General features: G+C 41.2%; 4 protein-coding genes and 1 long non-coding RNA gene across 7 annotated transcripts; 1 reads left to right on the forward strand and 4 right to left on the reverse strand.

The window, feature by feature from the left end:
- Nucleotides 1-3,541: 3,541 nt before the first annotated feature.
- LOC128021581 (serine/threonine-protein kinase pim-1) lies at nucleotides 3,542-13,020 on the reverse strand. The gene is made up of 6 exons (XM_052608899.1): nucleotides 12,793-13,020; nucleotides 12,598-12,695; nucleotides 11,158-11,208; nucleotides 10,600-10,957; nucleotides 10,382-10,519; nucleotides 3,542-10,264 (listed from the first exon to the last, which is right to left on the reverse strand). The coding sequence occupies exons 4-6, from the start codon at nucleotides 10,937-10,939 to the stop codon at nucleotides 10,140-10,142; spliced, it is 603 nt and encodes a 200-aa protein (XP_052464859.1). The 5' UTR covers nucleotides 10,940-10,957; nucleotides 11,158-11,208; nucleotides 12,598-12,695; nucleotides 12,793-13,020; the 3' UTR covers nucleotides 3,542-10,139.
- A 12,979-nt stretch (nucleotides 13,021-25,999) lies between these two features.
- On the reverse strand, nucleotides 26,000-27,035 carry LOC128021593 (uncharacterized). Of its 2 annotated transcripts, XR_008185601.1 has the most exons (5): nucleotides 26,943-27,035; nucleotides 26,633-26,733; nucleotides 26,510-26,548; nucleotides 26,335-26,395; nucleotides 26,000-26,203 (listed from the first exon to the last, which is right to left on the reverse strand). It is a non-coding gene; the product is annotated as an uncharacterized LOC128021593 (long non-coding RNA). The 2 variants fall into 2 exon arrangements; XR_008185602.1 differs by lacking the exon at nucleotides 26,943-27,035 and adding an exon at nucleotides 26,808-26,873 and having other exon boundaries at nucleotides 26,510-26,733.
- A 3,317-nt stretch (nucleotides 27,036-30,352) lies between these two features.
- LOC128020672 (uncharacterized) lies at nucleotides 30,353-33,192 on the reverse strand. Its single transcript, XM_052607279.1, has 3 exons — nucleotides 33,072-33,192; nucleotides 31,378-32,961; nucleotides 30,353-30,891 (listed from the first exon to the last, which is right to left on the reverse strand). Exons 1-3 carry the CDS (start codon nucleotides 33,190-33,192, stop codon nucleotides 30,353-30,355), a joined length of 2,244 nt encoding a protein of 747 aa, XP_052463239.1.
- Nucleotides 33,193-35,007: 1,815 nt separating this feature from the next.
- Nucleotides 35,008-36,021, reverse strand: LOC128020673 (craniofacial development protein 2-like). The gene is given in 1 exon segment (XM_052607280.1): nucleotides 35,008-36,021. A coding segment is annotated over 1 exon segment (1,014 nt).
- A 10,060-nt stretch (nucleotides 36,022-46,081) lies between these two features.
- Nucleotides 46,082-49,629, forward strand: LOC128021575 (uncharacterized). Of its 2 annotated transcripts, XM_052608893.1 has the most exons (3): nucleotides 46,082-47,030; nucleotides 47,882-48,373; nucleotides 48,561-49,629. In XM_052608893.1, exons 1-3 carry the CDS (start codon nucleotides 46,932-46,934, stop codon nucleotides 48,810-48,812), a joined length of 843 nt encoding a protein of 280 aa, XP_052464853.1. In that variant the 5' UTR covers nucleotides 46,082-46,931; the 3' UTR covers nucleotides 48,813-49,629. The 2 variants fall into 2 exon arrangements, 1 of the variants encoding a protein (XP_052464853.1); XR_008185588.1 differs by lacking the exon at nucleotides 47,882-48,373 and having other exon boundaries at nucleotides 48,561-49,625.
- Nucleotides 49,630-71,801: the final 22,172 nt, after the last annotated feature.

Raw genomic sequence — 71,801 nt, forward strand, 5'->3', positions numbered from 1 at the left:
TATTTGTTAAATAATTGTGTGTCTGCTCTTTCCAGTCGTTACATCACTTTAGGTCAGTAGGCATCTGTAGCAGCTGCTTGAATGCATTCGACAACATGAGTGTCCACACCATGACAGCAGTCTGGTCAAATGGGTTTTTAGCTACTTCTGGAAAAAAGTTGAAAGTGGAAAGATCAAAACATTTGAGACCCCGTTTACACCTGTATTTAGTGATGTCTACTTGTGGTTTGAATGCATCTTACTGTAATAGCAAGTGTAAACAGGACCAAGTCCAATTCACGGCTCTTTATCGTCTTGGACTCTGTCAGCACACCGCACCCTCTGAACACAATTGCACATTAGCTTCAGTTTTGTCATTTGATAAACTCATGTTTTTTTGTAACAAAATATTGTTTTCACTCATTGTCATTGTAAATGAGGAAAAATTCTCTCTATAGTGCAGATTAATGCATTACATTACACATGGTAACATATAACAAAAAAACAGCAACAAAATCCAAACCTCAGATCAAGCGGTTTATTTGTGAAGAACTCCAAAGAACTCTAGATTAAGAAAGAAAAAGCTGATCAAAATAATGCTCAATGAAATAAGCCTATTACGTCTCTCCCTCTGCTTTTGTCTAAGCAGGAAAGTGCTGTTTTTCAACTCTTTATTAAACTCTTCGATAGCATTGTCTCTAGCATCTTTAATTTCATCTAGAGTTTTCTGAAAATGAGCAGATGTTTGTCTCATCTGATGAAGGAATTTCAAAATGTTTGATCTGATATTTTTTGCATTTCTTTTGTCTATTGATTGCTTCATTTCAGAGAGCTCAATTGAACTTTGAACAATACAAACAACATCAAGAACAACAAACAGAGCTGAGATTACCCCACTGACCGCCGCTGCTGAACGGGCAGCTTTTGCAGTCTGTGCAGACACACGGACCGTTTTAACAGCCCCTGAAGACAAACCAGTGGTTTTGGCAGCCTTTGAAGTCAAATGAACATTTTTGACAGCCTCTGAAGATGAACTCATTTTTTTGACCGCACCAGAACATAACTGGAAGCCTTTGATACCGCCTTTAGTCCAACAAACAGCTTTGTCAAACTGCTTAGCCCCTTGACTCTTAGGGGCATTTCAGCTCTAGGGAGTCCTACAATGGCTGAAAAGCCTCTCATTTGATCCCCACCTGCCTGGATCATCCTTGCTGGTAAAAGGTAATTAATCTCCTGCTGCACCAGCTGTTGAATGTCTTCTGTGCTATGAAGAATTGTACTCACATTACAAACATTGCATTGATGGTGTTGTGGAAATCACTGGTGATCTTCTCAATAGTCTCACGTAGGTGTTTCTGCTGGGTGTCGTTAATGATGTTGCATATTGTACCTGTTGCTTCTCCAACTACAGTAAGAGCTAGAGAAACACCTGTGACCCGGGCCGAAGCCAGACCCACTATGGATGCGATTCCTCCAGCTGCTCCTGTCAAACTGACCACTGCAGTGTTCTTGTGTGTGGGTTCCAGTTCATCCGTAATGATACGGAGTTTCTTTACTTGACCAGTGAGTGTCCGATGCTTTCTGTCAAAATCTAAGTTTAGTGTGTTTATCTTTGTTTTCAAGACATCCAAAATGTGAAGTTTCCTGGAATATTAGAAAGTATTTTAATCTTGTTTTGTGCATTTTATAGATTGCCAGTGCATTGGATTTTTATGCTTTGTGGAATATCACATACAGTGAATCTGCTGGAAAGCCAGTTACTTACATTTATGCACATGTCCCCACTTGATCCATAACACATAGAGAGAACATGTTGTGGCAAAGTACACTCTGTGACTACTTTTTTAACAACTATACCTGTCTTTATACATTTTATATTATGTGATTTATGTTTGTATTAAGTCAAGTTAGAGCAAGAAATTCTTACCTTTTAGATGTCACTTCTAGTTGATTCCCACGAGTCTCAAGCACTGATTTGAAGTGGTCCATCACTGACAGACAAGATATATTTCTGTTTTAGTGTCTGATCAAAGTAAAAATGAAGCAGCAGCATGATTATTGCTCTTAGTAGTATTTACTAGGTTCAGATCAAAAAACTCAAAGCCTGAGAATAATGCATGCATAGCCGCTTATCTTAGATAATGTGGGGTTTTTTTCAAACAGAAAAGAACTGGCTTACCTTACTTTTAAGCATATCCTGAATTCACTTTGTCTTCCAGTTCATATGATTAAGAAAAGGGAGAGGGCAAGGCAGGTGCTAAATAGTTTCATAAGCTGCTGTTGTTGGTTAATAGTTTACAACAGTTAAGCGGCCCAGTCTGAGGTCCTGAGCACTCTGGGGAAGGTTTTCGTCCAGGATATCCCTGTACTTGGCCGCATTCATCTTTCCCTCGATTGCAACCAGTCGTCCTGTCCCTGCAGCTGATCTCCCATCTCTCGACTGCATCTCTGGAGCTCAGACACAGTGATCTCTGGGTTCTTCTTTACCTCCCTCACCAAGGCTCTTCTCCTCTGATAGCTCAGCTCTAGGAAGGGTTCTGGTCATCCCAAACATCTTCATTTAAGGATTATGGAGGACACTGTACTCTTAGGAACCTTAAGTGCAGCAGAAATGTTTTTGTAACCTTGGCCAGATCTGTGCCCTTGCCACAATTCTGTCTCTGAGCTCTTCAGACAGTTCCTTTGACTCCTGATTCTCATTTGCTCTGACATGCACTGTGAGCTGTAAGCTCTTTATAGACAGGTGTAGTCCAATCAGTATAATCAAACACAGCTGGACTCAGATGAAGGTGTAGAACTCAAGCAGGATCAGAAGAAATGGACAGCACCTGAGTTAAATATATGAGTGTCACAGCAAGGGTCTGAATACTTAGGACCATGTGATATTTCAGTTTTTCTTTTTTAATAAATCTGCAAAAATGTCAACAATTCTGTGTTTTTCTGTCAATATGGGGTGCTGTGTGTACATTAATGAGAAAAAAAAGAACAAATGATTTTAGCAAATGGCTGCAATATAACAAAGAGTGACATTGTGACAACATTGTGTACTGTGTGTATGTGTGTATCTCCATATCAAGGTTTTTAACGTCACAGGACAGTGTTATAGTTTGAGCCAAAGCATTTAGATTTATAAACTTTTATCAAAAAAATGAAATTAAACAATAAATTCTATTAAAATAATAAAATACAATCAAGAAAAATAAATGAAATCAGCATCAACAATTCATCTTTGCAAACCACCAAACTCGTCTTTGTGTTTCAAGCATCAAAAAAATAAATAAAAGTGCAACACAGTTTTAAGTTTAGCTTTTTCCCCATACATTTTTTTTGCATTATTGAGACAATGTTTTCCAAATGAATGCTGTTCAGTGCTTTGACGCAATGTATTTTGTTTAAAGCACTATATAAATAAAGGTGATTGATTGATTGATTGATTGACATTAGAATGTGTCCTGTTTAAATGTATATTTCATGAACAATATATATATATAATCATGCATTTTTTTACCATTTTTGACAGAAGACACACTAAAATGTCCTTCAGTGTAAAAATATTTATAAACCAAAAAATCTTGTAAGGCATATTTAAAACATGAATCATTTGATAACATGTTGAAAGACTGTTTAAGCATCACAGTGCAGCTCTCAAAGTGAAGTGAAAATAATTTAAAACATAAAAATGTAGTATGATCATATATTCTTATTTGTATATGAATAAGTACAGGTCATAATTGTAATGATGAGCCAGAGACGTTCGGATCCAAATGCAGCACTTTATTTAAGAATGATCAAACAGGCAGAAATCAGGAATGGCATCAGGTGTGTCAGTGATAACCAGAGTCGAAACCAGAAACAAGCAGAGATCGGGGCATGCAGCAGAGAATCAGAGTCGGAGTACACAGTCCAACGATTAAACACAGGAATGACAAACACAGGGAGAAATGCTCGGAAATGTTAGACAGGCTAAACAAGACTTCGCACTGAGTGAGAGTGATTGTGGTGCTTATATGTGTGTGTAAATGAGGTGCAGGTGTGGCAAGGAAATTGGCTGCTGAATGAGAGGTGCTAGTGTCCAAGTGATGATATGGTGACATCAGGTGGTTGATGGGTGGAATGGTACTGAGTGGAGCCCTCTACTGAAGTTCATGGGCACTCCAGCTAATGATCGTGACAATAAGTAAATTGTTTCATTTGTACACAAATATATGTTACACTGAATGACGATTTGCCAAAAAGAGAGATAACATTGCCAATGTTCCCATAACTGAAATATTTGTAGTATTAATCTGTCATTAAATGAGTTTTAATAATAACCCTGAGTAAAAGACTGCAGAAACAGATGTTGAAATATAATAAGCATTTTCCTGATGCTCCCGTCATGCTTGCTTAGCTTGTCACGTTAACATAAATGTCCTGATCAGGATGAGTATTTGGGTGGAGAACCCCTCAGTGATCTCTCTTGAAGTGAGGAGCTCTCTCTGCCCAGAACAATGCTCAACACCCTTCTCTTTTCTGGCTAAAGGCACGTTCACACCAAGTACGGTAAGGATAACGACAAAAAGGAAAAAACCCTTCTGTAAAGAATAGCAGCACAAATAACTGCACAGAGAAACAACATTGCTGGAATCTCTTTTATTTTGTAGGATACTGATGGATTGTTTTTTCCAGCTGATAAAAGCATTGACAGCTAATTAGAATTGATTCAACTTTAAAGAGCTGGAGCATTTAAAGATCACAGATCTGCAGCACATGCTTGAACAGTGCTGTTGTTCATCAGTGCGGTGGCCAACAGTTACTGTTATAGTTATTTGAGAGTTATTGTTCTTGCTGTGAACAGGCTTTAAGAGTGCCGCCCAAGCTACACTTAGTTTAGTAGCTTTTGGGCTTTTTACACTCTGTTCATGGGTGTCTATAATTAATCAATAATCAAATTAAACAATACCAAAATGCATTCAGATATTAATATTTATTATTTCAACTCTAAACATGCCTCATTTATCTGTAACATCAATAACATACTAGAATTGTTATTTCTCCAGTGATAGTCATTCAGTGTAACAATGGTCTGCATTACACTGAATGATCACACTTCTACATTAGCTGATATTGCAGGCAATCAAATGGCCACCTATTTCTAACAGTGAACTTGACCAGTAAAATCAATCACAACTATTCACAACATCTACTTGTTTTTCAAACATCAAAAGTGTTTTTTGGCATTTCACCGAATGACGTGTGCTTTTGTAACCTATGTTAGCACACCATGAAAAGGTGAAATGCTCAAGTATTTAAGAGCGATAAACTCACTCTTCTGCAGCAGCACACAGTCTTTCAGGTGTCATTTCATAATATCACAGACTGCTGAATGACTATCAGTTTCTCAAATGATTTCAGAATAACTTCTCATTACTGTTGCACTCAATCATCTCAGATACAGTGCATTTTCAGGACAAATACTTTAACAAAACAAGAAGACATAGTCCTTCTATGACACAGCCAATACTTACTTGAAAATGCCAAGACAACACACATGTTTTAACTTGGTATTTTATGTTTATTTAAGATGAACTGGTAAAATCAAAGTCCGCACCATTATGCTGAAGAACTATTTTACACTTTGGAACATTATTTCCTCCATATGTTGACATTTTATTGTCACAAAAGTAATTTGAAATATCAAAGTAGACAATTTACTTGCATTTAAGATGTTTTTAATGCATTTAAAATGACTTTTGTAAATGTACTGTGATGCAGACACCGAAAATGGTGACGTCTAGTCTTTGACCCGTATATATACATATATATACATATATTTAAAATAAAAAATGAATGAATGAGAAACAAATCTTTTATTAAAAATGTTGACATGCTCTATTAGATGATTTGTAGTGACACAGAGAAGCTGAGAGAAGCACCTTTCACAAACAGGACATTTGTGTTGATGCTTGAAATCTTGAAGAAAAGAAAACGGAGAGCTTTAAAAAACACATCCGCGCGTTGAGTTTCTCTCAGGACATTAGTGACAGAAAGACTGCATTTTTCATCATGATTTAACTTGCTGCCTCTGAAACAAGATCTGGTCGAGTTGACAGGATGTGTATAATGTAGATGACATTGATCTGAGGCTGAGCAGTCCAGCAGACGTCTCGCTCTCTGATAAGAACATGTGCAGCTGATACAGAGATGTGCCCAAAGTTCAGCAGGACCTGAATATGGGCTTAGAACTGCTCCTTTGCTCCAGATAAATACATTAAGAGCCACAAATAAAGAGAATTAAAAACATCACAAACACAACTCTGCCTGGCGTCCAGTTACGGGTGGCTTTTCTGTGCATTAGAGAAACGCAGCACACATCTGTGCATTGAGAAACATTTCTAGCCTCGAGACGTGCACACAAATCCACAGACCACAGGAAACTAAAACTGACACGAAGACCAAAACAACTGATCACAGAACATTTTCAGAAACGGACTAAATAAAACGGTTATGAAAATCAACAAAAGCAAAACTGACAATTACCGAGCAACTAAAGGAAATGAAGTACATCTAAATAATAATAAAACAACATAAATTACAGTACTGCGAGTTTGACTAAAATAAATGCTGCGGGACGAGGGTCTGAGGCCCAGGAGTGTGTTTTATGAGCAAGACACGACAATAAGATAAGAGACACATCTAATATTACATTACACTACAATATTGCTGTATTTTTACCAAATTACCTAAATCTTTCAAATATGACCATTCATATTAATGTATATTAATATCAATTTATATGACTACTAAATGGATATAACCCTATATAAATACACATGGATACATTAATGTAAATCAGCTGGACTCATTTTGATTTTTCTTTCACTATCCTCCATCGAATCTGTCTAAACATGCTTCAAGTTTGTGTCACGGAGCTTACATCAAAACGTCTGCGCTCTGAGAGTGTTCGGTTAATTCTGTTCAACTCTATTCTATGCATTTATAGCAAATGTTAAAATAATATTACCAAATGTAAAAACCAGTCTTGGGGGTAACGAGTAACAAAGTAACGGATTACAGTAACTATATTACAGTTTTGGGTAACGGAGTAAAGTAAGGCATTACACTAATAATATTGGTAACTACACACTACACAGTAGATTAATAGGAAGGCGCTTTACTGCGTTACACATGCCGTGTTTGCCTGTGTGTAAAGTTCTGGGCCAGGTTTCCCGATAACCATTGATCTTAGCGCTTAACAGTGTTTTCTACCAGTAATTTTACGATCGTTCGTTATTGTATGACGTCTGTTCCCAGCATTGCACGTAAAGCAATCACATAGCTGTGCTTCAAGTGCTACGTAGGAGTCGCTCTCCGTTTGTCAAGTGCTGAAATCTCATCTTACAGATGGTTTCATGAAGCGCACGCACCTGGCCCTAAATTAACTTCCGCTCTGTGTTGTGTATATCGGTCTGGCTGCAGTGCCTTCTTTGATTAATACAATTAAATTTAACCATTAACCTGTTACCTGTCACCCCGTCCCCTCTGTGGGACACCTACATTTACTTCACTATATTACAATTAAATCTAATCTAATCTTGACAAACTATATATCGTTGGAAAGGTCTAAGTCTCCCAAATATATATTTTACCAATGTTTTTTGTTGAAAATTATGTAGGAAAAGTAATCTATTAATTTATGTCAAGAGTGCACCCTCAAAAATCTACATTATAACAGGAGTTTTGACCTTTGTTTAAAAGAAAAAGGACTTCTTTGTTGCCTTTCTCTCTATCAAAATCTCAGAATTCATCCTTTAAAACCCATTTTAAAACCAGACATTGCATTACCATGTAAATGGTTCATCAATATCATGTTACAAAATATTTTCATTCATGAATTATAAAAACGTAACCTTGGATCGTGCACTACAAAGTCAGTGTTCAAAAATGTGAGTGACAGTTAAGGGGTTTAAAAGGAGTTGAGAAAAAAATAAAACGGGAAAAAAATGGAATACAGAAAAATTTAAACGGAAAACGGAATTTGGAAAAAATTCCCAATAAAATGTTAAAAAGTGAAGTAAAGTAATAAGTAGCGAAGTTACTTTTCAAATGCAGTAACTAGTGAAGTAATCGCATTACAATTTACTGAAGTAACTAGTAACTAATTACATTTTTTGAGTAACTACCCCAACACTGGTAAAAACGCAGAATTATAATAACCTTGAGGTGGACTCCACCCACTGTCATCTCAAGCCAATCAGATAACAGAAACATTGCCTTGGCCAATCGTAGCATGTTCTCGCTACAGCCGTCACATTTTGATTTACAGTCAGGATGGGAACATGTCGATTCAGATTCATTCTCTTCCTTCAAATTGAGCTGAAGTACTGTTTGTGTGGTCAAAACTTCTTTTAAGTGGCGTCTTTATAGGAGTGTGAGATGCATACCGTCTGTGATAACATCCTAATTGTTGTTTTAATGATGTGCGATTTTAGAGAAAACCAAAATAGTTTCAAACAAAGGACAAGCACTGTTTTGTGTCTCTGAGCAACATGACACTGTTTCGTTCCTGAATGAATCACCCGTCAGTTAATTTCTATAACTGCTGTGAACCGACCACCACAGAATATGAAGAATATCCAAAATTTAGGAGTCAGCTGTCCACGGTAGTCCTTAAGATATCAGCACAATAACACACTCAAATCATCGTTATGGATAAAATCCCAGAAAACACTGAGATATCATTTTTTGTCTGTCCTTCTTTATATTTCCGTTGAGAGCAGTGTATCAGGAAGAAGTCAAGAGTGTATTCAGAGATCCTGAGTGATAACAGCCGACACGAGCAGCACAACGCATTATAATCAGTGATACTGTCTACTGCACTGAACAGATCACCCCTTCTACTTCTGAAGGACCCTATCTAGGACAAAACATCATGTATCTTAACAAATACAAGCCCGAGCGACTATCAGTGACCTTACAGTACAAGCCTCATCGCTTGTGGATAACACAAGCCTGTATCATCTTAATAAAAAAAGTGAAGTGACATTCAGCCAAGTATGGTGACCCATACTCAGAATTTGTGCTCTGCATTTAACCCATCCGAAATGCACACACACAGAGCAGTGAACACACACACACACACTGTGAGCACACACCCGGAGCAGTGTTCATCATTTATGCTGCGGCGCCCGGGGAGCAGTTGGGGGTTCGATGCCTTGCTCAAGGGCACCTAAGTCGTGGTATTGAAGGTGGAGAGAGAACTGTACATGCACTCCCCCCACCCACAATTCCTGCCGACCCGGGACTCGAACCCACAACCCTTCGATTGGGAGTCCAACCCTCTAACCATTAGGCCACGACTCCCCACCAAGTATACCGTCTCTACAAAGTGGGAATCATTCTGTTTGAAACATTTGTAATTAGTGGCGTGACACCCTACTTATAGTGCTAACTATAGAGTGTCAGATGCACAGAGTTGCTCGTATCCATCATTAAATCTGCTCGACTGAAGAACTGGGAATGCTGTTGTGGGACAGTAATTTCATCTATCAAATCAATCGAGTTATTTATTCCTGAATTATGTGACGCTTTCTATCCAGTGTTCCCATAAAGAGACGTAAAGCTCGATTAAATTAGAATACTGTGGCTAACCAAATCTAAATGCTAGGTATCTTTTACTGTAGCACTTCTTATGGATCTTATAATTCATATCTGAGCTAGTGTAAATGAGCAAAGCTGTTTCAGTTAGAGACCGCTGACTGTAAAGCAACACCTGATTGGTTGTAGTGAGAACGTGCTATGATTGGCCGGCAGTAGAGTCCACCTGTCTGTGGATTTGTGTGTACATCTTGATGCTAGAAATGTTTCAAAATACACCGATGCATGCTGAGATGCACAGATGCACAAGAAGCGATTGGCAAATGAATGCCTGGCAGAGCTGTGTTGGTGAATCTCTTCACATGAATTGGTGGATCACTGGAATAAAGGAAGCGATGTAAGCCCAGAGCTGCTGAAGAGGCTGAACAGAGCTCTGGATGAAGAGAGAGGAGAAGTGCTGGAGTACTAACATCTCAGCCGAGGCTCAGCTGCAGGGTTAAAGGAGTGAAGCGTGGCTGAGAGCTGCTGCCCAACACTCAAACTATGAGAGCATGAACATAAGCTTGGGTTTGAATCATCTCTTTTCACTTTCCTTCTCCTCCATTCACTGGGGAGCGGTCTCTAAACCAGGCATGATCTAAGATGTTCTCTAAGGTGTCAATCGCTGATGGCCCTCCATGCCCAAGTTTCTCAAGAAGATCTGTGCATTCTGTGAAAGTTTCCAGAAGAGAATGTCATTAGTCAATGTTTCAGCACTGATCTTTTACTGTCCCTTGTGTCTGAGCTTTATATGTTTTTCAAGCAATGTTCTTGTCACTGGTCTCACCTCTGGACAGCTGTGCTTTTTTCCAGCACGGATGTCTTATGGTTGTGATGAGCGCATCCAGCACGAAGTATAGGTTTTCAGCCGCTTGCAATTTAGCAGGCACTCTGAGCCTCGCCTCTAAATAAGCTTCTTCACTTCCTGTAAACAACACATTTCCAGAGTTTAGTAACGCATCATCAGGGATCTGTCATAAATGAGTGTTCAGAAAGACAACTTACGTTTTTTAATGATGTGCTCTGCGTATCTAAAGTCCATTATCTTCAACTGCAGGGTGTCCGTGTTGATGAGAATATTACTCAGATCGGTTTCATGAAAAATACCACGATCCCAGCAGTGACGCAGAGCAACGGCGACTTGCCACATGATGAGTCTCGCCTTTTCTTCACTCAGGTGACCTGGGTTTTTTTTGATGAACTTACGCAAGGTCACAAAGGGATGGGGATTTTCCATTATCAAGACATTCTGCTCCTCCGTGATAAACCAGTCATATAACTGTATGACATGTTGGCAGAACGGAGGCCTTTGCAGCATCAACATCGTAGCTGCCTCTTCACACATAGGTCTGAGAAACTCATCCTGAAGAAAAGAGATTGGCCAAAGCTTAGCTGACTCCTAACCAATCTCACATCTCCTAACTAAGGAGTGAAGGAAATTAAAGATGATGGCCATCAACTATTATTCTAGACTTGGATTGTCTAATTCAGTTACACCTCATAATGTCTACATACAGAACTTAAATAGAGAATTTCATGAAGAATAAAGTCTTGTCAACTTACCGACTCTGATGTTTTTCCGGGCAAGTGCCTCTTCACAAATCTGATGAGCACCTACAAAATGAAGAACATTTTTGCAAACGTAAGTAAACTGATCTCTCTTTGTTTGTGTCCATGATCATCTGCAGTCTCTTTTAAACGTGTTGATCGATACTGTAAACTAGGGATGTTCATTTCTGTTATTTTTCCTAACCGACAACCGACGCTCGTTAACCGATTGCTAACCGTTAACCAACAAGATTATTTTAAATTAGAAGTGAATTAAATTAGAAAGGATACGTGTCTGTGACCCTTAGAAATACTAACATTTGTTTCCCGAGAACTAATTTTACATGCGCAAAAACCAGCAAACAACAGAACCTGAGGATTCACTGGTCTTCATATCACATCACGCACCTGCAGCGCTTCTGCGAGCGGAGAAAAACATGATAAAGCTAGGCTATATATATATAACGAGAAACATATTTATACTTAAATTATAAATTAAGAAAATGAGAGACAAACCAGTAGCCTAGTAAGCAGAGTTTCGGCTCATTTTTGTGCTGCGTGAAAGGAAACAGACGGCAGAAAGCGGTATCCTATTTTTCTTTAGCTTTATTTTACAAAAGCACAATGATTTGTTTTTTTTTTGTGAATGTACACAAATAAAGGCAAACCTTTTACAACTGCGATTATGTTTAGGACTGAAAGGAGTAGTTGCTTCCACTGTTAGAAGGAATAAATTCAAGTGATTGCTCCGCATGTGCGCACAGTTAAACTTTGCTATACCTTGACAATGCAGCCTGTTCATTATCAAAATAAAATACAGTCAGTCAAACATATGAAAAAAAACGTGTTCAAACATATGTATTAAAATCTGTTAAGCTGTTAAGTGTCACCGCTGTGATGTTATGAAAAACATTTAGTTTTGCTTTGAACGCGAGTGAAGTACATAATAAATAATATTTTGCCATTCAAATACATGGCGAATACGGAAACATTTGATTTTGTGTCGAGTGAGAGACCCAACGTTGCTTTCAGTTTCGTTTTAGCCTAAATGAGTTGGTTTTGGCTTGTCGTTTATATAGCTATAGCTTCTTATATTTTTCATTCTTGTTCTTTTCTAAATACTGTTAATTGAAAGGATTTGTTGTGGAGTCAGGGGAACTAAACTAGCCTAGCTAGCTTTGTTTACAGTGTTTATTATAATGTTTGTAAACATTTGCCGTCGGCATGAGGCCTATTTCTGAAATAATAAAATGCGACTTATACGTGACTTATGTTTTTTTTTCCCCTAAAAACAACACATTTTACATTTTTATAATTTAACTGATTGTATAATCGGTCAAAATTCGTACCGTCGGTTAAACCGTTACAATGAACATCTCTACTGTAAACACTCATGTTTCTGTCAGGACTCAAAGTTCACCGAAACAGTTTGATTATGCAGAAAGATTAACATACCCTCTGGCCATCCGATCTTCTAATTCCTTCATAGACACCCGATCCCACTTCTTCTCCCACTTCATAGAGAGAGCGCAAGTACTCTGCTCCATGTTGAGCTTCATAAGGAAAGTGTGACAACATGTTAATGTACAGCATGAGACTGAAAGCAGAAACAGACTGAATGAATCAGAGCAGTAATAACTGGAGACTCACGATCTGTTGTCTGGGACTCGAGCAGATCTGTGTCTGCTGTCGGTTCTGCTCTGGATGTTTGTGGAGGCTCCTGCGATGGCACACGAGGACATGCTCGGGTTTTGAGGGTTTGGACGTGATGTTTTACAGACTTCCACACGCTCCTCAAACAACCACAGCCTTTCCTCCCTTTTGTGTGTTTCTCTGCAAACAGAGAATATTGATTAGAAACAGGGTTATTATTAGCACAGATTACAGCTGAATCATTAACTTGTAAAACTGTCCTAATGCAGAGCTGCTTTATGTTGTTCAAGTGAATAATTAGCAGGTTTGCACTGCAGTTCATGTTTCTGGTGCTGATGCTGTGCTACACAGACGTCACACAGTAATCGTCTCCTAGTATTATTTCTGTGTCCATGTCAGTTTTGATTTGTATTAACATTGACAGTTACCTGTTGGATTATTTTGTTGTTCAGGATATTTCTCAGCTGAAACAACAGTGCTGCTGGACGGATGAGCTCTGCTGCTCTCCATCTGCACTTGTAAGAAGTTCTCAAAGGTGTCTTCGAACACTTCGCTGCTGCTGCTCTCCGTCTCAGAGTTATTTGCACACATGATATTGGCTTTCTGCATCTTTGACTCTATAGTACTGTGTATTTGAATGCTGTGTCTACAGACTGTGAGTTTGTTAACACTTTCTGTCAAGTTCAGTCTCAGGGAACTGCATGAGCTTCAACTGAAAGTGGCTGGACTGAACTCATTTAGTGTTGTTATATGTTCTGTGCCCTCTGTGACGTCACATCACATCTAGAACTGCGTGTCACGTGACCGGTCGAGCGCGCAAGTGACGTCACTTGCAATGACAACAAATAGACCGGAAATAACACTTTCCAGTTGTTCGTTCGCTTTGCCAAAAAGGATGCTGTTAAACGATTTAAAATATTTTAGAACTATATTTTGAGACAGAAACATTTCCTCCCAAAACTATTTTTTTTTTTTGCTGCTTGTTTATCGTAGGATTAAAATATTGTATTTTAGCATTAAAGTAGGCTACGATTATTTACAGTAGCGTAGTGTGGGGTTTCAGTCAGGGCCTTCAGTAAGCAACTGTAAACTACAAACATACACATCTATCTTACACATCTCTGTAACAGCTAACGCAGCCATATGCATCTAATTCACATATAATGCTGCACACACACTCTCAATCACAGCTGATCAACAGTTTCAACAGTAGACTAGATTGTGGTGGGTAAATACAGAGTAAATTTCCCTACATGGATCAGTAAAAGTGATCCACCAATACACGGGTCACTGTGAACATTCACGTCTCTCTAAAATTACAGACAGCAAAGCTGTACAAAAGCCAAGAGGGTCTGGCTGCAGACATATGGGCGAGTGGAGCTCCACTCAAGAGCGGAAATACGTCACCTCCACTAGGGACGCCGCCGCCATGTTGGACCGGGCCACACTTTCCGTAGAATTACGTCGCCTCCACTAATGACGCGGCCGCCATGTTGGTCCGGGTAACACTTTACGTAGAATTACGTCGCCTCCATGGGGGCGAGTGGAGCTCCATTTAAGAGGGAAAATATGTCACTACCACCAAACTTTCGTTTTGTATTACTTGTTATATACACGTATAAAGGGTGCTTTGCCAGTTATGTCACCTCTTTGTACGTAATGTTAATATGTTCTGTACTTTTATCTTTGTTACTTTTACCTAGTAGAAAAAAAAAATATATATATATACTAATCTTTTACGGTTTATGACAAGACAGCATTTTTTTTACCCCCCCCCCCCAGCAATTTGCACTACAGACATCAATTTGTTCATGTTTGTTTTACCAGTGTACAACTGCCAATGTAACATTCCATACATTTTAGAAAGTTAACCTTATGTTTTTAATATTTAGCAGTGACAAATAAATGAAATATTAAATAAATTATTTAAATAATACCTCAACCAGAATTATGTGTGTTGAATTTTTTATTTTAATCAAAATAACAACATATACAAAATAACCACAGTAAAATAATGAAGAATAACTTCCACAATTTAGAAGTTTTAATGGTTTTTGAGTAATAATAATAATTAACACATCTTACACTACATTGAAAACACATGAACTGCAAGTGACCATAATTGTTACTGTAATAACACAATGTGTTCACATGCACGCACACTTTACTCTTAAAGACCTCCATTGTCTGTGAAGCAATCCCAGTTACAGTAGCCAGGGTGGTCATCTGAGGAGTAAAACCCCAAAAGCACTCCCTGTTGCCCATTTTCCTGGTGACCAGCCCCACAGTCTTTGTGAAGCTGGCTGCACTGTAGGCGACTGCACCTAGAGATTATGTACGGCTTTCTGTACTTTAGATAGTGTCTCTTTAAATTTCTTCACTGCACCGGTTCAGTATCAACAAAAAAAAGGGTAATGTTAAGGAAATGGAAGAGAGTGAGATTACTTAGTCTAATTATTATAGCCACAAAACAAGAGGGTCAACCACACTTACTGAAGTCACCATCAAGCCAGCTGAAGTGTGCCTCCTGTTAAATATGCTCCTGACTGACAGTGTTGTTAAATCTCTGGCATGAACAATTACGTCAGATGGGTCAAGTTTAATTACAATATTGACATTTAATTATCATTAATGTTAAAGCAATTTACTTGTTGCTGAAGGTGCCTGGTCCACCACAGTTGTGCTTTGTTGTTCTGATGCATCTGATTGCTGGGCTGGGGACACAAAGAAGACATGAGCACAGCAAAACTGGAACAATACTATGTCTGTGTGCTGACGTTAGGTAAATTCAACACAGAATAGTACTGCATCATTCAACTATGACAGCCCCAAAGCAGACAAGGTGATGGTGCTCAGAAGTTCCACTCTCTATTTGTGGAGGTGTTATGAGGATGGATAACACTTGATATACATTTGATCTGAAACAAAAAAAGTAAAACAATAGAATAACAGAACAACAAAATAGAAAAAATAAATATGTTAATGTCACATGTAAAAAGACCTTGACTTCTAAGGTGGCAACATACATTTAAAATGTAAAGAGTGCTGCATCTTCTATGCCAATCCTATCCCTGGAGGTGAATGAAAAATTAAATATGAAAACAACCACCTCATATGACCTTTTTAAAATTATACAACAAATGCTAAAGGAATACACATACAAAACGATCGTGTCCTTTCATTATCCACTACGTTATTTTACCACAAGCCACCAAAAACTAAGTTACACCTATGCTATCCATCATGTACTGAAGGTAAAAATGTAAAGAGCAAAAAATTAACAAATAAGTTTATCAGAAATGTATTATCCAAACTGTACTTCCCCAGTCAACTGAAAAGAAAGTATGTTCTTCAAGAATTTATTGAAGAAGAGGCAAAGAAAATAAGGAAGCTTTATTTTACTTATCCAGTTCTTCCTAAAGCCAAAGAAGTAACATTTAAAATTCTAAAGGACATTTATCCATCTAATCACTTCCTACAAGAAAGATTTAATTGGGAGAACAATTCATGCGGGTTCTGTGAGAAAGATATTGAAACTGTTGATCATATGTTTTTGAAATGTGAATCTGTACAGACTTTTTGGCTGGAATTTCAAAACTGGCTTCATTTCAAACAGATATCAATACACCCTTTGACTGTGGTCTCAGTTAAGGTTGGAGTATTGTTGAAGGAAAAGATCCTAGACTTTTTGATAAATAACTTAATTGCTTTGTGCAAATACTAGATTCATAGATAAGTAGATAAGTAAGATAAGTACGTTTTTTAAGGTTAAACCTCACTTCAGCGGATAGAAGAATGAACTAAAGATATTTGCAAAGTCTCTTCATTACAGGATTGACAGGAACGCCCAGAAACTCTTGTATGCTTTGAACTTGTTTTTGTTGTTAGAATAAGACCCTAAGACATCTTTCTTTTTCTTTCCGTTATTTATTCTGTTTTATCTTATGGTGTGATTATTGTTATTTGTTATTTTTTCCATCTTTTTTCTTTCTATTTGGCTGTATCGACACTAATAATATGTGTTCAGTTGTTGAAATGTGGGGTAAAGGTTTGTAATTGAACTTGATAACTTAATAAAAAAACACATTGGACAGAAACATTGATCTATAAATTACTATATGTGGTGATATATGATCAGTGGCCAGACATCAACATTGCTCGCGATATAAATCTATAAATCCATAGTGTTTAGTATTCTTATGTTACTAATTTCACGTAAGCCCTGTGCGTTTTTCTTACACTGCGCGTTACAACAGCGTCAGTTCACCATTTTAGCGATGCAGAGATAAAATTACCTGAGTTTAAGTTTGAAGTACTCCCGGCGACGCCATCTTGATGTTTTCAAGTGGAGGTGACGTATTTCCGGTTTGAGAGTGGAGCTCCACTCGCCCATGGTCTGCAGCCAGACCCTTCTCACAAAAGCTGGACATCCACACACCACAGTATTATCAACCATCATACACCCCATAACAATGTGCAGGATTCAATACTCGTCAAATAATAAAGCACTTACCTGTCACTTGTAAATAAAGTCCGTGCCTCTGTCATTCCATGTCCCTTCACTCCTATTAATAAGTAAACATGGCCGAATAACTTGTGCTTGGTGCTAGCCGTTAGCCACTCATAGCTGCAATCTTTCGAATTCAGTTTGAGTAGTTTATCCTTTCTCAGTGATTCCTCTTTTTTCTGCAACAGAGCGCCTTGAAAAGGGCATTTAGTAGATCAACATCTAGATCTGGTGAAGGCGCCGGCGACTGGGCTTTATTTTCTTCTTCTCCTTTCACTTTCATTTTAAAATCTTGGACATTTTCCCAAATAAAACGCTGTTGCCAAATCCGGCTACTTTAACACTGTTGTCGCGGGTTGTTTTTCATGTCCGCTGGTTGAAGCGACCTCAGTGTGGTATTTATCCCCTGGAATATGATTTTTGCTAGCGGAACCCCGCCAAAAACATGTATTTTACTCCTGGAACGCGATTTTTAACGAGGACCCCCCTCGAAACGCGATTGGGCGGGTTTTGTAGAGAAGACCTGGCAACCCTGCCTGCTAGAGCCAGAGGGCGTGCTGTCATTGAACGTCAAAATGTGATTGGCTGACGATTCTGTCACTAATGCTCGTTACAAATCAGATGTGACGTCTTTGAACAAAAGGGTAACACTATCTGACTTTATGAAGGATATTCCAGTTCAACCTCAACGAAACTAATCATAGGCCATTTCGAGGACATTACACAAATGAAAATTATACCTAAATAATAATAATAATAATAACATTTTTCACACAATTTTATTTTTATAGGGCCAGCAGAGAAGGCCCTGACGACCCACCTCTATTTCACATTTATACTGGCAAAGCTAATCATTATCAAATATACAAAATAATTATTGAGTCTAAATAGCTACACAAAATTATCTTCCAAATTATGGATTTAAAAAAAAAAAGAAAAGAAAAAAAAATATTGGGTTTTTACTGTATATTTTTATTTTAAGCCTGTTTCAAGGAGACAGACTATTTACAACTATTTACAATTTTTATTATTGGATAAACTGACAATAGTTTTATAAAATAATACAATATAAAAATAAATACAAGTTTAGAACAGTTCCATAACAAATAAATACAGAAGAAGGAATGCAAAGAAGCACATTATGTTGTAACAGTGTCATGAACTGTACAAGGTTTTAAATGGGTGTAGTTTTCTTCCTCACCACCAGGGGGTCATAGTGTGCTCCATGGGTGCTATAAAAGCTGAGGAAGTAGTAGAGTGAGACAGAGGACAGCATGGTGTGCCTTGTGTTACTTCTCTGTACTGGGAGATCATCCTTATTGAGAAACTTGGTTGTTTGCTGCTCAATTAAGGATTTTGGTTATGGGCTTCCTTTTCCTTATACCTCAACTCATGCTATGGGAATAATGTGGAGGTGCTATCATTGAAGAAGAGACTGATGTACCTGGGCCTATGGGACACTTCATGTTATGTGTCTGGACTTTATCACAACAATCAGTATTCTTTACAATTATAAGGGTTTCTGTGGTTTATTTTACCTTGGGTTAATGTTTGATTTCTACTACTGTTGTTTTATTTCATTTTTGTTTTTTGTTTTTTTTTTGGTCATTGATTGTATTGATTTGATTTGAGAACGGTTACCATTTAATACGGGTTATTTGTGTATGGTAGCAATGGAAATCTTTGTAGTATAGAACTGTATTGACAAGTGTTGGTTTTGGATATGTTATGTTTGAATGAAAACAAGAACTTAATTGGCAAACATGTTTGAGAGAAATCTTTATTGATGTAGCTGAGTGTAATATGAAGAAATATAGTTGATCCCTCCTTCTAAAAATTGTATAGCTGTTTTTTTGTTTGAGAGATAGAGAATCAGTTATAGATGGCGCCCGAACAGGGACAAATCTGTATTCATTCTTAATTACTCTGGTATGCAGAATAAGAAATGGAAGACTTAAGTCCTGGTGAGAAGGATGAGAGCGTGCCCAATCCTGATTTTACAGCTGGCCCATTTGTGACACGTAGAGAACCTGTTAAAGAACTCATAAATACATTGAGTGAGCTGTATATTAATTCTGAAGAGGATGATTCCATTGCAGATACAGATCCACCACCTCGTTCTACAACGCCTCTACTACCTGATGAAAGGGAGGAAGCTGACTTGAACTTGTCCCTACAGGCAGTAATAGAGGAGTTAAAAGGACGGGTTGTCATCCTGGAGAAGTGCAGTGCAGATTGTATTCAGAAGGTGAGCCAGTGCTGTTCACAAGCAGATCTTGATGTTCAGTGTAGATCCCTGGAGGAAAAGTTGGCCTATCACATCGACAGAGAGTGTGACAGAGTTAAACAAATCGTAGAACTGAGTATACAAGACTTGGGGAAGTCTATGGTCGACTGTCTAAAAAGGAGAGATCTACAGATTGATAACAAGCTAAGATCCTGGGTACCAGTAACATCAACTCCAGTATCTATATCTGCTCCTGAGCAGTATTCGACCATAACACGTCCAGGTGTGAGGAAGACCCATGCCATTCCATCATCTCAGCATTTATTAGCCAACACTGAAACTGTACCTGCACCCACGTATCTTCCCCCTGTTAAAGTAGAGTTTCCCCATTTTGGAAGTGAGGGAGAGACTGATCCGGTGTCTTTTGTCGAGCGGTGTGAAGAATATTTGGCCATTCGACCCTTGAGTGACTCTGAAATTCTCGCTGCTCTTACTTCAGTATTGAAGGGTACGGCAAAAGATTGGTGGTTAGCAGAGAAAAGAACTTTATTGACATGGAATCAGTTTAAAGAAATATTTCTTCGCTCATTTTTAAATGACGATTATGAAGCTGAAGCTGAAAGAAGGCTGCTGGAGAGGAAACAGGGGTCTAAAGAGAGTATACGTGACTTTGCATTCCATTACAGGGCATTGTGCCTAAGATGGAAGAAGGACATGCCAGAGAGAGAAATGGTACAAGCCATATTAAGAAACTGTAATCCTCGTCTTGCCAGCTTGTTACGTGGAACAGTGAGAGGTGTTAGTGAATTGGTCAGGATAGGGACCCAAATTGAGAAAGATTTTGAAGAATCCAAACGATATTGGAGCCAGGCTAATTCTGAGTTGCAGAAGAAAAAGACTCCTAATGACCGAGACCCTGTCCATAAGTTGACCCATGCTAACACTCGTGTAGTTCAGTCAGTTTCAATTCCAAGTCAGTCTGAATTGAAAATGGTGACTTTACCCATATTACTAAGAGGTCGATATTTTCAGGCAATGGTAGATACTGGGAGCACCCTCTCTCTAATTCAAGAGTCCTGCTGGAATCAGCTTAAAGGACAGGAGCAGTGGAACCCAAGCAAAGGACAGACATTCATGTTAGCCAATGGGCAAATGCATTCTTCCATAGGCATGTCAAACTGGGAATGTGAGCTGCAAGGACAAAAGCTAAAGTTAATGTTGTATGTGTTAAGAGATTCAGATCTGACAGTACCAATAATTCTGGGAATGGATTTCTTAACTTCAGCTGGGATTATGCTGGATTTCCGGAGGGCCCAGTATGGCATAATATCTCAAGAGGAAAACGAGAGCGAGAAGTTTCCCCTTTTGCCAGCCAAATCCCTTTCCGACTCCTTGGTGTCCTTTTACCTGGCTTTGTCTAATGAAGAAGTAACATCAAAAGTCCCAAGGGATGTTCAACAGCTAGCTCTCCAAGCAGATACCACCTCAGAGTTCCAGAATCACTTAGAGAAGTTGATGAGTGAATGGCCTACGGTTTGCACAAATGTGGTAGGACACTCTTCTGTAATCAAGCACTGCATCAACACTATAGATGAAATTCCTATCCGTAGGAGAGCCTACCGTGTATCTATGGAGAAACAACGATTCATTGACAAAGAGATAAAGGAGATGTTAGCCAATAATATAATTCGACCTTCCAACTCCCCATGGGCTTCTCCTGTTGTTATTGTTCCCAAGAAGGATGGTGGATCTAGGTTTTGTGTAGATTTTCGTGGATTGAACTCAAAAACTCATTTGGATGCTTATCCGATGCCCCAAATCCAGGACATTGTGGGATCTTTACATGGAGCAAGAATATTCAGTACATTAGATCTCAAAAGTGGATACTGGCAGGTGGAGCTGGAGCCAGAAAGTATACGTAAAACTGCTTTTGTGACATCTTCAGGGCTATTTGAGTTTTTGCGTCTACCTTTTGGCCTCAAAAATGCTGCAGCCTCCTTTCAGCGTTTAATGGAATGTGCACTGCGCAAAATCAAGGGAAAGTGCTGTTTTGTATATATAGATGATATTGTGGTATACTCAAAGGATGAGAATGAACACCTGCTACACCTCGGACAAGTATTCCGCTGCCTCCATCAAGCTGGTCTGACGTTAAACCTTAAAAAGTGTAACCTGATGAAAAAGTCTCTTACTTTTCTGGGCCATGTGATCTCAGGCGAAGGCATTAAGACTGATCCTGCTAAGATAGTATCAGTAAGTCAGTTTCCTGTGCCTCAGTCTCTGAAGGATGTGCAACGGTTTTTAGGACTTGCTGGGTGGTATCATCGATTTGTACCCCGATTTTCAGAAAAAGCGGCCCCTCTGCATGCTTTAAAAAGGAAGGGAGCCACTTGGGCTTGGACAGAATCTTGTCAAGAGGCATTTGAAATAATTAAGAATGATCTAACTCAAACCCCTGTCCTGATTTCCCCAGACTTTACCAAGCAATTTAAGGTCCAGACAGATGCCAGTGAGAAAGGGCTGGGAGCAGTTTTGACTCAGGACGTAGAAGGAGAGGAACACGTTATAGCTTATGCTTCTCGCTTACTTCAGGGGGCTGAAAGAGCATACTCTGTATCTGAGAAAGAGTGCTGTGCTGTTTTGTGGGCTGTGGAGAAGTGGCGACCCTACTTGGAAGGTAGACCATTTGAAGTTATAACTGATCACGCAGCGTTGACTTGGGTTTTTAATCACCCCAAACCATCATCAAGATTGACCGGTTGGGCTATACGGCTGCAGGAGTTCGAATTTACAGTTCGATATCGCAAAGGTCAATGCAATGTGGTCCCGGATACATTATCCCGAAGTCTGGAAGATAAAACGATGGTGAACATGGTACGGCAGGTGAGGTCTGCAAGTTCACTAGTAACACCCTCAAGTCTACCTGTGGATTGGGAGGAAATTGCCAAAGCGCAGCAAGAGGATACTGAAATAAAGGAACTAGTTGATAAGACATGCACTCAAGCAGATATCGATCCATTAAGAATCCATTATGTGGTAAAGAATGGCTTTTTATTCCGCAGTGTCCCTGATGGACAGAAAGGTCAGAAATTTCAGTTGGTGGTACCAGAATGTTTACGTGAAGACTTCTTGAAATACGCCCATGACAGTCCTTTGAGTGGTCACTTTGGTCGGCTCAAAACCCTTTTGAGATTGTTGGATATGGTGTATTGGCCCAGTTTGGAAGCACTGTAAAGAGTGTCAAGTGTGCCAAATGTATAAACCCTCTATATCCAAGTTGTCTGGTTACTTGCAGAACACCCCAGTGGTGGAGCCAGGATATATGCTTGGAGTTGACCTGATGGGACCATTTCCTAAAAGTCCAAGGCAAAACGAGTATCTTTTGGTGGTAGTAGACTACTGCTCAAAATGGGTTGAGTTGTTTCCTCTTCGTGTAGCTAAAGCGCCACAAATAGCTCATATCCTGGTAAATGAGATTTTTACTCGATGGGGTACTCCACTCTATTTGGTTTCTGATAGAGGAGCACAGTTTACCTCGCACCTCTTGAATTTAGTATGCAAGCAATGGGGGGTAACCCAAAAACTTACCACTGCCAGTCATCCTCAAACTAATCTCACAGAGCGTATTAACCGTACGCTTAAAACTATGATAGCCTCTTACGTAAATGAACATCATCGTCATTGGGATCGATGGTTTGCGGAATTCCGATTTGCCATTAATACAGCCTGGCAAGAAAGCACTAGATTTACACCAGCCGAAATCGCTTTAGGGCGAAAACTGAAAGGACCAGTAGAGCGAGCCCTGTCAAGTCCACCTGACCCCAGTAACCCTGCTTATGCAGTACTGGAACGGTATGAGAACCTACTGAAGTCGGTGAGAGAGAATGTGGAGCAAGCTCAAAGGAAGCAAAGGCATTATTATAACCTTCGGAGAAAACCTGCTAAGTATCAAGTTGGGGAGCTGGTATGGGTGCGCACTCATCCCTTGTCACGGGCCAGTGAAGGTTTCATGTCAAAACTAGCTGCCAAGTGGAAAGGTCCAGCCAAAATTCTAAAGTGTTTGGGTCCAGTTAATTGTTCTGTTGCATTCTTGGATTACCCTGACCATCCAGACACGTTTCATGTACAGAATCTGAAGCCTTTCCATGGTTATGTTAAGCCTTCCAATGAGGGGAAGGGTATGTAACAGTGTCATGAACTGTACAAGGTTTTAAATGGGTGTAGTTTTCTTCCTCACCACCAGGGGGTCATAGTGTGCTCCATGGGTGCTATAAAAGCTGAGGAAGTAGTAGAGTGAGACAGAGGACAGCATGGTGTGCCTTGTGTTACTTCTCTGTACTGGGAGATCATCCTTATTGAGAAACTTGGTTGTTTGCTGCTCAATTAAGGATTTTGGTTATGGGCTTCCTTTTCCTTATACCTCAACTCATGCTATGGGAATAATGTGGAGGTGCTATCATTGAAGAAGAAACTGATGTACCTGGGCCTATGGGACACTTCATGTTATGTGTCTGGACTTTATCACAACAATCAGTATTCTTTACAATTATAAGGGTTTCTGTGGGTTTTTTTTATCTTGGGTTAATGTTTGATTTCTACTACTGTTGTTTTATTTCATTTTTGTTTTTTGTTTTTTTTTGGTCATTGATTGTATTGATTTGATTTGAGAACGGTTACCATTTAATACGGGTTATTTGTGTATGGTAGCAATGGAAATCTTTGTAGTATAGAACTGTATTGACAAGTGTTGGTTTTGGATATGTTATGTTTGAATGAAAACAAGAACTTAATTGGCAAACATGTTTGAGAGAAATCTTTATTGATGTAGCTGAGTGTAATATGAAGAAATATAGTTGATCCCTCCTTCTAAAAATTGTATAGCTGTTTTTTTGTTTGAGAGATAGAGAATCAGTTATAATGTATTTTCTTCTGTTTCAGTTCAACAGAATATTTTCAGTTCAATTCAAGTTTATTTGTATAGCACTTTTTACGATACAAATGATTGCAAAGCAACTTTACAGAAAATTAAGTTTCTTCAATATTTAGTAGTAGCTTATCAGTGAATGACTGTCAGTTTATGTGCATATGGCAGAAATGTTCGGAAAAATCAATAAAAGACGTAAACAAACAGATGACGAACACTATTAACAGCAATTATTATATGATGCAATCAAACTTATAGCAAAATGAGGGGTTGGCATCATCTCTTCTCAGGTGTTCTGGATCCAGACTGGAGCTTTTGTAAATCCTAGTTACCACGGGATGAAGATCCAGCAGAAACAGAGAAACACATAGAGACATCATTAGCGAAGCTGCTGTTCCAACAAAGTAAAATTAATTAGTTTAACCCAAGCTAATGAATAATAATGTTCAATTGATCAGATATAACTGCAGTCCAAAATTATGAGATGCATTACTTGAATGCTTGGCGAAAGAGATGTGTTTTTAATCTAGATTTAAACAGAGAGAGTGTGTCTGAACCCCGAACATTATCAGGAAGGCTATTCCAGAGTTTGGGAGCCAAATGTGAAAAAGCTCTACCTCCTTTAGTGGACTTTGCTATCCTAGGAACGACCAAAAGTCTAGCGTTTTGTGACCTTAGGGAGCGTGATGGGTTGTAGCGTGGTAGAAGACTAGTTAGGTACGCAGGAGCTAAACCATTTAGGGCCTTATAGGTAAGTAATAATAATTTGTAACTGATACGGATCTTAATAGGTAGCCAGTGCAGAGACTGTAAAATTGGGGTAATATGATCATATTTTCTTGACCTGGTAAGGAGACTAGCTGCTGCATTTTGGACGACCTGTAGCTTGTTTATTGAAGAAGCAGGACAACCACCTAGAAGTGCATTACAATAGTCCAGTCTAGAGCTCATGAATGCATGAACTAGCTTTTCTGCATCAGAAACAGATAACATGTTTCGTAGCTTGGCAATGTTTCTAAGATGGAAGAATGCAGTTTTTGTAACATTGGAAATATGATTTTCAAAAGACAAATTGCTGTCTAATATAACACCCAGATTTCTGACTGTAGAGGAAGTAACAGTACATCCGTCTAGTTGCAGATTGTAATCTACGAGATTCTGTGTAGTGTTTTTTTGGTCCAATAAGTAATATCTCTGTCTTATCTGAATTTAATAGGAGAATATTTCGATCGGGTGGCATCTGGTTATTTGTTAATCTAGCCACTGTGCTAAATAAAAACCTTGGATTGTTTTGGTTATTTTCAATGAGTTTGTGGATATGCTCTGCTCTAGCAGTTTTTAGAGCCTGTCTATAGCTGGACATACTGTTTTTCCATGCAATTCTAAAAACTTCACAACTTTCTCCATTTGCATTCAAGACTACGAGTTTCTTTCTTGAGAGAGAGAGTATTACTGTTATACCATGGCACAGTACGTTTTTCTCTAACCTTTTTCAATTTGATGGGGGCAACAGCTTCTAATGTATTAGAGAAGATAGTGCCCATGTTGTCAGTAATTTCTCAATGAAGAAAAAGCTGAAAGTTTCCAGAGCAACCATTCTGTCCTCCGAAAATTCAGCCTTCTGTAATTTGTCCAAGTCCTCATCAACATCTTCATCCTCCATATAGAGTACTTTGGGCAGCTGAACAGAACCAAGCAGCACACTTGACTGCTCCAAACACCGCTTGCTGCTGGCTTCCTTTAAAACTCTCTGTAAAATAACAGAAAGAACAAGGGAGATACAATTGTAAGAAAACAAAAGCATTGATTCAGTATTGTTCAAAAAACAAAAAGAAACAATTACTTTGCCTTTGTTGCAAGTCCCGTAACAAAACAGTGTACCTCTTTCAAGTGATGATTCAAGCAGTACATCCTCCAACACATTTATACTTGCATCATCTGCCTAACAATTTATAAAATACAAACAGATGAATATTACACTTGAGTGTGTTAATTTAAAAACTTCCTATTTAAAGAGAATTTGCATTTTGTCTGACCCACTACACAGTATATATACCTGTGATGATGATTCTTGAACCCAATGTTGTGGCTCCTCCTGTTACAAACACCACAGTAGAAGCAAACATTCACAAGGTACCGTGACATTTTAAGTGTCATTTTCTCAAGGAAATGCTTTTACCTGAAAGGTGTCCTCTATCTTCCTTTACCAAAACAGACTGCCAGTCACCCCTTAGTGCACCTTTAGACTCCTCAGTGAAGTGTGCAATAACCTTTCCGTGGCTGTAAAAAGTGATAATATTACACAATGTTCCATTATTTGTTTATATCCATAAAAATTTAAAGAAATACTGTACCTATCCAGCCCATAGTTCTCCATTAACATCACACACCACCATTTCTACAGTTCTGGCATGTCCAGCTACTCATAACATGCAAGTCTGAATATTTAAATCACACAAGACTCAACATTATTGTAAACAAGTACTCACAACTATGTAATCATATGAGGAATCCATCACCATGTAAAATGTAGACAATACAGGAAAAATCATTGAGGCAAAACAACAAAAACAATCTTGCTGTAGCCAATGATAATCTCTCTCTGGGGTGTGCCTTATTTTACGTGGCCTATAAAGATAGCCTTAGGTATGGTAGTACGGTGCGTCTCATCGTCACTGGTGACGTCATCCATTTCCGGTGTGTCGCGGGAGTGTTTGTTTGTGTGGACTGGGGAAGCCTGTGGTATAACGCATGTGAACCCGATTGATTTTACATACTGGAGTTTAAATGCCCTGTGCATTGCAAGCAGTTTAAACCGTTTACAGACTGAGGGCGAAACATTGCAGTGGGTTTCTCATCGGGGCTTTGGTGACCGTTATACCACTGATTGTTTCTCAGTGTTGTTGCATATGGTCATGTTACCAACTCTTGTCTCACGGTGCTTTGCTGGCTCGACGGCCGGAACGGACGCATAATCTACCACGAACTGTATTCACGTGCTGCTGTGGTATTGTGTTTATGACTGTTTAAAGCTGGACACTTGCAACATCAGCTGTCTGGTAGTCTGGCGTGCCGCAGATTCGATACAATGGTCTACGTTACTCTCGCTTTGAGGCATCAAATGGTTTAACCATCCAGCAGTCATTATCTCAATTTGGTTCCTTTTTGAGTGGTGTAAACGCTATATAATTTGAACTACTTTTGCTTATTTTTGCTTTCTTGTTTTGTTTATGTGAGCCCCTTTCCTTTTAGAACATTTAGTATTCTTTTGTCGTAGATTTATTTTTCTTTTCTGAATTTATAATTTTGTTGTCAACCAAGTTTCTGTGAACTGGTTGTTAATTGAATGTTTTCTTTGGTTTAATTAGAGTTGTAAATTTGTTTTCTTTCATTCACAGTTTCACTGTAGTGGTTTATTAGTTGATGGTAACCATAGGTGTGTGTAGTTGTTCTTAATTCATTGAGTACTCAAGTTTTATAAGAATGTATGTGAGTGTGTGTGATGCAGCAGACTATGATAGGCCCAGAATGGGTCTCCTCAGTCTACTGCGGGACGTGTTAATGTTCAAAACCCCAACAAAACGAGACCAAAAGAGATGACTTAACCCGCAGATTTTCTTCAGTGTAACTTGGTGTTTTATTCACACGTGCACCGATAAAACAACAGTCCAGCAGTGTAGATATTGACCAGTGCTCAGTCCAAACCAATATATATAAAAACAAAATAACAAAATAACGGTATAATAAATATACACAAATTTTCCACTTGTATCTACCAATATACAAAGGGGTTTTTCTTAGCTCACGGCACCTCAACAGCACGTCTGCTCGACTTGGTTAACAAGCCCCATCTGAAGTCTAGCGCAAAGATTTAAAGACCAGACTCCGCCCATTTTCAGGCACGACCCTTAATAGGTAAGTTCCACCAGTATTATTTAATCATCCACTTTAAGATTTATACAAAACTTCACTTGGTAATGTATTAAAACAAATCATCACTCATTTGCAACCACAATACAAAACCACCATATATTAGTTGTCACCAATCTGTTTCTATTTACAGATCGAAATACTCAGGTACCCCACCACACAAACAGACATGGTTTCACCGGATCCTAGGCTGCCGCGCTGGCGCGTCGTCAACCGATGACGTCAAAAGCGATCGCCTTCCAAAACCTCTAGTTCGCCAGCACGGCATCTAGTAACCCGGCTATGGGAACATGTAACGCAGACGATTAAACAAAACATAGAACAATAGACAAAGTTTATGTGTGATTTATATGGACGGCATGATAACTGAGGGAGAGAAAGGAGGGTGGATGACTGACCGAGTGCCACCAAGCAAGCGTGTGCACCCGCTATGCCGATAGCAGCACAAACTGAAACAGGAGGGGTGAGTAATGATTGTATATGTGTGTGCGTGTTCATATAATACGTGCCAGTGCTGCCGCTTACAGCGTTGAAGAAGGTCACTTCTTCACAGTGTGTATATTTGATTGTATGTTTAATGTGTAATTCTGCTTCCTCTCCAGTTGTTGGTGTGATCGTGTCTTTGTGGACGAGTCTCTCTCTCTCTCTCTCTCTCTCTCTGTGTGGTGGTGGTCTCTTCTGATTGCAGTGTTCCACATTTGTGGTCTGAAGTGTGAGTGCACGAGTGTTTGCGGTGTCATTTTCAGAGAATGAGCAAGTAGTCCCCAGCCCTGGAGTGGAGGCCGAATTGTGTGTGTGTTAATGTGTATTTTGATTCGCATATTTGAATACATTTATTAATAGTGTCCAAATAAAAATTAATGGTCTTAACTCAGCCGCAACCGAACCTGTGTGCTTTAAAGTTAATCTTATCAGGCGATTCCCCGGTAAATTTGCCTCTGGGGTGGCGTAGTCGGGTATCTTAGCGGGCCAGAGTTTAGGTCTGCATTCTGGGGGTGAGGCAACCCTCTCTCCCTGGTGTGAACTCTCAAATTTATGCCCATTATAAAACGAGCGCTCTGCCACATTACGATTAACATAAAGACACCACAGCCCGTGCCATAAGGTTGATCTGGAAAGTCCTTTAATAAAACAAAAGAAAGATGAGTGAATATAATATTTCAAAAAGTAACACTTTTGAGACTTCTTTCTCAAGAGCTTCTCAAGAACAGGTTGATTTTGGTCTGTCTAATTAATATTCATGAGCCTATCTTCTGATTGGCCTGTTGCTTTCTGAGTGACGCACGGCCAGGCCAACCACAGGTAACTAGGGTCAGCGGACCAGCGCAGATTCAGCTACGTAAAGAGCATAAAATATCATCTTGTTGTCATGCTGTGAATCAACATAATACATCCTCGAATTAGAAATTGACAAGTGTGTTAAACGTGATAAAACGAGCAGACTGGACAGAAACGATCATCAAAAATGCTTGCGTTTGCAGCGCACATTTCACACAAAGGTTCAATAAAGTATTTGTTGTTATGGATGCATCTACAGATTTCTAAATATATATACATCATCATCATGACTAGACACGGTGAGTTTGTCTTTACTAAACACGTTAGATTTGATCAACCACACAGTAACAATCCTGTCAGATCATCCATACTTTGAGTGAGTGTGTAACGTTACAGCTCGGTCGATCTGGATTTGTGGTTAAAGTGAACCTTTTCGACATGTTTCCGTGTTGTTGTTGCTCAGTATTGTTATGGACGTGATTTTGTCTCGGGGTTTGGCAAAAAGAGAGTGGGACCATGGGCGGAGCTCGGGGTGGTGACTGAAGGAGAGTGGGACGGTGGGCGGAGCTCGGGGTGGTGACTGAAGGAGAGGGGGACGGTGGGCGGAGCTCGGGGTGGTGACTGAAGGAGAGTGGGATGGTGGGCGGTGTTCGGGGTGGTGACTGAAGGAGAGTGGGATGGTGGGCGGAGCTCAGGGTGGTGACTGAAGGAGAGTGGGACGGTGGGCGGAGCTCGGGGTGGAGACTGAAGGAGAGTGGGACGGTGGGCGGAACTCGGGGTGGTGACTGAAGGAGAGTGGGACGGTGGGCGGAGCTCGGGTGGTGACAGAAGGAGAGTGGGATGGTGGGTGGTGCTCGGGGTGGTGACTGAAGGAGAGTGGGCCGGTGGGCGGAGCTCGGGTGGAGACTGAAGGAGAGTGGGATGGTGGGCGGTGATCAGGCTGGTGACTGAAGGAGAGTGGGACGGTGGGCGGTGCTCCGGGTGGTGACTGAAGGAGAGTGGGACGGTGGGCGGTGCTCAGGCTGGTGACTGAAGGAGAGTGGGATGGTGGGCGGAGCTCGGGTGGTGACTGAAAGAGAGTGGGACGGTGGGCGGAGCTTGGGTGGTGACTGAAGGAGAGTGGGACGGTGGGCAGTGCTCGGGGTGGTGCCTGAAAGAGAGTGGGAGGGTGGGCGGTGCTCGAGTGGTGACTGAAGGAGAGGGGCACAGTGGGCAGAGCTTGGGTGGTGACTGAAGGAGAGTGGGACGGTGGGCGGAGCTCGGGGTGGTGACTGAAGGAAAGTTGAATGGTTCTCGGGTGGTGTCTCAAGGAGAGTGGGACGGTGGGCGGAGCTCGGGTGGTGACTGAAAGAGAGTGGGACAGTGGGCGGAGCTCGGGTGGTGACTGAAAGAGAGTGGGACAGTGGGCGGAGCTTGGGTGGTGACTGAAGGAGAGTGGGACGGTGGGCAGTGCTCGGGGTGGTGCCTGAAAGAGAGTGGGAGGGTGGGCGGTGCTCGAGTGGTGACTGAAGGAGAGGGGCACAGTGGGCAGAGCTTGGGTGGTGACTGAAGGAGAGTGGGACGGTGGGCGGAGCTCGGGGTGGTGACTGAAGGAAAGTTGAATGGTTCTCGGGTGGTGTCTCAAGGAGAGTGGGACGGTGGGCGGAGCTCGGGTGGTGACTGAAAGAGAGTGGGACAGTGGGCGGAGCTCAGGTGGTGACTGAAAGAGAGTGGGACGGTCGGCGGTGCTCGAGTGGTGACTGAAGGAGAGGGGCACAGTGGGCAGAGCTTGGGTGGTGACTGAAGGAGAGTGGGACGGTGGGCGGAGCTCAGGGTGGTGACTGAAGGAAAGTTGAATGGTTCTCGGGTGGTGTCTCAAGGAGAGTGGGACGGTGGGCGGAGCTCGGGTGGTGACTGAAAGAGAGTGGGACAGTGGGCGGAGCTCAGGTTGTGCCTGAATGAGAGTGGGACGGTGGGCAGAGCTCCGGTGGTGACTGAAGGAGAGTGGGACGGTGGGCGGAGCTTGGGTGGTGACTGAATGAGAGTGGGACGGTGGGCAGAGCTCGGGTGGTGACTGAAGGAGAGTGGGACGGTGGGCAGTGCTCGGGGTGGTGCCTGAAAGAGAGTGGGAGGGTGGGCGGAGCTTGGGTGGTGACTGAAAGAGAGTGGGATGGTGGGCGGAGCTTGGGTGGTGACTGAAGGAGAGTGGGACGGTGGGCGGAGCTCGGGGTGGTGACTGAAAGAGAGTGGGACAGTGGGCGGAGCTCAGGTGGTGACTGAAAGAGAGTGGGACGGTGGGCGGTGCTCGAGTGGTGACTGAAGGAGAGGGGCACGGTGGGCGGTGCTCGGGTGGTGACTGAAGGAGAGTGGGACAGTGGGCGGTGCTCGGGGTTGTGCCTGAATGAGAGTGGGACGGTGGGCAGTGCTCGGGGTGGTGCCTGAATGAGAGTGGGACGGTGGGTGAGCTCGGGGTGGTGACTGAAGGAGAGTGGGACGGTGGGCAGAGCTCGGGGTGGTGACTGAAAGAGAGTGGGATGGTGGGTGATACTCGGGGTGGTGACTGAAAGAGAGTAGGGCGTGGGTGGAGCTCGGGGTGGTCACTGAAGGAGAGTAGGGCATGGGCGGAGCTCGGGTTGTGAATGAAAGAGAGTGGGACAGTGGGTGGAGCTTGGGTGGTGACTGAAGGAGAGTGGGATGGTGGGCGGAGCTCGGGTGGTGACTGAAGGAGAGTTGAATGGTTCTCGGGTGGTGTCTCAAGGAAAGTGGGACGGTGGGCGGAGCTCGGGTGGTGACTGAAAGAGAGTGGGACGGTGGGCGGTGCTCGGGTGGTGACTGAAGGAGAGTGGGACGGTGGGCGGTGCTCGGGGTTGTGCCTGAATGAGAGTGGGACGGTGGGCGGAGCTCGGGTGGTGACTGAAGGAGAGTGGGACGGTGGGCGGTGCTCGGGGTGGTGCCTGAATGAGAGTGGGAGGGTGGGCGGAGTTCGGGGTGGTGACTGAAGGAGAGTGGGAGGGTGGGCAGAGCTCGGGGTGGTGACTGAAAGAGAGTGGGATGGTGGGTGATACTCGGGGTGGTGACTGAAGGAGAGTAGGGCGTGGGTGGAGCTCGGGGTGGTCACTGAAGGAGAGTGGGACGGTGGGCAGAGCTCGGGGTGTTGACTGAAAGAGAGTGGAATGGTGGGTGATACTCGGGGTGGTGACTGAAGGAGAGTAGGGCGTGAGTGGAGCTCGGGGTGGTCACTGAAGGAGAGTGGGACAGTGGGCAGAGCTCGGGGTGGTGACTGAAAGAGAGTGGAATGGTGGGTGATACTCGGGGTGGTGACTGAAGGAGAGTAGGGTGTGGGCAGAGCTCGGGGTGGTCACTGAAGGATAGTGGGACGGTGGGCAGAGCTTGGGGTGGTGACTGAAAGAGAGTGGGATGGTGGGTGATACTTGGGGGGGTTGACTGAAGGAGAGTAGGGCGTGGGCGAAGCTCGGGGTGGTCACTGAAGGAGAGTGGGACGGTGGGCGGAGCTCGGGTTCTCTCTAGGTCGTCCTCAGACGAGCCTTCCATCGTTGCCTCCAGTCATCCCGATTCTCCATGCATCTGGCCAGTTCATTGGTGCTCTGGGCTCCTGCATCCCTCTTGAGTATGTCCACGTACGTTAGCGTGGGACGTCCTCTTGACCGATGGCCATGTGTTGATTCCCATAGCACCAGCTTGCTGGCTGGCAGCTCTCGATGCCTTCGGCAATGTCCTGCAAGTCTCATTCTCCTCACAGCAATCTTATTGCTTACTCTAGGTACTCCCTCATACAGGATTTTATTGGTTACATGCTCACTCTTGCTGATGTTAAGCACTGCACGCAGCACCCGTCCAGGGACTTCTCTAAGGTTGGATTCAGGGTCCAGCATTCACTGCCATAGAGGAGAACGGACTCTACCATCACGTAGAAGAAGCTGAGCTTGATTTGGCGGGAAAGGTTGGAGTTCCATACACTGTTCATGCCGTTCAGGGCCCTCCATGCAAGTGCCTTCCTCACTTTTAGATCTTGCTCAGTTGAGTTGACCCATGTGCCCAGGTATTTGAAGTCCTCAACTTCTTTCAGCACAGTGTCTCCTGGTGTTATCAGAGGCTGATGTTCTGGTGGAACGTTGTAGGTCATGACCTCAGTTTTCTTTGCATTTATCCTAAGGCCAACCTTGGTGCACTCTAGCTCTACCCTTTGTAGTAGTTTCTGTGCTTGTTCCATGTTGTCGGAGAGCAGACTGATGTCATCTGCATAGTCAAGGTCTGTCAAGATCACTCCCGGGTGTCGACTTGACTTCCTTGGTGTCAGCGTGAAGCTAAGTTCCTGCTCTCGTCCACTGATTGCCTTCTTGAGCACATAATCAAGGACTATGATGAAGAGGAAGGGGGCTAGTGTGTCCCCTTGCATAACTCCAGCCAGGATGTCAAACTCCTTGCTGTTGCCATCTGGGGTCACCACCCTGGCCCTTGTTCCTGAGTACATGGACTCTATTGCCCGGAGTAGGTTCGGAGGAATTCTGTATGCCTTCAGGATCTTCACCATTGTACCTCGGTGAATCGAATCAAATGCCTTTTTCAAGTCTATGAAATATAGGACTGCAGTCAGGTTGTCCTTCCTGAGTGCCAAGATCTGGGCTGTAGCAGTTCGCCCTTCTCGAAAGCCGTTCTGATTTACTCTCAGGTGAGGGTCGATTGCTTGCCGGACCCTGTTCAGAATCACACGGTTGTAGATTTTCGCAATACTACAGGTCAGGCTGATGCCACGGTAGTTGTCCGGCTTTGAGAGGTCTCCGGATTTGGGGACTTGCACGATGTTTGATAGAGACCAGATATCAGGCAGCCGATTGTGCAGCAGAGCAAGGTTGCAGAACTCTAGAATGATGTCATCAAAGTCACAGTTCTTCAGCACCTCTGGGGGTATGCCATCCGGACCAGCACTTTTTCCCACTCTTACTGTGGCTTTTGCCCTTACGAGCTCACAGAGTGTGAAGGGACCATCGTTGATGTTCAGGTTTGGGAGGTCTGATGGTATTTCCTCTTCCTCAGCTGCGTCTGCTGTTTCCCCCAGCAGCCTTTTGAAGTGGCTTGACCAGGTCATCACCCTCTCCTCCGGGCTGTGTCCCTTCACCTGTCCCTCCTTTGACCTCTTCCGCCCCGTCATTTAATTGATGACCCTCCAGGCCTCCCCATACTGCTGTTCCCCTTGCGCCGCCTGCACCCTCCGCACTCTTTCCATCAGTTCTATGGCATCATAGGTTCAGAAAAGAAACTGTTTGGCTTCGTTCAGCTCACTGCGCCTCTCTGCAGTTGGTTCCCGCTCAAAGGTCAGGCGGGCTTCCTCCACCATCCCACGTGCTGCTATGACCTCTGGATGTTTTGATCGCAGGGAGGTTCTGACTTTCTCCATCTTATGCACAGTCTGGTCGCCTCCTCGTTTACTGTGATGAATCTCCTGTATTCGCCGCTTGCCTCCGCTCCCCTGTCCAGCTGCTGGAATTGTCTCCTCACTTCCTCTGTGTTTCTGGTTAGAAGGCCAGGGTCACTTGAGAAAGCTTTCCAGTTATACTGTATTTTGGGACTTGGTTTGGGAACCCTGAGGCTCAGGCGAACTCTCATTGAGACCACGCGATGGTCTGAGCCCACAGAACTAAAAGTGCTGTATGGCTCAGCATTCATAATGGAGTTCCTCCACTTCTTCCTCACTAGGATGTAATCTAGCTGCCGTAGCGTTCCTTAGGCTCGGTCCCGGAAGGTCCACCTCTATCCTGTTCTCTTCCGGAAGATGGTATTTGCCGCCATTAACTTGTGCTCCGTGAGGAAGGCAGTGAGGTAGGTGCCATTGTGGTTGGTAGAGTCATGGTAGGGGAAGGGTACATCCTCTGGTCCAAGCCTCGCATTGAAGTCCCCAAGAATTGCCAGGAAGTTGTGCGTTGGGACGCCGCGGACCGCTCTTACAAGGTCCTCAAAGAACTTCTCCACCTCGTCAGATGGCGCCACGTTGGTGGTTGAGTACACGACTATGACTGTTGTTACTGGGTTACCCGAGAACTCTGCACACATGATCCTGTCGGTGTGGTGGTAAACCCGACGTAGAGCCTTACGTGCCCGTGGGCCCAGCATTAACCCTACACCGCCTGTTGCGGCTTGGGCATCGTACCTCCATGCTGATGTGGAAATAAACGTGCATCTCTCCACTATGTGGTACAGTATTAGGTCATCAGTGTGCACTCTCCTATGTTCTTGGACCCCCAGGATCTCCACTCCCCGTTCCTCTGCACAATGTGCAAGTTCTATCAACCTCGCTTCTTCTCTCGCTGTGCATGCGTTGAAGGTTCCCATAACAACTGGTTTCCGACAGCGCAATGATTGCATTGGACGGGGTGATGTAGTCGGACAGGACCCTCCCCGGGACAATCCCAGAGTTTAAGGTCCTGTTGTCATGGTATCCTCCAGGAGGAGGACCAGCACAACCGTCAGCCGCGATGTTCCTATGGACTCCTGCCGCTGGAAGTATATGGTTGGCTTTACTATGCTGATAGTGGACTGTGGGGCGCAACTCCTCACAGTCCCGATTTTATTTCAGAGTGACCTTCTCTTAGACAGGTTGCCATCCAAGGCTATGAGCCCCATCTGCCCATGCTATTTGACCCCTAGCTGGGGGCAGTGGTTGGCAGACACCAGGGCGTATCCTCACGCCGGTGGGCCTGCACGTCGTGCCTCTGGGGCCCACTGCTGCTCCGAGATCCCCTGCAGATTAGCCTGGGGCCTCGCGGGGCCTGGCATCCGTGTGTGGCCACGTGGAGGCACTACAGGAGTCTTGGTGGTAGAAAGGCTGTGTACCCGCACTCGGCTCCTCTTATTCACCTCCACTAGGGGGGCTAGCCGGTGGCAGTAGTTGAAAGCAGAGAGTAGCAGGCAGGAGCAACTTGCAGCACACAACATGCACTGACTACAAGTACTTCTACACACTACTGCACGTGACGCATCACACACACCCTGTGCAAGCACACACACACAAGGGTTGGTGTCTGAAGGAGAGAGGGATGGTTGGTGGAGCTCGGGGTGGTGACTGTATAGGTCTGACGTCAACTTTTTACAGAAACCACGCATCATGAAAAATCACAGCTATTTTATGCAGGTTGTGTGCATTTTACTGTGGACTGATGGTTTTGAAACTTATATTGTAGTTAAATAGCCCCTAGTCCTCAGTTATAGTGAAAAGAGCCAGGTAATTTCAGTTTTGACATATGGGCCCTTTAAGTGAGCATCATCCTGACATGATACAGAAAGTTCAAGTGAACATATAACTGTGAGCATTTAACTGTGAGCATAACAGGGAATAGAACAGCACTTATACTGTACTTACAGGCAGTCTCAAAAATGGATCACAGTTGTTCGGTGGCTGCCATGTTGGTACAACATAAAGGTCAACTGTGTAAATGTTCTTGCCCTGCAGGATATTGTGTATACAATGCAGATTTCAAAATATGTATGACCTTTGCAAATTCTGTATTCAGTACAGTGTGATTCATCCTTTGTGTCTTATCCATGGAGTCCACCTAGTATAACTAGGTTACACAGCAAATGGAATTTTTGGTCAGGCCTAACCAAAGTCTTCTCAATACCATGCCAAATAAAGACATAGATCTCAGATTTCTTTATCTGGCTTCTTCAACAAAAATTCTTCTTATCTAATAAAGTTGTTGAAGTAGCGGTGGGCGCTATCCCAGTATGAAAGTGACTACCGGTATTATGTTGTTCCATGATATGGATTTTGCTATACCATGAATAACATTATATATTCATGAATTCAAATTTTGTATTTATATAGGTTTGTTCAATTTGGTACGCTTTGCAAATTTGAACACAAATGACGATAAAGAGTCGAGGATGAATGGTTTTTGCAACGCCGTACTACACAGGCATTAGTAATCAAATACAGAGCATCGTAACAGATCAAACTAATAGAGCACAAATCCCTGCTCCAGTGGTTCCCAAACTGAGGGACAGTATACAGTCAGCAGATTATTTTGCAAAAGAAACCTCTGCAGGGTGATAAAGACTACACTGCATAACTGTCCCGCTTATCATGCGGCCACTTGCCTGATAAGAAAATAATTGAATACAAAATATTAATTTGACATATTTTAATGACCTCAACATGACTCGCAGTACCCAATAATCCGAAATTATTACTGAGCAGCAAATCAGCATATTAGACTGATTTCTGAATATCATGTGACACTGAAGACTGGAGTCATGATGCTTCAGCTGCGTATCACAGAAATACAGAAGCCTATGTGAAAAAAACAATCAAATAGATTAATTAAACTGACAGTATTTCACAATATTACAGTGTTTACTGTATTTTAATAAATAAATGTAGCCTTGGTGAGCATAATTGACTTTCCAAACAACAACAACAACAAAGAAAGTGGGTGGGGCCTTGAAAATATTTTTCCCTACCAAAGAGGGAAGGTTTGGGAGCCACTGGCCAACTCAAACACACAATATTTAATTTAATTTAATTCATACATTCATGCACATTTGAACTTTTTGAGAAAAACAATGCCACAATAAAAAATACTTTTCAGGTCTATTTGCAATCCCTCACTTTTTCTAGTTATATAAGGTTAAATCATTTTTACTGTATTTTGTTTTTTCTCATATTGCAATATAATATCGATATCACCTGGACCATGTAAAATATTGTGTTATGATCTTTAGCTCATATTGTAGAAGATGTTTATTAATCGAGTATAATTAATGTGAATCTAGCTATTTATATATTATTCTATTATTTCCATTCAGTCATTAAAATTCCTTTCAAAAGTCTTTTTTTATTATTGACTTTCATTGAAAGTAACAAGTTTTATTATTGAAAGAGTCATTCTATTAATTCTATTCTATTATTAACAATTGTAACATTGTAAAGTAACATTGTAAATTAACAATTATTTTATGGCATTACTTTCCAAAATAACAAGTGTTATTGGTGTTTGGTCACAGTATTCAACACCCACAGGCAGGGCGTAGCTGGGGTCAGCAGGGTCCCGGTGAAGGTTGTACCAGTGGGCACTGTTTGAAATTGTTTAATTTGTATGTTCGTTCATTTTTATTTATTTTTGCTATCAGAGTTAAACTCTTGTCAGAACAAATTCGTCTTGATAATGTCATATCTTTGATAGAAATGTACGTAATGGATTACAATCAACCAAAACTACAGACAACTGTTAATATGACAATATTAACACAACTATCAATACTTTCTTGACCAATTACCAAGCAATGCTTCATTTTGTTCAGACTGTGGTGTGAAAAGGTTGCATTAGCCATTCAGAAAAAAAAAAACACATAAGCAATACATGGTGCTTTATAAGGTGCTGAATAATTTTTGTTCCCAATTATTTATATGTGACATCATGACCCAAACGAGGGAAATGAGCAGGCAGAAGGCAGTAGTGAAGTTTCAATAAAAAAACATTTTATTCAAAAGAAAATATAATTACAAAGAAAACAAACATTAACATATTAAACAGATATAGCAGACCTTCAATGCAATTACCCACAAAGGAAAAATGTAAACAAAAACAATCAAAAATAAAGAAACAAGACCTACAGATGGCCACAGGTTACCTAGATTGTGAAAAAAACAGAAATGGCAACCGTGCTCCCACTGCAATCAAGCTCACGGCAATCACACTGCAAGCCTAAAGGGAAGAAAAAATAAAGTGACCAAACCACCACACCACTGCTATCCACCAGTGAAGGCAACCCCGCAGCCACCGTCAGGTCAAAAGAAATCTACAACAAAGAAACACAACAAACAATAGTATTAACAGTGGGTAATGCAAATAGGACAAATAAGGCAACACTGTAAAATAACAATGTTCTACTTCATCCCTTTTTTTGTCTTTAGTGTGACCTCAGTTCTCCCTTAGCCCACTCCGGTCCAACATCCAACCAAAAAAAAGAACACAAACAATCTTAATAATTCACCCTAAAAATAAACGGTAATCGTGCATCCCTCTACCATCCGTTATTTTGGTTTATGACACTCGGGCAACCATCCAGCAAAAATACTCCTAAATGATGCATCATATGTTCAGCACTCAACAACGTTCCAATATTTGATGTATGACTGCACAAACGATCCTTACACATTTGGTCGATTGCCACCATGCAACACAGACAAGCTGCGACTTTCATTCATAAATCTTCAACGGAACAAAGGCGGAAGTGAACGAACAAATCTCCTTACTTCCTTTTATAGAACTGAGGCTAATGGGATTTGTAGTTCTAAAACACGCCCCGTTACAATCTACCCCCCTAAATTTAAATCGACGTCCCGTCGATCACATCACACTACAACCATGGGCGGAACATTTCATGGGGCCTATTGTTGAACAGCCCTATCATAGGGAGAGCAAACTGACCACTTAGTTGGACTTTGCTAGAACATGCTGGCCGAGGGAGACGATATGGATTTGCATGGCATCCAGCTGTTGACCTCTTAGTACACCTTACTGCAACTTCTGGTTGTGACGGCTGATGTTCTTTAGTGCAGTCCTCTACTATAGTTGGATAGATGTTCTCTTCTTGAGGTCTAATAATTTTCTCATGAGTAGATGTACACTCAGGCAATAGGGACACAATAACCATGTCCCCATCTCTGTCTTCAGAGGTTTCGTGATGGTCCACTAAAACCGGAAGTCCAGGATCATCCAAGGAGGTATGAGCTGGACGCAACTCACAATGGTGAATATGTCTGAGATTACCTCCTCCATCCACAGGGGTAATAGAAAACACTGCTCCATTTCCATCTGGACACCGGACCACCTTATAAGGAGTAGGATCCCAGGCATCTTGGATCTTATTCCTGCCTTTTATGTTATGAGCTCTCTGATACACCACCTGCCCTTCTTGTAACCTTTCATGGCACACCTTAAAGTCATTTAATAAGGCACGATGCTCTATGGCACCCTTAAGGCGGGCTCGGGCCTTAATAAACATCCGTTCCAGATTGTCTCTATGGTCCACTACCCAGTCCACTTCACTGTGAGTGTGATTGTCCAATCCTAACATGAAGTCCAGGGGTAAATGTGGCTCTTGTCCGAACATAAGAACATAAGGACAGTACCCAGTGGCCTGGTGCTCAGTGGTGTTATATGCATACACTACCTGGGCAAGATGATCTGGCCAATGGCATTTTTCCTCTGGAGGCAGAGTACGCAACAAGTCATGCATTGTTCTATTAAAACGCTCACATTGGCCATTTCCTTGTGGTCGATAAGGTGTAGTACGAGTTTTTGAAATGCCATACAGTCTACATAACTCTTGAATGAGTCTGCTCTCAAAGCACCGCCCCTTATCAGAGTGAATTTGTCGTGGTACACCAAATAAGTAGAACCAATGTTCTACTAGAACACGTGCCACTGTTGATGCGGTTTGATCCTTTATTTGGGATAGCCTGTGTGAACTTTGAGAATACATCAGTCATAACCAGTACATTTTCAAGTCCATTTGATGCAGGTTCCAGCAAAGTTAAATCAATGGCCAATATATCCAATGGCCTCTCTGCAGTCAAATGCCCCATGAAACTACGTACTTTTGGTCGTACCACTTTAGCTAGGGTGCAACGCTGGCATTTTTTACACCATTCTTCAATGAACTTGAACATACCAGGCCAATAACACCGAGTTCTCACCAAGCTTGCCGTCTGCTCAATCCCTTGATGTCCATGATCATCATGCAGACTTGTAAGGACCCTTTCCTTGAGAGCCGCCGGTAACACAACTTGATAAATTTCCCGATGTTCATCCTGGGGCCAGAATCGCCGATGCAAAACACCCTCTATTTTCACCAGCTTCCCCCACTGCCGTACCAATTCAAGTACTTCTGATGACTCAAATGCCCTCTCCTGTGCATCTGGTGGCTTTTGGCGATTCCAATAAACAAGGAACCGGCCAATAACTGAATCAGATCCTTGCAAATTGCTGATATGTTCTCTGGGTTGTTCAGGGAGAGCAGAGATGGTTTCACTTAAAACTTGTTGACAATCATGAGTACAATGATATAATTCCCTTGGTACAGCAGTGGTCATAGACAGCTCAGCTACAGGGGCAGCAGTTTTTCGAGACAAAGCATCAGCGTTAACATTGGAACGTCCAGGTTTATACTTAATCTCCAAATCAAAGTCAGCAAGCTGGTTCGCCCATCGTTGTTCCAATGCCCCCAATTTTGCGGTCTGCAAATGACTGAGTGGATTGTTGTCTGTATACACCAGGCACTTCTGACCAAGCAAATACTCTCTAAACTTTTCAGAGACAGCCCACTTTAGAGCCAAAAATTCCAACTTCATTGAGCTGTAATTCTGCATATTGCGTTCGGATGGTCGCAGACCACGACTGGCAAAAGCAACTGGTCGATATTTACCTCCATGTTCTTGAGATAGAACAGCTCCCAAACCTTGGTGGCTTGCATCGATGTCCAAGATAAAGGGCTTACTGAAATCTGCATAAGCAAGGACTGGAGAATTGGTCAAAGCAGTTTTAAGAATCTGAAATGCATTTTCACATAATTCAGTCCATTTAGTGCCCAGATCAATCCTTGGTCATCGGCTCTTTTGTCCCCTGATCACTTCTGCAACTAAAGTATTCAAGGGTCCAGCAATACAAGAAAATTTTTTAACAAACCGCCGATAGTAACTAGAAAATCCAAGAAAGGATCAAAGTTCTTGAAGAGTTTGCGGACGAGCCCACTTAGCTACAGTAGATATCTTCTCTGGGTCTGTACTGACTCCTGCGGAAGATACCACATGCCCCAAATAACGTACCTCTGGCCGGAAGAAGCAGCATTTACTGAGTTTTATCTTCAAATTCTGTTGTCTCAGCCGATCCAACACCAGCTCCAGTCGATGAAGATGTTGTTTGACAGTAGCTGAGAAAACAATAACATCATCCAAATAGAGCAATAAGGACTGGAAACTCTGATCCCCAAAAATCCGCTCCATTAATCTTTGAAACGTACTTGGGGCATTGCACAGCCCAAACAGCATCCTATTGAATTCAAAGAGCCCAAACGGGGTGCAAAAGGCAGTTTTAAAACGATCCGCTTCAGCAACCGGTACCTGGTTATATCCACTAGCCAGGTCCAATGTTGAAAACCACTTTGCTCCCGTCAAGGCATCAAGTGACTCCTCTATCCTTGGTAAGGGATAGGCATCCTTGCGAGTTCTAGAATTGAGCTGGCGATAATCAACACACATCCTCAGGGAGCCATCCTTTTTCTTCACCAATACAATAGGCGATGCATAAGGGCTGCAACTCTCCCTAATGACTTGGCTGTCCAACAACTGTCTAATATGTGTCTTTACTTCCTCAAACTGACTGGGAGGAATTCTACGATGTCGCTGCCGTACAGGTGCATTATCTACTAACAGGATTTAATGATCAATTAAGGTTGTACACCCCAGGTCACTATCATTCTTAGCAAAAACATCCAAATATTTTATTAAAAGTCTCCTAACGTCTCTGAAAGTCCCTGCAATTCTAAACCTTCAATGTCAATGTTGGAGGCTGTTGTAATAGTTTGACACTGAACGATCATGGTATTAGAGTCACAAGATAAATCTTCCTTAAAAAAAATATCTTGATCTGATTGTATCACTACCTCAGCACTAACCAGACTACCCAATCTAATTCTTGATGGTAAATATAGGGGTTCTGTGCTAACATTAACCACTGGTATTTGGACTATTCCTTGAATACACTGCAACAAAGCAGGTGAAATTAACACCCCAGCAGGCAGACCCCCATCATCGGGACCCAGAGGTTCTAAAAAAACAGAAGTACAACTTTTTATACTCTTAGGGCACAATTCAGGCACTAACCTCATGGTCCCGGCTGGAATCTGAACAGGATGGCAGGACTGCACCTTTACATAACCCATCAATCCAGGAGAGGGGGCATCATCTGCTCGATGGCACTGTGACAGGGCATCCTTCCAGCCTAATTCTGCCTGCCTGACCTGTGAAACTGAAAATAGTGCTGGGCCATGTTTTTCAAACAAGTCATTATAACACTGTCCAATCACATTCATGCCTAAAAGGCCAGGAGTCAGCTCTTTCCTCTGATGGGACAGAATATCAACAGGGTCCTTCACAACCAAAATACCTTGTCCTAGAAGAATTTGCCCCAACACAGTCACATCGGTTTCAAAATATCCCACATATGGTATTTCAAGCTCCTCCACCAACGTCTCATTCACAGTCACTTGAGGTGATCTAGAGTTTGCATCTATAGGCCAGGGTTGTCGACAATATCTAGCTATATGCCCAACTCGATTACAACGAAGGCATCGTCGTGAACTATTTTGCCTAGTTGACGTGACAGAGGACTCATTCTTTTGAGACATAAAGCTTTCAAGACGCTGAGTAAGCTTGTTTATTTGTACTTGTTGCTGCTTTAACATTTCTTTAACTTCTTTTAGCTCTGAAGATTCCTGGAATCTAACCTTAGGTTCAGGCTCAACTACCCTGCCTTGAGTAACATTACACCATGGCTGAACATATGAAGAAGCTACTTCTCTATTGCCCTCTTCCACCCACCTAAGAGCTTCACTTCGAACATCCAGTAGAGTAGAAGATGGCTTCTCCCGTACTAATCGTTTTAGTTCGCATTTTAGCATTACATCTCAAACGTGTTCCACAAACTGATCTCGAAGCACCCTGTCAGAACTTGGAACACTGCCTGGATTAACAGCAAGAATCAAGTCCATTAAAGACATTAAAGCATGGGAAAATTCAGTCAATGATTCACCTTCTTTCTGTTTTCGTTCATAAAACCTTTGTTGTAATTGGACAAATGTCTGTTTACCCCCATACAAGTCTTGTAAAATATCAAAAACAGATTCTGGAGTTTCCCTAGTAGCTGGCGGACGGAGTTTTATCTCCATTCTAGCTTCATCCCCCAGATGGTCAAGCAAAAACACCACCTTTTCTTTATCAGGCCAACCCCTCCCCTCAATACACACCTTAGCCTCCTCAGTCCAGTCCTCAACACTTAATGCAGAGTCCATATTTCCATAAAAGCGTGGACACTTTCTCTCCCGAGGGACATAAAGTACCCTGCTAAAAGATACTGGAGATGAAGAATTGGCATTAGTCATAGAAGGGTTTGGTTGGTTAGAAGTGGTACTACTGGACAGGGGATGCTCTTTTGTCAGCTGCTCATTTTGTGCCTGCAGGAGACGAATCTGCTCCCGCAAGTCTAGTAGTTCTTGTTCCATATCTGTTGACAGATTTTATAAAACAGTTCAGAGAAAGGTGACGAGGTCCCACGATGCAAAATCTGAAAAAACAAACAAACAATCAATATACAACAAACTTCACAACCACCTTCGCCACGAAATAGACCCTGCCGACTACGCCAACTGTGACATCATGACCCAAACGAGGGAAATGAGCAGGCAGAAGGCAGTAGTGAAGTTTCAATAAACAAACATTTTATTCAAAAGAAAATATAATTACAAAGAAAACAAACATTAACATGTTAAACAGATATAGCAGACCTTCAATGCAATTACCCACAAAGGAAAAATGTAAACAAAAACAATCAAAAATAAAGAAACAAGACCTACAGATGGCCACAGGTTACCTAGATTGTGAAAAAAACAGAAATGGCAACCGTGCTCCCACTGCAATCAAGCTCACGGCAATCATACTGCAAGCCTAAAGGGAAGAAAAAATAAAGTGACCAAACCACCACACCACTGCTATCCACCAGTGAAGGCAACCCCGCAGCCACCGTCAGGTCAAAAGAAATCTACAACAAAGAAACACAACAAACAATAGTATTAACAGTGGGTAATGCAAATAGGACAAATAAGGCAACACTGTAAAATAACAATGTTCTACTTCATCCCTTTTTTTGTCTTTAGTGTGACCTCAGTTCTCCCTTAGCCCACTCCGGTCCAACATCCAACCAAAAAAAAGAACACAAACAATCTTAATAATTCACCCTAAAAATAAACGGTAATCGTGCATCCCTCTACCATCCGTTATTTTGGTTTATGACACTCGGGCAACCATCCAGCAAAAATACTCCTAAATGATGCATCATATGTTCAGCACTCAACAATGTTCCAATATTTGATGTATGACTGCACAAACGATCCTTACACATTTGGTCGATTGCCACCATGCAACACAGACAAGCTGCGACTTAGATCTGCCGCGACTTTCATTCATAAATCTTCAACGGAACAAAGGCGGAAGTGAGCGAACAAATCTCCTTACTTCCTTTTATAGAACTGAGGCTAATGGGATTTGTAGTTCTAAAACACGCCCCGTTACATATATATATATATATATATATATATATATATATATATATATATATATATATATATAGATAAAACATTTATATCTCTCTATTTCACTAGCAGTTCACTGTATGAAGATTCTTTGGGTATAATATGTCACAGTTTGCTTATACTCACTTACATAAATGTATTAGTGTCCTGTACCTACTAGTAAAATATGTATATCAAAAATTATATCTGGAGTTTGGATAATTTTTGGTTTGACTGTGCATAAATTCTTGTTAAAACTACAAAGTAATGAAGTCAAGAGCAGTGAGTGATTTTTCTGTGTAAGATTCTCCACTGTAGGTCCCCTACTCTTTTGGTCAATGGTGGTTTATAAATCACTCTCCATACTGGTCTGACCTCATTGTCAAGTCCCAGATGAGCTCTCCAAGGAGTGTCAGCACGATTCCTCAATTTGCCTTTATTTACAATGTTTACAAACATTTTATACATAGTTTTCCTCCCATATCATCAAATTCATTTGAGAGAGTTTCTCTGAACTCGTATAGATTTAAAAATATTGCTTACTTATAAAGCCCTGAATGGTTTAGCACCTCAGTATTTGAATGAGCTCCTTTTACATTATATTCCTCTACGTCCGCTACGTTCTCAAAACTCAGGCAATTTAATAATACCTAGAATATCAAAATCAACTGCGGGCGGCAGATCCTTTTCCTATTTGGCGCCTAAACTCTGGAATAACCTACCTAACATTGTTCGGGAGGCAGACACACTCTTGCAGTTTAAATCTAGATTAAAGACCCATCTCTTTAACCTGGCTTACACATAACATACTAATATGCTTTTAATATCCAAATCCGTTAAAGGATTTTTAGGCTGCATTAAACGTGCAGTATGGAATTTTTGGCCACCAGGGGTCACTCAATCAAAATAATAACAAAAGACGTACTTTGATGACGTCAGGAAAGAGCGTGGGCTCATGGGAGTTGTTGTTACTGTCTATGACAACCAGCCATCTAGCATCTCCAGCGGAAAACATGTTCACTGACGAGGTAATGTATTGTTATTTGTATTATATTTCTATTCTTGTTACGTTTAGTTATGGCTATTCACTTCATGAAATGCCATTCTAATGAAATTGCCGCAAAGTAACGTTAGCTAATAAAACGTTAATTTGCTAAGTTATTAGTAACGTTAGCTAATGTAAGATGAGTCTACTAACGTTAATGTATTCAGGCGTCTCCTACCCTGGTCCTGGTGAAATACTGTCCGGACTTTTTGCACTCCAACCCTGTTTTATCACACCAAATTCGAATAATTAGCTGTTTGATACGCTGAATCAGGTGACATTATGTGTGCTTGGAGTGAAAATGTTACAGTATAATGTTCATCTGTTAAAGAGCACATCATTTTGAAATTTGTATTTGAACCAAATGCTCAAAAATACATTTTGAGATGAAAATGCACCTCAAATAGATACACTACTGTTTAAAAGTTTGTGTTGGTAGGATTTTTTTAAAAAATGTTTTAGAAAGAAGTTGCTTATGCTCACCAAGGCTGCATTTACATTACAGTAAAACAGTAATATATATTTTTAATATTATTTCAATTTAAAATGACTTATTTTAAAACGATTTATTTTAAAATGTCATTCATTACTAGGATGTCAAAGCTGAATTTTCAGCATCATTACTCTTCAGTGTCACCTTCACAAATCATTCTAATATGCTAATTTGCAGCTCACAAAACATTTATTGTTATTTTTAATGTTGTGTTGCTTAATATTATTGTGGTAACAAAAAGAACAGCGTGTATTTTAAAACATAAATCACATTATAAATGTCTTTAATATCTTTTCAGTATCTCAAGATGTTTGTGTTTCTGTTGACGTGAATTATTACAGGAAGAGACAGATGGCTCCTCACCGGATGCCTCAATAGCATCATTAGCAATTAGTGATGAGACATGGAGTCCCCGGCATGAAGAGAAGGACTCGTTATTTGGAAGAGTGACTGCAAGAGGAAGTAGGAAAGGGACAGGAAGGGCAAGCAGATCAGCTGGAGTGAGTGGAAGAGGAAGAGCAGTGGGTAGAGGAAGGGGAATGGCCAGAGCATGCAGAACAGCAGCAAGCAGTGGAGCAGAAACAAGTGTAGCAGTCGAAATCAGCGGTAAAGCAGAAGTGAGTGGAGCTGCTGTTGGGAACAAAGCAGCAAGAGGAAGGATGGCAGGTGGAAGGAGAGGCGCGACAAGAGCGGGAAGAATTGCAGGACCCAGCAGTGCAACCAGGGGTAGACAGGCAGCTAGAAGAAGAGGGACTAGAGCAGCACTTGGAATCTCTGAAGAGGACAGAGTGAGGGTGGAGAGGCTGCAAGAGGAAAGAAGGTCACAGATCCAGGTATCTTAGGGAATACTGCAAGTGTCAGGATAAGATTAAACTTCCTTTATCAAAAAATACAAAGTGAGAGACAAGACCGTGTGAAGGATAGAAACAGTTTGGATAATTTGTAGTGTGATGGTTACTGGAAGAAATCATTTCAGAATTAGGAATACATTTGTTAAATTCTTAACATTGTTATTTTCAGGAGCAGATCTGGAACATGGATCCAGATGACGCTCGTAGACTCCTAGTCAGAGTCATGGACAGAGAACCTGGCCTCATCTTTGATGTGCTCCAGCCAGCTGCTCAGGGAACAGAAATACCATTACAATGTGTGCCTGGATGGTGCAGCTGTTCAAGGTGCAGGGAAATGGGAACTGACTTGGAGAATAAATGTTGTGGGATGATGGAGGCCACCTGCATCAGTAGATTCCCCACATGTCATTGTATATTTTAGATGAGCATGTACTGCGCTTAGCACGGCGGCTCAGAAACGACATTTATGCTCTCCATGACACACAGCTTCCTGGGGATGACAACTGGGAATACCGCTATGCCACTTACAGGAATTTTGTCTTGTGGCATTATGGTTCCCTTGGTGCGGGAAACCGTGTTGTCATCCCCAGCTGTTGTGTGTACAGAATACGGGATAAATACCCAGACCCATTTGGCAGATACACTGGTTTCATAGAAACAGTGTTATAACTACTGTGGTTTTTAAAGCCACCTCACTGCTGTTGTCACTTGTGTTTCATGTTGATTTTTATTTTTACTTAGTTTCTCTCTTTCTATATATTTTTCTATATCTATCTCTCAGGCATGAGTTGGGAATCTTAATTGATGAAGCTGAGCACATATAACACATTTTGCACAATAGGTTGGTGGAAGCCAGTCAGTAATATTTGCTCTGCTTCCCAAATTAAATCCACGAGCCATGCCTGATATATACACTGTATACAAAATGTAAATTGTGATATTGTTCCTTACTGCCTTCTTAATAGCATACTGCACATAAGTAATAGCAAGAGGAGCAGACATAAGACATTTAGATTTCCAAAGAATATATTTTTGAAGTAAAAATAAAAATTGTTCTGGAGTTGAACATTAAACTTGCATCCTATTTATTTAAACCTCTCATGTGTTGATAATTTTCATAAACAGCTTTGCTATATAGGTCTCCTCTCAAAAAATATATTCCAGATTGCTCATTTGACAAGGCCTTGGGTTCAGATGAACAAGGATTCATTGCTACTCCGTTGTCTCTTGCTGTGTAGTGCCGGTCCCTATAAGAGAAAAAACATTGCATATAGATATACAGGAATACAGTATAACTTCACATCAGTTGCAAAATACAGAACAATAGTCTTTTTGTTTATGGAAAATTGTTTATGGAAAAAGTATTTACAGTTTAAACTTTCAGGTGGTCATACCTAGGCCTCTACTGACGTGGGACTCAATAATGGTGTCTATGGATGGAGGAGGAACATTTGGAAGGAGGCCGAGTGTTCTAGGGTCATCAGGACGTAGAATCCTCTGCCTTGGCAACCCCCTCACAGAATGCAGTCGTTTCCTCAAAATGGCAGCCTGAAAATCAGGGATGTAGCTGTAGTCCTTTGCAACTTTCAAGGTGTAGACAGTTCATCTCCCGGATTTCTTTTGGTATTGTCGATGGAAGCTATAAAAGATTTATTTAAAATACAAGTCTTATATATATATATATATATATATATATATTTTTTTTTTAGTACATTAATATTAAAAAAATATAATATTATGGAAAAACAACCTGTTGGTCTAAAATTATTAATTCATTACAAAGTTAAAAAAAAAGTGGTATACATAATTTATTAACTGTAAACCAATATGCTTTTCTGAAGAGTGTGCATTGAGAAATTAATGTTAATCTTACATCATTTTGCCATCTTTGTTAAGCTGTGGTGGTCTGTTTATATGGTGGTTGTAGTCAAGGGCTGAGTCCTTGCCTCATAAACCAACGGCGAGAGACTGAATCGCTTACTTGCATACATCAGGATGTGGTTGTGAAAGGACTCCAGCTGACAGGTAGATCTGTGGAAATAATTCCCTAAGAATTATACCACATACTGTAGGTCTTCATGGATCCACCCGTACTCGAAACCAGAGGTCCGACCCGGGACCCGAACGGTTCTGGGTCCAATATTTATGTTATCTGGATAGGATGACTTCGGAGTCTGTATGTATAAAGTGTTTCAATACAAATTACATTTTTGTTAGACTTCCCATGTGTGTGCATAGTGCTTTGGATTACGATTCTTGAGGCTTTTTCGTTATCAATTTCGGGTTTGTTTATGGTCAGTCTAACCACATGATGAAATGCTTGTTTCTCAAGGCTTCCTCAAGACAGTTAACAATACTGTACTAAATATAAACATATATGTTGTAACACCTCCCTTAATGTAAGATGATACAATCTGAGGGGTCCAACAGAATTCGACTGGTACTAATAATAAAACCACTTCACCAAACAAATACGTTTCTCTTTTTGGTTTTATTCCCAAGTGCACGATAGATAATCAACATGAATAACTGAGCATTTTTATGAGCATTTAAGGAAAGTCAATAATAAATGAAACTTATCATGTTAGTTCAATGTTAGATGAATCAGATGATGATGCTGATGAGATGATTAAGATCCAAACTGTTATTTGAGGACGATGCAATGTTATAATCCAGTGAGACCAGTGAGAATGGAATGGAGATAAGCAGCACTGTAGATCTGTAGTAACAAACCAAGGTTGCTTATAGAAGATCGTGTGGTAAATAGTGCTCAAATGAGGAGAACACGTGCAGCATGGAACAATAAAGGTATCAAATGTCCAAAGAGTCCACTAAGGTCCAAAAAAAAAAGTCCTTCTATAAAAGAAAACAAATAGTGCACATCAGCCTTTGGAATTTCAAATAAACCATATATCACATTTGGAAGTCAGCAATCACACATTTGAAAGTCAGCATATACTCACGTTTGAGCGTAAACTTAAACAGTTCTCAAACAGGACTTGTGAGAAAGAAGGTAGCCAGCCATGAGCTCAACCATGAGGTTTCCCTCTACCAAAGAATCTGACTTGCTCGTCTATGATCGGGGCTTATATCCGGTAATCAATTACCTCTAGCGCCCTCAAGCGGCTGCTAGTGGTAACATGTTGTCCCAGATGCATCATTTACAACAAAAAAAACAATATACAAAACCAAGTAACGTTCTACACCGTTACATACCCCTCCCGTGACCTTAAAATTTCCCATGGAAATTTTTTACATTTTGAGTATGGTAAGTATCTATCTGAGTCGGATCATACAACATAGCCACCTTGTAATTAACAGGTCCTAGCTTTTTTTCCACTCTGGCTGGGCCCTTCCATTTAGGAGAAATTTTTGCCATAAAGGCATCATCTGCTCGAGAAAGGGGATGAGTTTTTACCCAAACTAAATCTCCCTCATCAAAGTTCTGAGTCCTTCTTCTCAAGTCATAATACCTTCTTTGTTTAGGTTGAGCTTTCTCAACATTCTCCCTTACTGACTCATACAAACTTTTTTGGCGTTCAAGGGTACTATATGACGGTTGATCAGGGTCTGGAGGAATCTGTAAGGCTCTCTGCAGAGGACCTTTCAGTTGTCGGCCTAAAGCTACCTCTGCAGGGGAATAATCTGTGCTTTCGTGCCATGCAGTATTTAGAACGAATCTGAACTCATAAATCCACTGATCCCAGGTACGGTGGTTTTGTTCAACATATGTGGCAATCATCGTTTTTAGGTTCCGGTTGACTCTTTCCGTGAGATTGGACTGAGGATGATATGCCGTGGTGAGTTTTTGTGTTACGTGCCATTGCTTACATACTTGGTCAAGAATGTTGGAAGTGAATTGCGTACCTCTGTCAGACACAATAAAAGCTGGTGTTCCCCATCTTGTGAAAATTTCCTCTCTTAATATTCGCACAATGGTAGCAGATTTGGCAGCTCTCATGGGAAATACTTCTACCCATTTTGAGAAGTAGTCCACTCTAACCAGCAGATATTCGTTCTGTCGGGTGCTTCGGGGAAATGGTCCCATGATGTCCATTCCCAGCATATAACCGGGCTCGACTAGGGGAACACTTTGTAGGGCTCCAGCTGGTTTTATGTTGGTCGGCTTATGTTGCTGACATTTCTGACAATTCCGGCAGTGCTGCCATACATCTGTGCGAATTGAAGGCCAATAGGCGAACTCTAAAAGTCTCATCAGTATCTTAAATTTGCCCAAGTGTCCACTCAGAGGATTGTCATGTGCATAAGTTAAAATTGCTTCCTTCAACTTTGCCGGGATGACAACTTGAAATCTCTGGCCTTCTTTGGAGTCTGGTACACTCCTAAATAAAACTGCGTTCTTGAAAACATAGTGCGTTCTCTTCAAATCAGTGGATTTCTGGTTCTCTGCTTTAACCATCAACTCTTGGCACTCTGGGTCTAGTTTTTGTTCTGTTGCAATTTGTGACAAATCCACTGGTAGATCACACGTGACGGGATTAAAACCGCACTTAGCTGGTGTATGTAACACCACCGCTGGTGACTCCACTGCATACCTCCTGGACAATACGTCAGGCACTACATTACATTGACCACTTCTGTACCTTACAGTAAAATGATACCCCTGTAGCCTTATAGTCCATCTTTCCAGGCTAGATGTTGGTTTTGGATGCTGGAATAGCCAGACTAGGGAAGCATGATCTGTGATCACTTCGAAAGCTCTACCCTCCAGGTAATGGTGCCACTTCTCTACAGCCCATACTACTGCAAGACACTCTTTTTCCGATGTTGAATAAGTTTTCTCAGCACCTCTGAGCAATCGTGACGCGTAGGCAATTACTTTCTCCTGGCCATCCACCTCCTGCATTAACACGGCTCCTAGACCCACATCGCTTGCGTCAGTCTGTACTTTAAAAGAAGATTCAAAGTTAGGTGTGTTTAAAACCGGTGCCTTAGTAAGTTCATCTTTAATCAGCTCAAATGAACGTTGGGACTCTTCAGTCCAATTCCACTTTGCCTCTTTCTTCTTCAGTGCATGCAAGGGTGCTGTTTTACTAGAAAAATCAGGGATAAAACGATGGTACCAAGCTGCAAGACCCAGAAATCGCTGAACCTCCTTTAAGTTCTTAGGTGTAGGAAATGTCTTGATCGCATCCACTTTGTCTGCATTCATCTTAACTCCGTCTGCAGTGATGGTGTGTCCCAGGTAGTCCAGTGAAGGACAAATGAACTTACATTTTGTGAGGTTAAGAGTGAGACCGGCGGTGTGTAAACTCTGGATCACTTGCTTGAGATGGTGCATGTGAGACTGGATGTCTGGAGAGTATATAATGATGTCGTTGATATAGACCATGCAACATATGTTCTTATGCTCCCTTAAGACTTGTTCCATAAGTCGTTGGAATGACGCAGCGGCATTTTTCAGGCCAAAAGGAAGACATAGAAATTGATATAGACCTGAAGCTGTGACGAAAGCAGTCTTTTGTACACTTGCAGGATCCATTTCGACTTGCCAGTAACCACTTTTTAAATCTAACGTGGTAAACACTTTGGCTCCTTGGAGAGAATCCAGAATGTCTGTGATTTGAGGCATGGGGTATGCGTCAAGGTGTGTTTTAGCATTCAGACCTCGGTAATCAATGCATAACCTAGATCCCTTATCTTTTTTATCTACGACTACCACCGGGGAGGCCCATGGAGACGTAGAAGGTTTGATGATTTTTAATCGAAGTAACTCCTTAATTTGCGCTTCAATAAAATCATTCTTGACTTTCGAGACTCTGTACGGTCTCTTTCTTATAGGAAGTTCGTCAATAGTTTTAATCTCATGCTTGATCAGGCTTGTACATCCTAGATTTGTGGTGCATACCGAAGGCCAATCATACAGGAGAGCTTTCAATTGACTCTTTACCTCGAATGCAGCATGAGAGTTTTCCACGACTTGGTCGATTAACTTCAACTTCTCATTGCACATCAACTCAACTTCTCCTTGGGCAGCATAAAATCGTACAGCAGGGTGCTTGATCGTCTTATTAAAACTCATGGGATGACTAGAGTTAGTATCAGGCAGAGATATACATGAAGTATTAAAATCGATGGTGACCTTGACTTCTTTAAGGAAATTCAAACCTAAGATGATAGGTACTGCCAAATCCTCATCCTTCATCACATAGAATGTGACCTCATGTTTTGATCCGTACATTTCACATTCCCAGAGTATTTTACCTTGGGTTTTTTGACTCTGGCCATTAGCAAGCATGAATTTCTGATCACTTCTGGTCAAGAGCTCATCCTTTCTCTTTAGTCTCTGCCATACTTTCTGCTGCATCAAAGAAAAAGTGCTTCCCGTATCAATGACAGCATTGAAGAATGAGTGATTTAAAATCAAGGGTGCTTGCAGTACATTATCACACTGAGAGCCAACAGCAGGATCAATCAGCATCACGCGATTAGACTGACTTTTCTCACCAGTAGAGCTCTTCTTCTGTTCCTCACTTTTCTCTTGATTCCACCTTCTCTTATTCTCAGTCCAGTCCCTCTCTATTTGGGTACCGAGACGAACCAGCTCATCAATGGTTTTCACCGTTCCTCTCAACAGTGACGCCAACCGCGGATTGCAGCTTCTTAATGTTGCCTGCACTAATTCGGCTTCAAGCAACAAAGGGTTAATTTTTAGTGCCATCGCTCTATAGTTGAAAGCAAAGTCTCTCACCGATTCGTTGACCCTCTGTCGGTAATTTGCCAATTTCTGTGCAGCAACTTCCTTGTGGTCTTCATTCAAAAATGAGAACAGGAATTTTTCTTTGAATGAATTCCAATCTCGAATATACTGTTTCTCCGCTCTCCACCAGCTCTTAGCGGTTCCCTTAAGACTCACGGATAATGCTGCCAACACCTCTTCGTGGGACATGGGTCTCAATTCAGTATATTCTTCAAAGCGATCTGTAAATTCAATGGGGTCTTCTGAAATCAAATTACTAAAGGTAGGTAAATCCATTTTAACAGAAGGCGGATGAGATGCTGAAGAATGATGTGTTACTTGCCTCGTCGCGTCTTGTGTTATTGAGGTAATCTTAGAAGGTGCGTGGGATTTTCTGTGAGATGCATCTGTGCTGAAATAAACAGGAGTTGATGTGACCGGTTGGATATCCTTGAACTGCTTCTCCAGCTGTTTATCATGTCGTTTCAAACAATCCACCATGCTCTTTGCTAGATCATCAATTTTGGCATAGCACTGTTGGTGAACTCGATCTATCTCTCTTTGAAGATGATAATTCATTCTGTCTTCATAAGCTTTTAGTTTCATACTCAAAGCCTCTGAGGTAACAAAGTCACTGATTCTGTGTTCCAGATCCACAAGGTGCTCTTCAATACAACTCATTCGTTGCACTTTTTCATCACTGCCGAATTGTAACTCCTCTTCTTGAAAATCATGAGGCGGAGGAGGTAAGGGTAAGGGTAAATCATCTTGTTTTACTCTATAGTCTGATGGCTCAACTCTACCTTCCTTTTCTTCCTCAGAATCTAAGTACAATTCGCTAAAAGTATCTATCAAATTTGCCACCGGATCCCTTCGATGTATATAAGCTTTATCAGAAAAATCTGAGATATGTTCCCTTTCTTCCATAGCAGATGATTGTTAGGAATATTTGTTGGTGAAGGGTTTTCAGTACCATCGAAATTTATTTTTAATTACAAGGAATCCCACAAATGCTTAAGCGGGTCCCTGTTTGGGCGCCATTCTGTAACACCTCCCTTAATGTAAGATGATACAATCTGAGGGGTCCAACAGAATTCGACTGGTACTAATAATAAAACCACTTCACCAAACAAATACGTTTCTCTTTTTGGTTTTATTCCCAAGTGCACGATAGATAATCAACATGAATAACTGAGCATTTTTATGAGCATTTAAGGAAAGTCAATAATAAATGAAACTTGTTAGTTCAATGTTAGATGAATCAGATGATGATGCTGATGAGATGATTAAGATCCAAACTGTTATTTGAGGACGATGCAATGTTATAATCCAGTGAGACCAGTGAGAATGGAATGGAGATAAGCAGCACTGTAGATCTGTAGTAACAAACCAAGGTTGCTTATAGAAGATCGTGTGGTAAATAGTGCTCAAATGAGGAGAACACGTGCAGCATGGAACAATAAAGGTATCAAATGTCCAAAGAGTCCACTAAGGTCCAAAAAAAAAGTCCTTCTATAAAAGAAAACAAATAGTGCACATCAGCCTTTGGAATTTCAAATAAACCATATATCACATTTGGAAGTCAGCAATCACACATTTGAAAGTCAGCATATACTCACGTTTGAGCGTAAACTTAAACAGTTCTCAAACAGGACAGGAAAAAAGGTAGCCAGCCATGAGCTCAACCATGAGGTTTCCCTCTACCAAAGAATCTGACTTGCTCGTCTATGATCGGGGCTTATATCCGGTAATCAATTACCTCTAGCGCCCTCAAGCGGCTGCTAGTGGTAACATGTCCCAGATGCATCATTTACAACAAAAAACAATATACAAAACCAAGTAATGTAGTTATTTACAAGATTTACAATGTAGTTATTTACAAGATTTCATAATACGAATTCGGTGGTATTACTTACCCGGAAATGCCCATCCGTCTCTGCCGTCTTACAACAGTACCAGAAGTGGTTAACAATGTCTTTTGTCCACTTCAGTAGTATCTTTTGTCCTGACAGCTGTCCTGCCTTACAATGCAAAAACAACATATTTAGAATACGATTGAGAAATATGTTTAAATGTCCATACATCTGAAACTTCAAAAATAGGAAAACCCACTGTAGTGATCTTCTTGGCCAGATTCTTCGCTACATGCCACATATCCCTTGAGTGACCAGAGTTAGGATCTTTTAAACAAAAGAAAAACGAGACATTTAGAAGTTAATACATGCAACAGATAAATCATACACATCTACTTAACATAAAAAAGGATTTTACAGTTGTACTGTAAATAATACCAACTTACTCATAAGAGAAGAAATCTGAGTGTGAGCATCCGTACATATTTCTGTGAGCTTTATTTCAGTTAGAAGCTTGTCCATGGTTTTTACAAAAGCCTCTCTTTCCATTTAGACAGAGTTTCGCTGGGTCTGCCTTTTGTCAACAGTCACAACAGATATGATTTCCTTTGATTCGTTCTCCATCGTGGTGTAGGTGCAATACTGTGCACAGTGTCCTGGACTATCCATTCTTCCATCTGCTGTAAAAGTCAAACACAACAATGATTTCAAAACAAGAACTGAAATGACAAACTTGAAAAGTACAATAAAAGATGAAAGAAAAGCAAGATAAAAATGGATAAGAAACCTTGTAATTTTTAAAAATCTAAAAAATAAATAAATAAAAAAAATTACCAAATAAACTACATTATGATGCGAGGATTCTGCACACAGAATTTAAGTTTTGAATTTCCATTATTTGAAGAAGCCAGGGGACTTACCTAGCACAACAATGTCCTTATCCTGCAGCCGTTGGATCGCTGTAGATCTCTTCCCTTCCCAAAATTCCTTGATTGCTCCTAGGCAGTAGGTGTCTTGAATGTTAAAGAAAAAGTCCTTCCCAACAAAGCCCATATTCATATAATTGAACAAGTGGGAGACTTTATAGTAGTTATTCCCAGACAGGAGTATGTTTGTAGCCATCATAAAGTCTCCTGCCTGAATCCCATATTTTAGTGTGGGCTGTGAGTTCCACCTCCATATTTGGTGACCATTGGAACATATCTGTAAGATACCAAAAATCTATTTAGATTGGTCAACATTTGTCCCCACCGTAGTTTTTCATTTGTATAGATGTGTTATTGTATATATCAAAAAAAAAAACAAAAAAAAACATAAATGTGTTTGTCAGGGACAACATTGCATGATCAACAATATGCTTATTAAAACTGGAAGGCAGTTACTGAAGGAGTGTGTGTGTGTGTACACACACACACACACAAACAGACACACACGTCTAATAGCACATGGTGTGTGGGAGAAATTAAAATACAATATGTACAAAAATAAATATATAAGTGACTAAGTGGAACATGGTAATGTGTGCAAAATTTCACATTCCCACCACAAGATGGATGTTTCTTATGAAACAAAAACTAAATGAAAAGTAAGTGAATAGTTTACATTTATATGATCTTGTGGTATAAAGATACTTTTTGACTCACCCATTCAATGATTGTTCCTGTGCCTCTTGAAGTCAGATTTACTTCAAATGGTGCTGAAGCCTGGCAAGCCTGATTTGTCACTTTGTTTGTGAAATTGCATTTCAAAATAGGCAGCTTTAGATATGTAACCAGCTGTTTCAAGTTGGATTCATACACTATCGATGCTCGTTTTCCAATTAAATCATCCTCACATAAAACCTGGAAGCTAGTACAAGACGTGACTGAATCTTCTTGTTGTGGCGGTACTTCATTTTCTGTTGAAAGATGTACAGTCTCTTCCAGGCCGATCAACGGAAGCTTTTCCATCATCTCAATTGTTTTTATTCCACAGACAAGATTACACAGAATATTACACAAAGGGGGTGTTACTTTTTTGGGAGGATTCAGTTTCAGATCTTGAGAGCTCACATCATGGGTATAAAACAGGGAAAGTATAAAACTATGGAATAGAATAATACTTACACTGTGTTTTGAAGATCGTTAGCGTCTTCTGTTATGCTAACGGTGGACTCATCATGAATACTCATCTTAGAAAAACTTATAGAAAATTAAAATAAAGAATTAAAACAGTGTTTTAAAATGTGGTGGAATTGTTGTAAACCAAGTCTGCACCACAACAGCACTTTGTGTCATTTGTGCATAGCTGGTTTAAATATAATAAATTATTCTAAGTGAAAGGACTTTATTTAGTTGCCCATTGTTAATTTCAACAAATAACAGTTTATTACTTATAATATGAGTTTAAAATCACCTGTCATCTAGTGCCTGTTTTTCTAGTTCAGCCATGGAAAGGACTTCAATATCAGACTCCAGAAAGCAGTGTTCTCTGTAAAAAAAAACAACAAAAAAAAACAGTTATTCGTTTGGTGTACCTATCATACGTAGGTAATTGGAGAATTAATATTATATAAAACTTGTGTATACCTTACCTATGTGATGATGACTCACTGGATGGTGCAATGGTTGAGAGAGTTTGAATTGGCATTCCATGTCTCTTTGAAGGAGTTGATGTAGATGGGCCTCCCTTTTCATAACTGTTTAAGAAGGAAATAAATTGAAATTTAGTTTACCATCCCAAACCCATAATACAGAGTAAACGAGTGAACCAGCAATACGATGTTCATTGGAACACGCGCTCTGTCGCTCCCCACATTCCTCACTCATTCTAACTTAGTATTTTGACAATCACGTCTTTTCGAACTGAGAGATATATGAATTATGAGACCCCTATCAAATCAATATTCCATCTAGCTAGTAGTAATATATGTTAAAACACGGTCGCCTTTCGTTAATAATTATAATTACGTTTATACTATGATATCAAACAAGATAGTGAACTGCATTTGAAGCTACTTTATCCAGCTAGATATAGAACAAATGTGGATTTAAATTATACTACACATGAGAGCTAGTCCATCTGTGTTTTACACAAGACATCATCGTTTCACAATAGTTAGCTGAATGGATGCATACCTGTTTATTAGAATGCAAGCGAGTTTGCCATCTCTTTGTAGATTCAGCTTGTCACGAAGCTCTCTCCATCTTGGAAACGCAACTCCAATATTTACCTTTGTCCTATTTCTTCTCTTGTCCCAAAACCTTCTCGGGTCATTTACTTCACCCGTTCGTTTGCGCTTCACAGAACGTGCAGGCAAAGCATAATCATGATCCATAACTAACGTAAGTGATTGACTGAGGTATAAATAATAATATAAACAATATAGATATAAAATATAATAATCTCGATCAAGGCTAGCTATTACTTTTTCTTCTTCGTCTGTTCTTTGCTTCTGTTGGCTCTGTGTTCACCTTTGTATTTGGAGGTTCCGCCGTGTTCCGCAGGAAGTTAGAGAAACTAGAGAGGTCAAAGGTTATATGATGCCATAGACGGGCGACAAAACGGTAATAAAGAAATGTGCCGTGTCTTCTAATTAAACTATAATTTTCTCCGGATTTGAAAGTTCGTGGAAACTGTCGATATAATGTAAGTACACAACTAAAAAATATATATAACATATAGTGATTTCTGCTATTTTTAAAGAAGAAAAATTACATATTGTGCCTTTAATTAGGTAAACCGGAACCGGGAACACTTCCCATAACACCCGATGTACTTGCTACATCATTAGAAGAATGGCATCTACGCTAATATTTGTCTGTTTCTCTCTTGTTCTGAGGTCACCGTGGCCACCAGATCCAGTCTGTATCCAGATCAGAGGGTCACTGCAGTCACCCGGATCCAGTACATATCCAGACCAGATGGTGGATCAGCACCTAGAAAGGACCTCTACATCCCTGAAAGACAGCGGAGACCAGGACAACTAGAGCCCCAGATACAGATCCCCTGTAAAGACCTTGTCTCAGAGGAGCACCAGGACAAGACCAGAGGAAACAGATGATTCTTCTGCACAATCTGACTTTGCTGCAGCCTGGAATTGAACTACTGGTTTCGTCTGGTCAGAGGAGAACTGACCCCCCAACTGAGCCTGGTTTCTCCCAAGGTTTTTTTCTCCATTCTGTCAGCGATGGAGTTTCGGTTCCTTGCCGCTGTCACCTCTGGCTTGCTTAGTTGGGGTCACTTCATCTACAGCGATATCGTTGACTTGATTGCAAATAAATGCACAGACACTATTTAAACTGAACAGAGATGACATCACTGAATTCAATGATGAACTGCCTTTAACTATCATTTTGCATTAGTGACACACTGTTTTCCTAATGAAAGTTGATTTGACGCAATGTATTTTGTTTAAAGCGCTATATAAATAAAGGTGACTTGACTTGACTTGACTCTAATAGTTGACCAGTACAGTCTTTAAAATCAGGAAATAGAGTCAATGCTGGAAAATAATCATCAACAGCTAGTTGACATTGTCCATTACAGTAGTCTTTTAGCAAGGATAATTCAGTCTTTTTGAGTTCACACTTCCAAGTGCTGAGGATTTGATTTATGATCCTGATCGATCTAACTTCAACATGAGAAGATAGACCTGCAATGCTGATCAAATTAGGTCCGCACAGATCAACCACATGTCTCAGTGTAACAATCCCAGCCGTTAACTGCATCACAAAGGGTCCTGTTATGTGTTTTACGTTGAAATGAGTGCCATTCACCACTGGCTCTTTCAACAGCCATGACAGGGTCTCACAGCTTGCCATTAGTGATTCGCAAACGAATCGTTCAATTTAACTGGTTCTTCTTAGTGAACCGGTTGAACCAGTTCACCAAATCGAACTGAATCGTTTGAAATGGTTCGCGTCTCCAATAAGCATTAATCCACAAATTACTTAAGCTGTTAACTTTTTTAACATGACTGACACTCCCTCTGAGTCAGAATAAAGCAATATCCCGGAGTAAATTCAAACAGTACACTGACTGAACTGCTGTGAAGACCGAATTGAAGATGAACACCGAGCCGAGTCAGATAACGAACGAACACGCCCACTGCTGGAGCAGTTCTCATTCTAATTAAGACTCTAAAGACTCTATGTTTAATAGGAATAAGGGATGATTTATGAAATATCTGTACTGTATTTATAGTTAATGATGACATTCACAAATTGAGTTTGTAGTAAACAGAACATGAACATGAATAGAGCAGCTGATGATACTGAACTGCAACGTGCCGGTTAGAGCGGTTCTCGTTCTCGAGTCAAGAACTGGTTGCATTGGTTTTTGGATCATCAGTACACTGAACCTAAAACCTTTTATTTTGGACGCGTCCGATTCGAGAACCGAGGAGCTGATAATACTGCACATGCATGATTCCTACATTGCCCTACTGGCGAGATGAATGAGCCCCTGCCCTCCTTCCTCTTTTGGCACAAACAGTACACTCTGTGGGACCCAGTGCAGCCGGTCCCAGAAAAAGTCCACCAACACTGCCTGTATCTTAGCCAGCAGTTGTGCAGGGTCTACACATGATAATCGGTGCCACAACATTGATGACACTAAACTGTTGATCACTAGTGTTCGACCCCCAAAAGACATGTGTGGCAAGATCCATTTCCATTTTTTGAGGCGTGCTTCAACTTTTTCTAAAACATTGTCCCAATTTTTACACAGAAAAGCATCATCTACAAGATAAAGACCAAGGTATTTAAAACCACCCTTCTTCCAAATTAACCTGGCAGGTAAAAAGTTTTCTGCTTAATTCATTAATGTAGCGTTTCAGCGTCAGTTCAGGCAGGCCACGTAGTCAAGCTCTGCTGTCAGCTGATACCCAGATCTAACAGCTCATCTGATCGCTAAAGCACTCAATTGGTCCGTTCAAACAGGGCACCCTATTTAAGTGCATTTTCAGTCTGCTGCTTGGCTGCTTCCACTGCATTGCTTGCAAAGCGCAGCTTTTGTTTGCAAACAATGAGATTACGCTTATATTTTGCTGTACTCACCCAACTGCTGACCATGTCTACCACCGGCGCAAATGATGAAGACCAATGGCAAATTGAATCCATCAAAGAATCCCAGCAACAAATAAGTCAAGCAGAAGTCATTCAAGACGAAAGCAACGCTTCTATCCGTCGAAGCTCTTTTCTGGCGAGTAAATCATATAGTTCTCTCAGCATCATTGACTGGCCACTGCCGAAGTTACTGGAAACCTTGTATAGACACGATATCCCGGCACCGACCGGAGCTACGCATAAAGAACTGTTTGCTTTGCTTTGTGAAAAAGTTTACGTCCCAGCAGCAGATTTCCTCCTCCTCCTTTCTCCGGCAGGAAACAGGCGCAGAAGAGAAAGAATATTGACCCAGCTTCCACTCCGACTGATGTTGCACCCAAGCGGGCAGGTGGTTCAGCGGTCACCAACCGAGCAGTCAACTCTTCTTCAGTTCAAAGCAATGACCCAGTATTGTCCGCATTGTCCAGCATTCAGTTTTCGCTCTCCGACATGAACTCCAGAATTCAGGCTTTGGAGTCCGGTTCAACATCAAAGTCCTCGGCAAATCCTCTCTCCTCTCACCCGTCTTCTGAGAACTCCTCATCGGCTACGGCTTCAGCGCGGCTGTCCATGGTGCAGGACGATGACGTCATCAATTCCGGGACTTTACCCCAAAGAACGATGGGAAGTGCAGTTCCAGTGTCTACAGGCTCTCCATTCTTTCCGCCGGCTGCTGCGATTTCTCCTCAGTTGAGAAGCCAAACCGTTGAAGGTAATGATGTTAATCTTGTGAAAATATTGCTGTGCTCCGAAATGAGTGAGAAACGTGTCGTTGACTGCGGCGATGTATCTGTTATGCTTAAAGACAGTGATCCCCGGCTTTCTAAAATGTTAACACTAGCTGAGTTTAACGTGGCATTTGGTATTTTCAGAGATGTTATATGCGAAAACTTTCCGTCTCGTAGAGCCAAGCTGGACACCTATTTAGCAATCATTTCTGACTTGCCTTTGACTTATGGAGGAACTCTCTTTTATGACTATCATAAGTCATTCTCTTCAAAAGCTGCTATGTTTATTCAATGTTTCAATCAGAGATTGGACTGATCAGTTGTCGACTTGACCCTCATAAGCAGACATTTCACTGGTCATCAAGCTCTCTCCTGCTCGATCTGTGGCTCTCATTCTCACACTCTCAATCTATGCCCAAAATCTGTGTCTTCTCAACCTTCTAAGTCTGGCTTTCAAACTGTTGACTCTAAGGTAACACCGTTTGCTACTCCGTTGTGCTATAATTTTTATGAAAATGTTTGCAAATTCTATAATTGTAAATATGTTCATGCTTGTAGTTACTGTGGGGATGGCCACCCAAAATATGTATGCCCAAGACGAACTCACTTTATGAAAAAGGAGAAAAAGAAATAAAGCCATCAACCCCAGTCAATGTTCCAAAACTGGGACAGGCATTGAGAAATCATCCTAACCGCTGCTTCGTCAAGTATTTAATAACTGGACTTATTCAAGGTTTTTTTTGCAGGACTGATATGGTTGCCTAATTTTTCTTTTTCCTGTAATAATTTGCTTTCTGCTGTAAAGGACCTGAAATTGTCGATACATTGTTGGAAAAACTATTGACGATGCAATTATGTTCATTAAAATTGCAGGTAGGGGTGCATGGCTTGCAAAGGCAGATATTTCAGACGCCTTTAAAGTTATGCCTTTACATCCATCGCAGTGGCATTTATTTGGCATCAAATGGAGGGAAAAATTATACTTTTCAGTCAGGCTCACTTTCGGCTGTCGCAGTAGTCCAAAAATATTTGATACACTATCAGTGGCGCTATGTTGGATTCTCCTTAATAACTACAAATTACCATATGTGCTCCATCTTTTAGACGATTTTCTGCTAGTGGATTATAAAAATGCAAAGCCAGAAAGATGCATCTCGGATTTAAAACACACTTTCGCTGATTTAGGTGTCCCCCTTTCTGAGGAAAAAACTTTAGGTCCTCTTCAAGTTATCGAGTTTTTAGGCATTACATTAGATTCCAATCTAATGCAAGCTTCGTTGCCCCTTGAGAAATTAAATCGCATCAGAGAAATCATGAGAAATGCTCAAATGTCCATATCTTTTTCAAAACGAGATTTGCTCTCTCTACTAGGCCATCTTAATTTCACGATGCGTATAATTCCCCAAGGCAGGTCTTTTATTGCTAGACTCCTCGATCTTTCCAAATCCGTTAAAGATCTTAAAGACATAGTTAACTTAGATCCAGGCTGCAGATCACATCTCAAGTTCTGGTCTTTGCTCCTTGAAAATTGGAATGGCATTTCCTTTTTTCACTATGATGATATGGAGTCTTCTGCAGCCCTTAATTTGTATACAGACGCTGCGCCTTCTGTTGGTTTTGGGGGGGGTTTTAATGGTCAGTGGTTTGCTAGTAAATGGCCAAAGGAGCTGCTATCTGTGCCTGATAATAACATGTCCACCGTTCTGTTGGAATTATATCCCATAGTGATAGCTGGTATTATGTGGAGCAAACAATGGTCTAGAAAACAAATTTAGTTTTTTTTGTGACAACGAGGCAACAGTTAATATTATTGACAAAGGTCGCTCATCAGTTCCGTTTATTAACCGATTCGTCAGGCGCCTTACTTGGTTATCTGTCATGGATAACTTCATTTTTAGAGCTGCTCACATTCCAGGCTTAAATAATCAAATTGCTTACTCTCTTTCTCGATTTGAATTTCAGAAATTCCACCTCCTGTGTCCAGGTTCAGCGTCAGCCAGCTTGGTCTGCCCTCCTTTCAGCCAAACCGTAATAGATTAGACCTGACCTTTCAATCTTATTTACATTCAGCAGCCAAGTACATGCGCAGTGGTCTAGCAATTTCAACATTAAAAATGTACGACACTGCTTGTTCTCATTTTAGTTCTTTCTGTGCCACTTTCTCTGTAAATCTATTGCCTGTCAATGTATCATTGGTTAGTGCATTTATAGTCCACTGTTTTGAGTCCCGAAAAATGCAGCCTTCGTCCATCAAAAGTATGATCGCCGGCATCCAATTCCACCTGCGCTGCCTGGATCCATCGACTCTCAGCTTGCTCGAAAATCCATCAATTCGCTCCTGCTCAATGGACTTAAGAAAGAGAAACCTAAAGGCAATGATCAACGTCTCCTTCTCACACTTCTGCTTCTGAAAAAGTTAATATCACGTCTGAGAGGGGGATGCTTTGCGACTTAATCAGATATAATGTTAGAATCTGTTTTGCTTATGGCTTTCTATGGCTTTCTTAGAGGTGGCGAGTTTTCAACACGCACAAATTCCTTCAATCCGTCACATGACCTCACAATATCAGACGTTTCAATTTTTTCTCACCACTTCACCATATTGCTAAAGCACTAAAAAACTGACTGGAACAGAGAAGGTTCTGTTGTGTACATTTCAGAAACTAACTCTGCTTTTTGTCCTCTGTCGTCTATGTTGGCTTATCTGAGGAGCCGTCCACAAGCTCGTCTGGAGGACCCATTATTTATAACGGAGGAGGGAAATCCTATGGCCAGAGCCTGGTTTGCATCCCGTCTCCACTTGCTTTGTCAATACTGGGGGAGTATTGACAAAGCAAGCGGAGACGGGATGCAAACCAGGCTCTGGCCCTGGTATACCCCCCCCCCCCGAATATTATTCGGCTCATTCAATGCGCATAGGGACTGCTACAACTGCAGCTTCTTCAACTCCTGTTTCTACCCTTAAATCTATGGGAAGATGGTCTTCGGCAGCTTATGAACGGTACCTCCGGCCAGATACTCGAGCCATCCTTGATGCTCAAAAAGCTATGAGTGATGCTTATGATCTATAGTGAAATAAATATTGCTTCACTAACTAATGGGCTTATTTAATTACGGCTTCGTTAGCTCAGCTTCCTTCATCTGCTTGCTTCACGTTAATCTGTTGGCTTTATCTTTACTCAATAAGATTTGGCTTCTTTAAAAACGCTCATTTTGATCCTCTGCTGGCTCTTCGATTAGCCTGGTATGGTCTGTTTGGGGGGAATTTTGTTTGCTGCTCTCCCAGTTTTAAATGGGAGATTGTCCCCAGAAGCTGCTGCTGTTACCTGCCTAGCTTTCATGGAGCTCATGAAAAGTATGGGTAACTTAGAACAGAGCCATACCGCCAAATGTAACTTTAACAATCATGCAAATAAAAGCTATACAAAAATTGACCAAAGAATTAATTGTTACTAATCGTTACAGCTTCACTTTTCCCCCAGTAAATTTTGACAGAGGACAATATGCCAAAACCTTTAATATTTTCTACAAGGGTGTCAGTATTTACACCTACAAGAGATTTTCTTAATTTGTGCAGGAGAGTCTCTATGGCCAAGGAGTACAAAAAGTTTGTAATCAGTGCAAAGCAGAGCAACCGGCCTCCAGTTCTTTATCTCTTGTAAATCCCCTTTTACGAGGAGAAGAGTGAAGATTGCTCTCCTGCAACTCAACGGCAAATGTCCTTTTCTTAAACTGTCTCTGAGAACAAGCAACAAATCTTCACCAATCGGGAAGGCCATCAATGCCTGGAGATTTACCGCTTTCTAGACTCTGCAACGCAGAATATAATTCATCAGCAGAGATCGGTGCATCTAACTCCATGTTGGCCTCTTCGGAAACCTTTGGTAAGCCCTCACAGAAGGACTGCACCACCTCTGGTCTCTCTTGGAACTCACTCTTGAAGAGCTTCTCATAAAAATCAACTACAGATTTACGGACGTCCACAGACTCCTGCAGCAATTGTCCAGTACTAGACAGCAGAGAGTGCATAAGTCTCCTTTGTCCATTTTTTCACTCAAGGCCAAAAAAAAAAAAAAAAATGAGAAGATGCATCCATTTTGGCAATATTTTGATGACGTGAGCAAACCAGAGCACCTTGACCAGAGAAACCCAACAGGTTGGACAGAGCTGACTTTTTAGTTTTTAGAACTTTAAAATGTTCTCCTTCTCTTGTTGAGTCTGCCAAATCTTGCAGCTTCACCATTTCACTCTCCAAAGCTTTCATGGATCTAGTCATGTCTCTTGTGACATTAAGAGTATATTGTAGGCACAGCTGTTTTATTTTGACCTTACCTATGTCCCACCACTGTTGTAATGACATGTATTCAGATTTTTCTTTTGTGTAACCACTCCAGAAATACTTAAAAGCATCTTTAAAAGCATGATCAGGGACTTCCAGTGAGACGCGCAGCGAGATGGCATCAAAGAAAAGTGCAAGTTCGCCTGCAAAACGACGCGGGCAAACGATTCAAAGCTAGCCTTAGCTCAAGAACCGCGCTATCTAGTTTACTCCCTGAGGAAATCTCCTTGCTAATCAAGCAGACGGTAGATTCGGAAAGGGAGACACTACGGGACCTTGTAACTGAAATGCTGAGAGAGACTTTGACTAAAGCACTAACTACAGTGGAATGTTAAATAGCTGAAAACGGGACGCTATTGAGATCACTGAATAGCGACATCAACACGCACGCCAAAAATAAGGAAAAGGTGTCCGCTTAAGTCGATACAATGCAAGGAGTGCTTCGCCAGACTAAAAAAGATACCAACCACTGTCTCACAGAGCTGGACACCCTCAGAAGGAAAGTCACCGAGATGGAAGATGGGTCAAGAAGGAACAATGTGACATTAATAAACCTACAGTATTGTTCAAAATAATAGCAGTACAATGTGACTAACCAGAATAATCAAGGTTTTTCGTATATTTTTTTATTGTTACGTGGCAAACAAGTTACCAGTAGGTTCAGTAGATTCTCAGAAAACAAATGAGACCCAGCATTCATGATATGCACGCTCTTAAGGCTGTGCAATTGGGCAATTAGTTGAATTAGTTGAAAGGGGTGTGTTCAAAAAAATAGCAGTGTGGCATTCAATCACTGAGGTCATCAATTTTGTGAAGAAACAGGTGTGAATCAGGTGGCCCCTATTTAAGGATGAAGCCAACACTTGTTGAACATGCATTTGAAAGCTGAGGAAAATGGGTCTTTCAAGACATTGTTCAGAAGAACAGCGTACTTTGATTAAAAAGTTGATTAGAGAGGGGAAAACCTATAAAGAGGTGCAAAAAATGATAGGCTGTTCAGCTAAAATGATCTCCAATGCCTTAAAATGGAGAGCAAAACCAGAGAGACGTGGAAGAAAACGGAAGACAACCATCAAAATGGATAGAAGAATAACCAGAATGGCAAAGGCTCAGCCAATGATCACCTCCAGGATGATCAAAGACAGTCTGGAGTTACCTGTAAGTACTGTGACAGTTAGAAGACGTCTGTGTGAAGCTAATCTATTTTCAAGAATCCCCCGCAAAGTCCCTCTGTTAAAAAAAAGGCATGTGCAGAAGAGGTTACAATTTGCCAAAGAACACATCAACTGGCCTAAAGAGAAATGGAGGAACATTTTGTGGACTGATGAGAGTAAAATTGTTCTTTTTGGGTCCAAGGGCCACAGGCAGTTTGTGAGACGACCCCCAAACTCTGAATTCAAGCCACAGTACACAGTGAAGACAGTGAAGCATGGAGGTGCAAGCATCATGATATGGGCATGTTTCTCCTACTATGGTGTTGGGCCTATTTATCGCATACCAGGGATCATGGATCAGTTTGCATATGTTAAAATACTTGAAGAGGTCATGTTGCCCTATGCTGAAGAGGACATGCCCTTGAAATGGTTGTTTCAACAAGACAATGACCCAAAACACACTAGTAAACGGGCAAAGTCTTGGTTCCAAACCAACAAAATTAATGTTATGGAGTGGCCAGCCCAATCTCCAGACCTTAATCCAATTGAGAACTTGTGGGGTGATATCAAAAATACTGTTTCTGAAGCAAAACCAAGAAATGTGAATGAATTGTGGAATGTTGTTAAAGAATCATGGAGTGGAATAACAGCTGAGAGGTGCCACAAGTTGGTTGACTCCATGCCACACAGATGTCAAGCAGTTTTAAAAAAACTGTGGTCATACAGCTAAATATTAGTTTAGTGATTCACAGGATTGCTAAATCCCAGAAAAAAAAAAATGTTTGTACAAAATAGTTTTGAGTTTGTACAGTCAAAGGTAGACACTGCTATTTTTTTGAACACACCCCTTTCAACTAATTGCCCAATTGCACAGCCTTAAGAGCGTGCATATCATGAATGCTGGGTCTTGTTTGTTTTCTGACAATCTACTGAACCTACTGGAAACTTGTTTGCCACGTAGCAATAAAAAATATACAAAAAACCTTGATTATTCACGTTAGTCACATTGTACTGCTATTATTTTGAACAATACTGTACCAACAGGTGCAGAAGGAGACGATCCAGTCGGATTTCTTTGTAAAATGCTCCCTCAGTGGATCCCGACACTGGCTGGAAAATCCATAGAAATTGACAGAGCCCACCGAATCTTCTCTGCTAACCTCTCCAGACCGCGTATAATGATCTTCAGAGTGCTCCGTTACCGCGATCGTCAAGCCATACTGCAGGGAGCTCGTAATACTAAACCTAAACTTTCAGACAACACTCGAATTCTACGCTGACTACAGTGCCGAGACAGTACAGAGAAGAAACAAGTACAAAATGATCCGAGCCCAATTGCGACAGAAAGGCATCGACTCGTTTTTGATCTACCCAGCCATCCTGAAACTCATGTACAAGGGGGATAAATTATCATTTGATTCAGCAGAGGAGGCTGAAATGTTCTTTGTGGGACAAGATGCCACTTCAATTCAACCGAATGGGAATAACGCCAGGTCTACTGCTAGAGAATCCTTGCACTTCACAGACATGGAATGACTACTAACAGGTCAACATGCGTAGGCATATGATGCTTGAGCTAAAACCTTTTCTATTTGATTTATGATAACGCTATAATGTACGTTTAGTTTGATTTTATTTAGTTATTTTTTATTTTTTCAGTATGCAGTGTTTTCTCATCCCACCTGGGGGCCACTAAATCGTAGCCTGTGGACTGGATGTAATGTAAAAGCAGTTTACCTAACAGTGCGGTTATCTTCCTTTTTGTATTTTCCTTTATCTTTTGAACCAAGGTTATTCCTAAAAACATGTTTCAGTTATGGAAACAGTGGAAGCGATCCCAGTTGGGGGCTAATAGGCATAGGTTCGTTGTTAGACATCGCTTCGTGGTTCTCACAGATGACAATATGGGGGAGGGGGAGGGGGAGGGGGAGGGAGGTGAGGAGGGAGATGTGAGAGGGCTCAACTCTCCATTCAAAAGGTCCAAGGTCTTAGATTTCCTTCATCGTAAAAATGCTGATATAGCATTATTGCAAGAAACTCACCTTAAACCTAATGATACTTTAAAGGGGGGGTGAAATGCTATTTCATGCATACTGAGTTTTTTACACTGTTAAAGAGTTGGATTCCCATGCTAAACATGGACAGAGTTTCAAAAATTAAGTTGTACGTTTGAAGGAGTATTTTTGTTCCCAAAATACTCCTTCCGGTTTGTCACAAGTTTTGGAAAGTTTTTTTCGAGTATGGCTCTGTGTGACGTTAGATGGAGCGGAATATCCTTATATGGGTCCCAAGGGCACTTCTGCCGGAAGAGCGCGCGCTCCCGTATAGCAGAGCAGAGAGAGCACAGACATTCACTGATCAGAGCGATTCACTGATCGGAGCGAGAGCATCGCGAAAAGTGTTTTTGGTTGCACAGATTACCAATAAAAAACAACAGCATTAAGGGACCAGTGGATGGAGTTTATTTTTACAGAGCATCAACGGAGTTGTGCAAGTGTTTTTGTTTGTTCCCTGCATTTCGAAGATGCTTGTTTTACAAACAAGGCCCAG

The sequence above is a fragment of the Carassius gibelio genome, chromosome A10 (genome assembly GCF_023724105.1).
Source record: "Carassius gibelio isolate Cgi1373 ecotype wild population from Czech Republic chromosome A10, carGib1.2-hapl.c, whole genome shotgun sequence".
Taxonomy (NCBI): domain Eukaryota; kingdom Metazoa; phylum Chordata; class Actinopteri; order Cypriniformes; family Cyprinidae; genus Carassius; species Carassius gibelio.

Bases quoted from the DNA above. Each gene is read 5' to 3' on its own strand.
- LOC128020672 (XM_052607279.1), bottom strand. From the start codon at position 33,192: ATGGAAGGCTCGTCTGAGGACGACCTAGAGAGAACCCGAGCTCCGCCC. The intron at 32,962-33,071 runs GTATCACCCACC...ACTCTCCTTCAG, and splicing joins CCTTCAGTCAACCCCCCCAA to TCACCACCCCGAGTATCACC. The intron at 30,892-31,377 runs GTCCCACTCTCT...ACTCTCCTTCAG, and splicing joins CCACTCGAGCACCGCCGACC to TCACCACCCAAGCTCTGCCC.
- LOC128021581 (XM_052608899.1), bottom strand. From the start codon at position 10,939: ATGTGTGAAGAGGCAGCTACGATGTTGATGCTGCAAAGGCCTCCGTTC. The intron at 10,520-10,599 runs GTAAGTTGTCTT...TGTTGTTTACAG, and splicing joins AGAGCACATCATTAAAAAAC to GAAGTGAAGAAGCTTATTTA. The intron at 10,265-10,381 runs GTGAGACCAGTG...AAACTTTCACAG, and splicing joins AAAAGCACAGCTGTCCAGAG to AATGCACAGATCTTCTTGAG.
- LOC128021575 (XM_052608893.1), top strand. From the start codon at position 46,932: ATGACGTCAGGAAAGAGCGTGGGCTCATGGGAGTTGTTGTTACTGTCT. The intron at 47,031-47,881 runs GTAATGTATTGT...GAATTATTACAG, and splicing joins AAAACATGTTCACTGACGAG to GAAGAGACAGATGGCTCCTC. The intron at 48,374-48,560 runs GTATCTTAGGGA...TGTTATTTTCAG, and splicing joins AAAGAAGGTCACAGATCCAG to GAGCAGATCTGGAACATGGA.